The sequence below is a fragment of the Leucopleurus acutus genome (assembly GCF_964270905.1).
Source record: "Leucopleurus acutus genome assembly, chromosome: 3".
Lineage (NCBI taxonomy): Eukaryota > Metazoa > Chordata > Mammalia > Artiodactyla > Delphinidae > Leucopleurus > Leucopleurus acutus.
In genome coordinates this window covers 134049553-134121641 of record NC_139145.1, presented here as the reverse complement: position 1 = coordinate 134121641, position 72089 = coordinate 134049553, and the positions used below count along the sequence as shown (strand labels likewise).

The 72089-nt window shown below is 40.2% G+C and overlaps 3 protein-coding genes across 4 annotated transcripts in view; all 3 read left to right on the top strand.

Annotated features, from left to right (window-relative positions):
* GZMK (granzyme K) overlaps positions 1 to 1896 on the top strand; it is a gene marked incomplete at its 5' end in the record, with an annotated part of 8428 nt that extends 6532 nt beyond the window's left edge. Inside the window, 2 exons of the mRNA XM_082836346.1 lie at positions 1 to 80; positions 1501 to 1896. The exon at positions 1 to 80 is cut by the window's left edge and continues 190 nt beyond it. Of these exons, the coding sequence (XP_082692472.1) occupies positions 1 to 80; positions 1501 to 1662 (242 nt within the window). The 3' untranslated portion in view covers positions 1663 to 1896. The remainder of the gene's footprint in view (positions 81 to 1500) is intronic.
* Positions 1897 to 42958: 41062 nt separating this feature from the next.
* On the top strand, positions 42959 to 52226 carry LOC309959627 (granzyme A; the record flags this gene model as incomplete). Its single annotated transcript, XM_082835974.1, has 5 exons — positions 42959 to 43019; positions 44744 to 44891; positions 46861 to 47002; positions 50711 to 50983; positions 52074 to 52226. 5 exons carry the CDS (start codon positions 42959 to 42961, stop codon positions 52224 to 52226), a joined length of 777 nt encoding a protein of 258 aa, XP_082692100.1.
* A 10307-nt stretch (positions 52227 to 62533) lies between these two features.
* On the top strand, positions 62534 to 69684 carry LOC309959418 (granzyme A-like; the record flags this gene model as incomplete). 2 transcript variants are annotated; one of them, XM_082835671.1, is made up of 5 exons in its annotated part: positions 62534 to 62603; positions 65186 to 65324; positions 66748 to 66883; positions 67135 to 67404; positions 69523 to 69684. In XM_082835671.1, the coding sequence occupies 5 exons, from the start codon at positions 62534 to 62536 to the stop codon at positions 69682 to 69684; spliced, it is 777 nt and encodes a 258-aa protein (XP_082691797.1). The 2 variants fall into 2 exon arrangements, with proteins under 2 accessions (XP_082691797.1, XP_082691796.1); XM_082835670.1 differs by having other exon boundaries at positions 66742 to 66883.
* Between the last annotated feature and the right edge of the window lie 2405 nt (positions 69685 to 72089).

Genomic DNA, 72089 nt, shown 5'->3' with positions numbered 1-72089 from the left:
GTTATTACAACCACAACCCTATTATAACTAAAAACATGGTATGTGCAGGAGATGCCAGAGGCCAGAAGGATTCCTGCCAGGTAAGAACCCCTTACTCAAACAGGCATTTCAGGCTGCTGAGCTACAGTCAGGCCCCACCTGCACACCCGCACCGAGGAGGAGAGGCGTGGAGAACATCGCATCACAACTCCAAAAAGGTGCCCTCCGATCCTGCACAGTGTTCTCTTTGCTTTCTCATCTACCAATGCAAATGAGTCATAAGTACTTGCACAACACATAGTAAGCACTCATTAAGTGTTTGTTAATCAGGATAGTTAACTATATCTGATAACTTTTACTGAGGGGTATTACCGCCCTTAGAAAGCCTACCAACTCTGAGGTCAGTAGTGGTGATTAGAAGATAACTTCTCAACCCCCCACCATCACCACCTTTAAACTAATAGGTCTTCTAAAACTCAAATGCAAAAAGCTCAAATGTATATTATGTGTTTCTTAAATAATGTTGACTAACTGCTAACTGACTAAAAGGAATAAGAGTCATGCTTTTCAAAATCTTCTGTTTCCTGAGGTAGTAAAAAAAAAAAATAGGTGATCATGTTTACAGGTGATGAAGGCTACCTAGCACAGATGGATTACTAATTTTTTAAAAAATACAATATAATATTCACATTATACTATATTAAGCATTATCAAGGGGAGGGTATGATGATGACAAAGATCATGTGTAACTGTGGTGCCCCAAGATCATCAACCCCCTCAGCCTCTATTTTCACAGCCAACCAAGCACAAAGTACTGCAGTTTTTGATGTGATTGGCAGCAGAGGCAAAGACTGCTCTTTAGATTTGAAAGCTAGCTCCTTATCTGAAAGGCCAGGCTTCCCCCTCTATCACCTTGTCACTTTCCTTGACAGCATTTTTGTTTATTGTTTTGTTGTCAGAGTGAGTCCTCAAGAATCAGTTCATTGAGCAAGTATTTACTAAGTGTTGGATATGTGCAGAGCCCCACATGCAATCATATGATGATAGAAAAAAATAATAGAGAAGATAGAGTACCTGCCACCAAGACATTTACTTTAATACATTGCTCTTTTCTACCAGTCTCAATAGCAACTTGATTTCAAATTCATGAGCACCAAAATGGAATTCATAATTTTGAAAATTTCTTTTATTTCCGTGGATTATTTCAAACTTTATGCCTACCCATTTCTTCGTGAATGAAGTTCAGCAGTCACTGATTACCAAAGGATGTAAATATACATAGTCTTAGACAGAGACAGGGACATGGACAAAGAGAGGCAGACAGACAAATGGACAGAACCATGGTCCTGGATGGAGACAGAGACACAGAGAATCTATACTGTGTCAGGGGCTGTATCAGGCACTCTGCAGGACACAAAGAAACCAAGGACCCAGATAATAATCCTTTGAGTAACTAACAGCTGATGGTTGAAAAAGTTCAACAGCTACTTACCAAGTATCTTCCCGTTTTCTTCTTTCCAGGGTGACTCAGGGGGCCCCTTGATCTGCAAAGGTGCCTTCCATGCCCTAGTCTCTGGAGGTCGTAAATGTGGTGATGCCAAGAAACCTGGAATCTACATCCTATTAACCTGGAAATACCAGGCTTGGATCAAAAGCATCTTGGCCCCATCTCATGCAAACTAAGACGACACATGATTTTCTTAGCTCTACCAGTTTTTTGTTTTCGTTTTCATAATATGTTCCACAGGCCAATTTATCTTCAGAGGTAGTTGAATGTAGCTAAAGTGGAGCATAGTTAGCGTCCACTCCTGACCCATTACGACTGATTTTGTTAAGGAATCAAGTTCTTTTTCACATGTACCACTGATGTATTTCTACTCTGCTGATCTTATTCTGAATAAAATTTCGAAGACTATCTGCTTGTCTTGTATGGAAATAAGATACAGGGAATGATATATCCCCCCACTCCACACACTCTCCCCCAAAAGGGTAAAAAGGTGATTAAACAAGACAGTAATGGCATCACCTTTAACCAGGTTTATGTTGTGATTTCTGCTGGATCACCCTAAGCTGTATTTTTAAAATAAGAAACACTAAATTCAAGCACCCTAACTCAAGTTAAGAAAAAATCATTAAAAAAAAGAAAAGAAAAAATCATCAAGGTTTATACAAATATTTAGATAGCACTTATTATTTTTTATGTCACATTTTGTTCCAAACAGGATTTAAAGCAAAATACAAAAATACCTGCAATAAAACAAAACATGAAATTAAAAACAATTTTTCCTCAAACAATTAATAAAAATACAATGTGATCCAGCAATTTCACTTCTGGATATTTGTCTGAAGAAAATGAAAACACTAACTCAAAAAGACATATGCACCCCCATGTTCATGCAGAACTATTTACAATAGCCAAGATATGGAAAACAACTTAAGTGTCTATTGATGAATGATGAATAAAGAAACTGGTGTATACACACACACACACACACACACACACACACACACACACAGGAATATTATTCAACCATAAGAAAGAATGAAATCTTGCCATTTGCAAAAAACATAGATGGACCTCAAGGGCATTATGCTAAGTGAAATAAGTCAGACAGAGAAAGACAAATACCAAATGACCTCTCTTATATGTGGAGTCTTTAAGAAAAAAGAAAAAACTCTTAGATACAGAGAACAGATTAGATTGGTGGTTTCCAGAGGTGGGGGATAAGGAGTAAGAAAAATGGGTAAAGAGGGTCAAATGGTAAATAAATGAATAAATACATTTAATTAATTACAATAAATAATAATTTGGTGAAGAAATTGAGGCAAGGAGGAAATGAGAGTAAGAGAGATTAGATGAAGATAGGAATGCTGTTAACACCCAAAGTGCCATAATTTTCTCCCTACACTTTTTTTTTTTTTTTTGCGGTACGCGGGCCTCTCACTGTTGTGGCCTCTCCCGTTGCAGAGCACAGGCTTCAGACACGCAGGCTCAGCGGCCATGGCTCATGGGCCTAGCCGCTCCATGGCATGTGGGATCTTCCCGGACCGGGGCACGAACCCGTGTCCCCTGCATCGGCAGGCGGACTCTCAACCACTGCGCCACCAGGGAAGCCCTCTCCCTACACTTTTGCTAGAAGGAGCCATATTTGGCTCTGTGTTTCATATGAGTCAATGCAAAAAGATCAACAGAATCAGTTACATGAATTACAGTATCCAGGAAATAAAAATAAACTATTTTCCCAGAAGTAGGGCCACTGGTGCTAGAACTAAAACTAAACAGAACTTTCTTCTGTGATCCTCTTAAGAAGGACACTGTGCCATGGTTCCTATGTCCCTACCAAAGGTATCAGGATCACCTGAGAAGACTGTTTGGAATATAGATTGTTCTGAGTCCTTGCCTAGAAATTCAGATTGAATAGACTTGAGGTGGGCCTGGAAACCTGCATTGTTTAAAAGCAATACAGTTGATTCTGATAAATGCTCAAATCCAAAAGCCACTGATAATGAACATCCTTAATAACATATTACAAAAAAGAACAGTAAGTTCTTGGCATTGTTTTTTATAAATCCTTCAATGTGAACTGACAACAGAAGACCAAAGTGCAATTCAGTAGGGGCACTTTAGGGTCTCAGCTGTCCTTGACTGTGGTGGTCCAGTGATTAGATTGGTAACTCTTTCTAATTTGAGTGGGTGGTGGTGGAGGACAGGAGCATCATTTCAGGCTTCTCCTTCAATGGTCAGAAACCAAAAGGTTCATCTCAGCCTTTATATTTAATTTGGGTTTCAGGAGAAAAATACCACTTATTTCCAAGTACCACCATTGAGTTTTGTTACATTCATATAGAAAAGGATTCTTTTATGTTTGTTTGTTGTCATGGCTTTTAGAAACCATTAACCAGCACTATTCTACTATGAATACTTAGCCAAATGGAAGCACTGCATTAAAAAACAACCTAATTAAAAGTATAGAACTGCTTTGAGAATAAAGTAATAAAAAATTTCTAAATATTCCATTTTGTGTCATTTTGATTCATTAAAAATATACTGATTATGACCGAGAAATCCAAGACTATACTTCATAAGAAAAAAAGGGGTGGAGGAATTGTAGAAACTCTGGACTCACCATTAAAAAAATAATTATCTCATCTAAATTTCAAATCCATGGAACATATTGTTGCAAGTCTCTTTAATGTAACAAAAGGACTGTTGAGATTTCTTCGGATTGCAGTTGGTGAGTATCCTGAAAATTTGTCACTAAAACCTGAGAGCTGTGTTTTGATTTTAGGCTCCATGCTGTTCACATCCAATAGTCCAACCAGATCAGATTGCCAAAGAGGAAGCTTCTGTCAACAGCTATGGAAGGTCTGGTGACTCTGAAACTGGAAGATAAACAATTTATTTTGAAAAGCAGCTGATGATGGAGGCTGCAATTGAACAGTATCCCTGATCCTTTCAGGGAAGTACTATTTTATTAAACATACCAAAATCTTTCCAAAATAGCCTAAAATAATATAGCATTTTAGTTTGGGGAGTTCTGTCTTTGAGAGCTTATTTGATTCCATCTGTGGCCTCAAAGACAAGTTGAGAGTCAAAAATGAGGCAAATAAACAGACTTTAAAACTGCTCCTATACTTCAATTTAAATTTTTTTTAATTAAAAGAAAATTTTTTTAACTGCTCCAAGGTTTTAGGGGAACTGTTGTCATTCTGAATTATCTCACCTCCTCCCTTCTTCATGACTGTAGACAGAGCATATTTTCCTTCCTCACAGACACAGAAAAAGGCTTCATGTTTCACGTCCATCCAGTTTTAATAAAAAGTGACAGCACTGAAAACAGTTAGGTCCAAATATAATGCCTGAAACAGATCAATATTAATTCAGGTGAGCAACTAAACCAGCCTAGAACTAGGTAGCAGAGTTAGTCTCTCTCATAGTTTTTACACAAAATAAATCCCAGCTCACCCTGAAATGATTAGAACTACAGTGCTTCAGAGCTTGATTGTTTCAGAAAGTATCTCACTAAAGAACTGCTCTCAATCAATCAGGGCCCCTCTTCCTCTTTGACTAAGCTCTCAGTTTGGGAAAGGACACACACGTGATGAGGGAGAAAACAGACTGTCCAAGCACAATGTACTCAGATCTCTCAAAAAGCTTACACTTCCACAAGATTACTGAGACACCACAAGATTACTGAGACACACATGAAAGCTGCCCATACGTTGTCTTAAGAGTTCTTTGAGTACCAAGTCATGCTGGCTGAACAGTTGGGTTCCTCGAGTCTTGGATGATTCAACCCTGGTTTCGGGCTTTCACACAGACTTCCTGTTTACAAATGTTAACTTCTTCAGTCTTTTTGCTAAGTCATATCAGTCAACTCCAGACTTACAAACCGTCCTCATCACCTTTCATCCTCTACCATGAAAGGGTCATGTTCATTTTGTGGTTTTAACCATAAATGTCTATATAACAGCTTATTAGAGGCAGCCTATGGGGCTTATACTGAGGCATCTCCTGAGAACTTAGAAGTAAGTAGAATTAAACTGCCCTCTGAGAGTTAAAATGTAAACTCCATACATATTGGGGTAGAGACAGTGAAGTTCCCAAGCTTACAAGATAGGCTGTAATCTGCTTGAAAGTTAACAACTCTCAAGAGTGTTCCAGTCAGAAGGGGAGGAGGACATCCGTGGATACAGGGAAGAGGAGACAACACAGGCAGAGGTCTAACAAGAGCTGACGGGGAAAGAGGGGAAGTGAGCCCTTCAACCTGCCTTCTGATCCCACAGCAAGCCCATCCTGCCTTTAACCTGATTCCCTTAGACATTCAGAGGAGTTATCTGGTCTTTTTCTAATTCCACGCTCACCAAGCAATCCTCAGTGAGCATTTTGCTCCCCCTGACAGTTACTTCTCATTGCAAAATAATAAACGTTTTGCTTCTCTGCATCTATGATTTTTTTTCTTTACCTTTAAGTTGGGATAACTTGAATTTCTCTTTAAGACTCAAATCTACTCTAGTGTGCTAAAAAAAAATCAAGTTTCAATCTCTACAGTAATGAAGGTCAACTCTGAACCTTGATAAATTCAGCAACATGATGAATTTTAACTACCGCATGAGACTTTTAAACAGATCAACAACCTACCTTTCTCCTAAAGAGTACTCTGCCATCCCTGCTCTGGTCACGGGCATAAAATGTGCTCATATCTGGAGTATTTATACATGCATATCCCCATTGGTACTCTGATCATCCAGTAACTCCAAGAAGTTTTATGGGTTTTTTAGCTGTGTTTTATCTGTTTCCTTCATAGCAGGGCCTCCTGGTTTGCTACTCAACAGCCATCTCTGTCTTCCCTGCTAACAAAACTCACATTTTATTTGGAGTCACAAATGTACACAGCTAAAAGATGGTCTTTTCCAGCCTCTCTCACTGCTAGTAATGGTCAAGGAGATGTAAGTGAAAATCATTGGCTGGGAGCTTCCAAGAAGTTCCTTTATTTTTTTTTATTTAAATTTTTTAAAATTGAAGTATAGTTGATTTACAATTTGTGTTAGTTTCAGGTGTACAGCAAAGTGATTGAGCTATACATACATACGTGCATGCGCTCACACACACACACATATATATAGATTTTTTTTCCAGATTCTTTTCCATTATAGGTTATTACAAGACACTGAATATAGTTCCCTGTGCTATACAGTAGGTCCTTGTTATCTATTTTATATATCGCAGTGTGTATCTGTTAATCCCAAACTACTAATTTATCCCTCCCTCCCTTTCCCCTTTGATTACCATAAGTTTATTTTCTGTGTCTGTGAGTTTATTTCTGGTTTGTAAAAAAGTTCATTTGTATCATTTTTTTAGATTCCAAATATAAGTGATATCATATGATATTTGTCTTTCTCTGTCTGACTTACTTCACTTAATACGATCATCTTTAGATCCATCCATGTTGCTGCAAATGGCATTGTTTCATTCTTTTTTATGGCTGAGTAATATTCCATTGTATATATATATACCAGATCTTCTTTATCCATTGGACATTTAGGTTGCTTCCATGTCTTGGCTATTGTAAATAGTGCTGCTATGAACATTGGGGTGCCTGTATCTTTTCAAATTAGAGTTTTTGTCTCTTCTGGATATATGCCCAGGAGTAGAATTGCTCAATCATATGCTAAGTCTAGTTTTTTGAGGAACCTCCATACTGTTCTTCATAGTGGCTGCACCAATTTACAATCCCACCAATAGTGTAGGGGGGTTCTTTTTTCTCCACACCCTCTCTAACATTTATTAACTGTAAACATTTTAATGATGGCCATTCTGGCTTGTGTGAGGTAATATCTCATTGTGGTTTTGATTTGCATTTCTCTAATAATTATTGATTAGGAGCATCATGTGCCTGTTGGCCATGTTTATGTCTTCTTTGGAGAAAGGTCTGTTTAGGTCTCCTGCCCATTTTTTTATTGGTTTGGGGTTTTTTTGATATTAAGCTGTATGTTTATTTTGGAAATTAATCCCTTGTCAATAGCATTGTTTGCATATATTTTCTCCCATTCTGTAGATTGTCATTTCATTTTGTTTATGATTTCCTTTGCTGTGCAGAAGCTTTTCCATCCAAAACCCACGGGACACCACAAAAGCAGTTCTAAGTGGGAAGTTTATAGTGATAGAAGCTTACTTCAGGAAGCAAGAAAAATCTCAAATAAACAACCCAACCTTACACCTAAAGCAGCTAGAGAAAGAACAAACAAAACCCAAAGTTAGTAGAAGGATAGAAATCATGAAGATCAGAGCAGAAATAAATGAAATAGAGACTAAAAAAAAATACAAAAGATCAATGAAACTAAAACCTGGTTCTTAGAAAAGATAAACAAAATTGATAAACTTTTAGCCAGGAAGTTCCTTTAAAGAGAGCTGATTCAGCAGGAAGGAGTGCCCTTTTCCCCTTCTTCCTTCCTACTGTCTGGATTGTAGATGTGATGGCTAGAACTCCAGCAAAAATGCTGGAACCATGTGGCAAACTTGAATAGAAGCCAAGTGTTAGTGACAATGAAGCAGAGGGGAATCTCTATACTAATCCTGTACTCTTACCTGAGAACTTCTTTTATATGAAAGAAAACAAACATTTATATGTTTAATCCATTATTATTTGGAACTTTCTGTTATATACAACCCTGCCCAATCCTAATAGATAAAATCAGAAATCTAAAATTTCTATCCCTCATATATGCCCCAAACAATGGCAAGCATATGTCTTTATGCCCTTATGCCCAGATCCTCCAAAATCCAAAATGGTTTTAGCTTTCTACCAGGCCCTATTTAAATAAGAATTGATTCAGAAAAGTAACCTTTAAATGTTATAATCAATAAATCACTTCCTTCTCATTGTTTCATCCTGTGGCTTAACGTGGAGAAAATGCCCTCACTTAACTTGAAAAGATATTTTTATCTTAACCACATACTGCTGCATGGCAAACATTCTTGTTCCGATTATAAAAATAATACATGGTACTCAGTAGCCTGTAACACTATTTTCTCCTTTTGTGTATATTTTGTAAGTGGATCTTGTAGAACTGTTTTTTGTAAAGCTCCATGAAAATAATGTTCTCTGGCACTTGAGGTTATTATTTGTTTTATTATTTCACAATCATTTGAAATAATATAGCAGCTTTTCCATCCAAACTACAAAAGCAATTCCATTGGAAGAACGTTGGATATAGTAATACCCTGAATATTAGCAATGTTGTAGAAAACCAAAGCAGACCCACATGTGGTCAGACCAGCCAACAGTGCAAAGAGTGACCACATTAACAACCAATCCAGATAGACTTCTGAGTCCTCACTATTGAGCATCCAGAGAGATTCCCTCATTCATTCATTCATTCATTCATATAACAAACACTTATCAAGCACCTCTATTTACTGAGCTGGTCCCTGGAAATACCAAGAAGAAAAGACATTTCCTGCCCTATAGGAACCCATGGACTAGCGAGCAAATATGAACATGTAAATACACAAATATATTATGCTCCAAAAATTATTATAAAGGTGACATGCATAGAATAGTCATAATGGAGACAGGTACAAAACAACTATAAGACAAAAGTTGTTCTAATGGAAACAGGAACATGGGAACAGAAAGCTAAGTCAAGTGCGGGTCATTCAGAATCCTTGCAGAACAATTTGTTCTAACACTCTTGTCCTGTACAGATGAGGCCTGATTCACTAGTAGTTTGTCAACAATTTCCCAAGGTAGGTCACCAGATCTGTACTACCCACCTCCGACCAGATAAAAAGAACAAACGTTACAGGAATTTCTGTAGTAAAATCATGTCAATGAAAATAAAGGTGAACTCATTTGCTCTTTTTGAGAACTCAGCTCTCTCAGGACCTAACCTAATCGTAGAGACATCTAAGACTAAGCAGTGTGAGCCGATACATCTCTGGAAGAAACGTTCCATTTCAGCAAGAGATGATTCAGCTTGCCCTGTCAGTCAGGAATGATTATTTATCTGCCCTTTTAGAAGCTTTCATGACCAGGGAACAGAAGAAAAATTTGTGAACCCCAACTTGACATGGAAATTCTAGGATAGAACCATCACAAACTTCAGCCTTGCCTGCAACCTCTGTTCTCTTAATCATTAAAAAAAAACCAACAAACAAACAAAAACAAACAAAAACCAACTCAACAAAACAACATTAAAACAGAAGTGGGCTAATATATTGATTTCCATGGACCACTGCCTTGCTTTGCCAAGCAAGGGACTGGTATACCTCATAGTGTGATCTAACCACATTAACCTGCACAGAATACAGGTCTGGGTTTGTTGAACTCAGTTGTATTTAGACGAGATCTCCATTCTCTTTCCAAGTGTTCTTACCTTTACATCTGTGTAGTTGAAAGTATTATACCTCAAATTAACTGTCTGACTCTTAATTAAGAAAAGCATATTTCACAAATTATTTTAGATAGGAACAGTATAATCACAGAAATCTTATTAGAATTTAAGCTGTAGAATTCACTATACCACTAGCTCCATAAGAGCTGGGACCCAGATCTGTTTTGATCACCACTGTATAGCCAGAACTTACCATAGGATCTGGCATGTGGTGGTTGCTTAATAAAAAGTTGTAAATAGAGGGATGAGTGGGTGGATGAATGGATGGATAAATGGAAGAATTTGTTATATTGATGGATGATTGATTGAAAAAATGAATGATGAATTAATAAATCTCTACTTCCGGAACCATTTAAGAATATAATTATCATATGCTTGAAGTCATTTTAAAAAATTTTTTATAAAGGCAAGGGGTAAAATGGTACTGGGAGTAAAGTAGGTGACTTAGAAAGTTCCATGATTATTTGATAATTCTTGGAGCACTATGGTAAAAAAAATACTATATAAACATTGAATATTATTATTAATTTGAAATTTCACTGAGCTATTCTTTATATAAGACTTGGTAAGCACTGTCCTTACTTTGTAAGAAGGGAAAATAGGTTATAAAAATAATTAGTATTCCTGGCCTGAAAGAGATTACTTTCAAAGTTACTTGTTTTGGCCTTGTCATCATTGTCTAAATACCACTTAGCTTTTAGCAATATTGAACTTTAAGTGGTAAATTATTTCATTAATTTTCATAAGATGCATGTTCTCTTCAGTTCATCATATACTTAAAGGATTTAGAAATGTTAGTATTTTCCAATTCTGTATAAAACTGTACTTTCAAAGGAGCCTGATGAACTTGATGTAATCATTATAGTACCATCTGGGTCAGTAAGTCTGAGAATGGATACAACCTGCAAATCTTATTGATGGTGGTATTGATGCAAGAGAGGTCAGATAACTTGCCTCCAGCCCAAACCTGAATAACCTGATTTCATTTAGGAATTGGTTGTCAAAGAAGGTTGAAGTCCTGAGCTCTACAGAGAAGTGGTTTTTTGACATTTTTCCCCTTCCCAAGTGTCATTCTATGTGGCTCACTTATATCAGGAGGGTTCTGTGATACTATTAATTCTGAATACCTATTCCTTACTTACCCCAGGGAGATTGCCATAGAAATATTAGTAGGTACATCAGAAAAATAGCCCCTAAATTTGGGGGTAAGAATTGCAGTTGGAGATGTGGGGAATAGAGAGAGGCAGAAAGAACAAGAGGCATGGGGGAACCCAACCAAATACTTGAAGTCTGTTATCTTGGTTTGGGCTTCCGCCAAAGCAGATCCTGCAATATAGATTTCAATGTGAGATATTGTGGTTTATAAGAAATATATATTTGGTCACTCAGATGACCAAGATATATTTCTCATATATGTTTGGTCTTTGTCCATGGTTCCTGGCTCACAGCTCCCCAAAGCCTTGGAATTTCCTGAGTGATAAGAGCAATGGGAGCATCCCTTTTTTTATAATATTTGGTTTCCTGTCTTCAGTTCCTGAAATTGCTTCAGAGCCATAAAGCTGAAATGGGTGTCTTGTTACTCATAACAAACCCCTTTCCACCACAACTGAGTTTATGTTAATGAGATGACTTTTGGAAAGTACCAAAGGTTTGGGGTCTGGTTGCCAGGGGATCCAACCATTAATAGAGGGTTGGAACTTTCAGTTCTTCTCCCTGATTTCTGGGGAGGGGAGAGGGGCTAGAAATTGAATCAATCACCAATGGCCAATGATTTAATCAATCATGCCTATGTAATGAAGCCTCCATAAAAACCTAAAAGGAGGTGGTTCAGAGATCTTCCAGGTTGGTGAACCAGAGCCCTTCCATATGCCAGCATTCCAGGCCCAAACTCTATGGGGACAGAAGCTTCTTTGTGCAGGACCTCGCCCTATGTATCTCTTCATCTGACTGTTGATTCGTATCCTTTAATATCCTTTGTAATGAATCCATAATTTAGTGAGTAAAAGGGTTTCCTGAGTTCTATGAGCCGCTCCCACAAATTAATTAAGGGAGTCATGGGAAACTCTGATTTATAGCCAGTAGGTCAAAAACACAGGTAACAACCTAGACTTTCAATTGGCATCTGAAGTGGGAGCAGTCTTACGGGACTGAGCCCTTAACCTGTGGAACCTGATGCTATCTCTGATAGGTAGATACTATCAGAATTGAGTTAAATTGTAGCATACCCCAGCTGGTACCAAAGCATTGCTTGGTGGTATGGGGAGACCTCCACATACACACATTGAAACTGATACCAGAATTTTAGTGTGCAGGTAGCCTAGTTATGAGGCACACCGAGAAACCAATAGGAGAGCAGAGGAGTAAGAAGGGAGAGAATGAAAAACCAGTAAAGGGTACTTTTCATGCTTGTTACCACTATGGGCAATGGAACTCAATCCTATGGGGAAACTGGGAGACAGTATAGAACACACCTCAGAGTTATTCCACCTAAGGGGATAGGAAGCTGGGATATTAGCCACCAACTCCCCCACCATCATTGATAGAGAGTCACTCCAGGGTCATTAATATTCCTGCACTTTCAGCTTGCCCTGCTCATGGGCTGAATGTACTCCCACAGCTAGAAAATAAAGCACCCTGAGACAGAGTTCAAGGTTTCTGAGCAAGCAGCCTTCAGTGTACAGAGGTGAAAGCTAGGGGGATATGGGCGCCAACAGTGTCTGCTATAACTTCTTTGGAAGTACTCATCAGACCCCCTCAATACTGTTCTTGACTGTGCTTCCTACCATAAAGGCTTGGCTAACTGACTAGCTCTCTCAGATGATGAGTGAATTGATGATGAAGTGTTAATGAGTTATGTGATTACACTTACTACTTCTAGATAACAATTGATTGTAACATAGTCTTTAACTTCATTCACCAGGGCTGAGACTTTCAGGCACTTTATCAGCTCTAGATTGAAGGAGACTTTTAATATCCTAACAAGTAGTTTCAGCAAGCAGGCCCTATTTGAAATTACCAAGATACCTAATGATCTCCTATGTAGGTCCTTCTGGTTATGCCCAATGACTGCTACTTGCATTCAGTCTTAGGTCATGGCCAACACTGACTGAACGGCCCCAGGCCTTGGTCTAAGAGTTTTACTTGTACTGACTCATTAAGTTTTCACAATGACACCATGATGTTGCTATAATTATCCTCATTTTATAGATTCGATACAGAGATTGATAACTTGTATAAGGTCACACAGCTAGAAACCTGTAGAGCATGGATTCAGTCTCAGATTATCTGACTCCAGAGCCCACTTGTCCTATAAACTCCTTCCTTGGGATCTGGCAAGTACAAACTCATGCTCTAATATGCAGCTTCCTTCACTACCAAGTATGAGTCACAACTCCCCGTAAGGAGTTTCCTTCAGCCAATTATGCTAACTATTTTATTTTATTTTTTTTAACATCTTTATTGGAGTATAATTGCTTTACAATGTTGTGTTAGTTTCTGCTGTATAACAAAGTGAATCAGCTGTATGTATACATATATCCCCATATCCCCTCCCTCTTGCATCTCCCTCCCATCCTCCCTACCCTACTCCTCTAGGTGGTCACAAAGCACCGAGCTGATCTCCCTGCGATGCATATTCTAACTATTTTAAAGTCACACACTCCCCTCCCCACCAACACACACTTTACTAGCCCCTTTCCCCTTGTACTGGAAGAACAGAAAATTCCACATTGCAATAGAATGTTGCTCCAGAGAATTAGTGTATCAATTATAGGGAGTTCAGACTAAGACCAAAGAAACAAATCAAGGTCCTACCCACTCCAGATGCAGTGTGGAGGAAAGGGCACTGAACTCTGGAAATTGGCAAAATATGGGCTCTGATCCCAACTCCTCCGTGAGCTCTGCAACCTTGACCAAGTCACTTCATGTCTCTGGGCTTTCATTTTTTCATTTGCCACAAATGATTTGGACTAGAAAAGCTATAAGTTTCTAATAGCCCCCAAAACCCATGACCCTAGATTCAAAAATGTTTCTCAATTACTATGCTACATGGGGGCAATATTTTATGTTCTTCATTATTGAGCAATTGCCACAGTCCTGCTGTTCGACTTCCCTCCTTTTCAGTTGCCACATCATTTCCAAGCCACAGCCACAGATGGCTGGTGGGTATCAGTATCAGAGACCAAGTGGAAGAAGCAGAACCCTCAAGAGCAAGTCAGCAACCATACAAGGCTCCTTACTCCAGTCTCAGTTTCACAGGTTTGGCAGCCCCCAATTTTTCTTACATTAGGGGAGCACACAGAAAAAGTATCTACACAAAGTCATTTTTGTTTTTATAATAATATTTGTTGGTATCTGAGGAAACGGGAACCAGATGACAGACCCTAAAGATGGTCAAACCAAGCCTAAATGAACTTAGAAAGTAAACCTTATGTTAAGTAGGTTGTCATTTTTTGTTATTAACCTTCTATTATGAAAACTTCCAAACATATGCAAAAGTAGAGAGAATGCTATAATGAGTCCCTGTGAACCCACCACCCAGCTTCAACAATTTTTAATTCATGGCTAATCTTATTTCACGTCCATCCTATTCAGTCTCCCCAACTCCGGAATATTTTGAAGCAAATCCGCATCTATATCATGTCACCTATAAATATTTCAATATGTATCTCTAAAAGACATGGTCTCTTTTTAAAAGGGTAACTATTATTGTGGTTTTTAAAACTTTTAATTAGAATATTTTAAAATTTAACATTAATTCATTAATATCAAACAATGTCCAGTCAATGTTCAAGTTTCACCAATTGTCTAGTTTTTTAAACAAGTAACTTATTCAAGTCAGTATCCAAATAGGGTCCATATATTGAAATTGATTAATATGTCTCTTCAGTCTCTTTAAATATATAGTTTTCCTGCCATCACTTTTTTTCCATTGTAATTTATTTGTTGAAGAAACTGGGCCATTTTTCCAATACAGTTTCCCAGAGTGTTTTTTGATTATTGCATTTCCATAGTGTCATTTAACATGTTCCTCTCTCCATTCTATTTTCTATGAACTGGTAGTAAGATCTAGAGGCTTGATCAGATTAAGGTTCAGTTTCTATTTCTATTAGGAACACAAAATACCTGTCTGTCTTTCTTGTTGTAATGTTAGCAGTTATTGATCATTGCCTATATCCATTCATTCACTAGAGTGTTCCTGGCTAGTGGATCAGTCATCATTTCTAGGCCTTTTAGGTGGACACAGACAGGAAAGGAATTTGTTTGTTTGTTTGTTTTAAGAAAACACATAACCAGTTCACACTAATACTAACTACTTGAACTCAGGTCCACAGGGTATGTACTTAATCTCATTCTTGCATTCATAGCTCCTTTTTCTCCCAGCTCTCAATGATAAAAAACACACACATTTGCTCTTTCACAAAATACACACATAAGGACAACATCAACAATATCACCAAAAATATTGTTACTAAAAACATTTTAAGGGTTTTTTGGTTTTGTTTTGGAGAGGTGTGTTTATTTTGCAAGGCTTTTTTTCCTTTAGGGTATATCTCACTAAGAATTTACTGACAAAATCCTGTATTATACAGACACTTAGAAGAGTTTTTATTTGTGTGGTTATGCAACCAACTTGACACACAGGTTTATTTGTTTCTTAATGCTTTCAATTTTTAGAAATTAGTTTTTTAATTGAACTTTGTTTTCAATTATGTGAAACATTTATGTGGTTTCAAAGTCAAGTCTACAAAACAAGAAATATTCAGAGAAGTATAGCTTTGATCAGAGTCCTATTCCTTTCCTTTCTAATAAGTAACTACGTTCTTATTAAAACTTCTATTTTTATATGATAGCATACTTTACATGCTTCACTCCCTTTGCTTTTTTTTTTTTTTTTTTTTTTTGCGGTACGCGGGCCTCTCACTGTTGTGGCCTCTCCCGTTGTGGAGCCCAGGCTCCGGACGCGCAGGCTCAGCGGCCATGGCTCACGGGCCCAGCCACTCCGCGGCATGTGGGATCTTCCCGGACCGGGGCACGAACCCGTGTCGCCTGCATCGGCAGGCGGACTGTCAACCACTGCGCCACCAGGGAAGCCCACTCCTTTTGCTTTTAAGTTAACACTGTATTCTAAAGATTACACCATAGAGTTATACAGAAATATTTCTCACTTCTTTTACAGCTACATGGTACACCATTGTATAGATATACCAATAATTTATTCAACCAGTCATCTACTGATGGACCTTCGGATTATTTCTAATCTTTTTCAATTCCAAATAATGCTGCAATAAATAGGATGTCTCTCTTTACTGTTTTTTTTATTTTTTTCTTGTAAGATTCACACGTAGAGAGTTGAGGGAGAAATTCTCCTTGCCTCTATTCTCAACCCTCTGTATCTTCCTTATCTTTGTGTCCCTAAGGCCTGGTACAGAGTCTGACACATAATAGATGCTCAATGAATGTTTGCTGAGTAAAAAGCACAATCATTCATGTGTAAAATCTACAAATATACCAGTTAATTTCATGAATAAAAGTTGGGAAATGTTGGTGAGGCAAGCACTAATCCTATAGGTTAGTGAATATTTTACATACTCAAAGACTCTTTATCTTAAAGTACTGTGAATTTAAAAACATCTCCTAGCTACTTCATTATGAGGATGTATTTTTTAAAAGATACTCTCAGTGAATCATAGAACCTTGGGTTTACCTTCTGGGCCAATTTTTGAATTGGCCCAAACTCAATTTTTGACCAAGAGGTTGGAGGTGTTGGTAACCAGTGTGGAAGAGAAGAGTCCGGCTCCTAGGTAGTTGTACATGTATACAGCAGGCACCACCAAAAGGTTAATGATGATGTGGTTCTCTCATTATACTGTTACTATTTAATAGCTCTTTAATTATTTTATCATGCTATAATTCATTTGTTTCTGTGAAGTCTGTGTTCCCTGCTAGAATGTAAGTTCTTGGTTGGCAGAGATCATATCTATGTCTGCCTTGCTCTGAATTTTATCCTCAGTGCCGCACACTGACCCTGACGCGTGGTAGGTTTTCAGTCAACATTTGCTGAATAAGTAAATGAATCCAGGGTTTTAACAGGAAATACCTCTGTTCGGTGCAAACCAAAAAGTTCCTGGGTAGCAAACCTGATTTTAACCTTCATCTTTAGCTGTCTTCCTCTGACACTGCTCCAATGAGAAGAGAGAAGATGCCACCTCATTCCTGGCACATGGAGGAGGAAGTCCAGGTTTCCCACTTAGCCTTCACTGATCCCTGAGCAAGGGAGCTCTTCATTACTGTTGGGCAGAGGGGGCAGTTCTGGCTTCCCACTAGGCCTCCACTGACATGTGTCTGACTGGGAGGGTTAGGAGTACATCATTAGTGCCCCCCCACATGCCCTCTACTGATACCACGTGGGCACAGGCGACTCATTACCTCTCAGTGGGAACGAAGTGTTAGCTCCCTACTCAGCCTTCTCTGTCGTCACCCCCCACCCTGCAGTGGGGGGACTTGAGAAAACTTATTACAAACCAGATTCCCACCTGGTTTCTGCTGGCATGGCAGGGGCCCCAGAGGTTTTTTTGTGGAGGTTGGCTGGAGTAGAGTAGTTATTGTCTAAAAGTTTTCTGTCTTTCTAGGCTGCTCCTTTCCTGGCTGTCTGACTAGAGAGAGCAGGCTTTTACTGGGGCTTTCTTGGTATTGGTATTTCCAGGTTGCCAGCTTCCTCAGCTATAAGTCTGGGGTATGAAAGGCAGAAAGCAAACCTGAAGAACTCACCCCTGAGTTCTTTGGATCCCCAGGTCCTAACCAGTCTGCCTTCTTTTCTCCAACTTTCAGACTCTTTTTATGCTTATTTTTTATATAATATCCAAGAAGGAATAGGATAAAGTAGATACTGTGTCTTCCCAGAAGTGCACTTTTTTATTCCCTCTTTTTTAACACTGATGTGTTAGGCAGTGTTTTATCACTGTGACATTGTACGTATTCTCATCCATTTATTTGTTAATTCAGTGAGAATTTATTGAGCTCTTACCACACGTTCAACACTGAATCAATCCCTGAAGTTACAAGGATGAACAAGATCTCACTTTCACAGTCCAATAGAGGAGACAAAACAAAGTAACGCAGACTATAATAGGGATCTGTACAAAGTGCTATAGGAGACCCAGGAGAAAGCAATTCATTGGAATGGGGTGCAGGTGAGGGTGGAGTAGATTTAGGGAAGGCTCCACAGAAGAAGCTGTTGGACTAGATTAAAGAATGAGTAGGAACTTTCAAGATGGATAAGAGGGAAAAGTCATTACAGGCAAAATAAATGGCATGAACAAAGGCACAGAGGCATGAAAGTGAAGGGAGCAGCAATTAGCTCCATGTGGGAGGAGCATGGGATAGGAGGAAAAGGTGGTAAGAGTGGAAAATAGGTGTGAGGCAGATCATAGATCATGTCACAAAAGGCCAGAGTCACAGTTTTTCTCAAGCAAAACTTATGCAGGCTGCACTACATGGATGGCAAAACACACTTCCCCTTCAGATGCGGCAGAACTGAGTCTCCTCCCATACTTGCTTGTTATGAATTACTCTCTTTATCCAGCCAAAACACGTTTCCATCAACAGTTTGTCAATTCCAGGTTCCCCAGGCATTGCCACAATCATATCCCAAAGAGAGAGGACTGCTGTGTGTCTTTCAACCAATTAGTGGTCCATTAGTGTCTGCCAGCAAGTTGAAGCCTCAGAAACAATTTCCCATGAAGTTTATTTATGTCGCTGCTGCCCTAAAAACAAAAGATCAAGAAAGTAAGAAAATAAGGATATTAAGGCTGGAAGGAAGACCTTAAATGAAGGCTCCAAACTTAATTTTATTCCTAGTGGGAGGCCCACATATAAAGGAAGTGGGCCTGAAACTGATGGGCTTTGGCTGTAACAGCATGTTCATCTGACAAGCTACAGAAGCAGCAGCTGTAATCAAGGGGGAGGATATGGCCCTCTGACAACAATCAACATTGCTGTTGGGTCCTCTCCTGGACTGGCTGTTCCCTACTGTGGTCTGTTTCATGACACTTTGACCTTAAGGCAGGACCACAAACTTCACTCCTATTAGATCAAGTTTACTGTCCATGCTTTGAGGGGGAAAAACAAAAACAAAACAGAACAGAATTTACAAAAAGTTTTCCCACAGCTTTAAGCTCAACTTCTAACTTATGACAATAGATATATAATATATGTAGTTGAGTGTCCAAGCTCATAATTTAGAAGACTCAAGATAAGGAAAATATATTGTATTTATCCATATTTTTGCTTGCTATGTTCTTTCTTCCATCTTGATGTTCCAAGATTCCTTCTTTCATCATTTCCTTTCTCTTGAGAGGACTTCCTCTAGACATTCTTTTAGAGTGGATCAACAGAGAACAAACTCTTAGTTTTTCTTCATCTGAAAATGTCTTGATTTCTTCTTCATTCATGAAAGATATTTTCACTGGATATAGGATTCTGGGTTGACAATTTTTCTTTTTTTCAGCGTTTGAAAAATGTTGTGTGACCTCCATGGTTTCTGATGAGAAATCATCTGTCATTTGAACTGTTTTTTCCCCTAAAGGTAAGGTGTCAGTTCTCTCTCACTGTTTTCAAGATTTTTGCTTTGTCTGTAGTTTTAGAAGTTTGACTATGATGTATCTTGGTGTGGACTTCTTTGGATTTATCCTGGTTAGGATTTACTCGGCTTTAGATTCATGTCTTTTGGCAAATTTGGGAAACATTCAAGCCATTATTTCTTTGAGTACTTTTTCAGGCCCACTTTCTCCTTTCTCCAGAACTCCTATGACATGAATGTTAGATCTTTCATTATGGTTCCACAGGTTCTTCAGGCTCTGTTCTTTTTTTTTTTTTTCCAGGGAATTTTCTCTCTACTGTTCATATTGGGCAATTTCTATTGTTCCATATTTTAGTTCACTAATTCTTCCTCTGTCTCAGACGTGGGGAGGGGTACACTAGCCCCTTCTCCAGGGCATCAGGCTGGGGTCTAAGTGGAGACCAAGGCAGAAGATCCTGGGCCTGTGGGTCCCAAGGGAAGCCACACCCAGTAGCTAGTTGATAATCACTCTTCATGTTATAATTCCTTTTTCTTACCCTTGAGTCATCAATAATATCTTTTAAAAGATACAGCCTGGCCAAGCAGTTCTATGAGGAATTAAGGGAAAGGATATGTTTACTTGTGGCCCAGAGAAATAAAAGGGCAGCAATAGGAGAAGCTGGGGAGGGGCATCCAGAACTACAGCCACAGTGGCTAGAGGCTTAGCAAAGAGGCAGTTTTCCCCCAGGTGACTGCAAAGACACAGATGTAGTGGGACCTGATGAGGTGACACCTGCCAGCCAATCCCCCAGAACCTTGAAAAGAAGTGGAGGTCCTGCTTTCACCAAGTGGGAACATTCACCCAGTAGCAGATTTAATATAATCTCCTTTATATACTCAAACAAGTGAGACCGAAGAGTTATTTGGTCCGCACCCATTGTATAGTTGAGTAAACTTAGACTTAGGGGTGATGACAGCAATAACAGCCAATAGTAATAGCCAGTAAATAACAGAGCTGGCATTTGCACCATGTTGGACTGACCTCAAAATCTATACTATGTTTACTAAAGGGGAAGGGGAGGATTCTGAAAAAATGTGTGGAGGACTAGGCAGATTTAGTCAGACACCATGAATAGTATGAGAGGAAACTTTAGAAACTGAACACTCCAATGGTGCTACCTGTTAAGAAGCCTGCAAGTGGAGACCCAGAGAACTGGGAAGAGGCAGAAGTATCTTTTGCCAGGGAGTGACTGGCCAAGTGACCAAGACAGAGCTAAGTCATGTGATCACTAAACATGGGCAGTCACACATGTTGCTTCAAAAATGATGATAGTTCATTACACAGCATCCACTGAATGCACTCAAAGTTCACAATTCTAGAGGAAAAACTGAGAAAGTAAAAAGCACAGTGTCCAGCAAGATTGCTGCTTGGCAAGTGAACCCACAAGAGTTTTGATGGCCACGTCTCTCAGCCTAACCTAAAACTGGCCATGGGCCACATCTTCAATGTAGAGAGAAAAGTTCTTTGAGTCAGTCAGTGCCAGTTACACTGTGCCAGCATCCCGGATATACCACTTCCTGTGTGTCTCAGTGTGCTGGTCTGCCTGCAGAGGAGGAAAGAGACCCTACCAAATGCTGGGGTGATGCCTCAGTCTTTGTGATGACCCCCAGGTCTCACTGAAAGTGTGATGTAAGTACAATGCCCTTGAAAGCACTGAGTCAGTGGTGTACTGGTAAATGGTTAGCAACAGGATGGCCCTTAAGGGGAAAAGCCCTAATTTATAGTGTTTGCCAATTTCTGTGGTATAAATAATCCACCATAGCTGATTTCAAACAACCAATGTGACATCACTGAACATGGAGTTGGGAAGAGATGCACAGTAGTCCATCCTTATATAGCACAGATATGACTGAAATAGAATATCTCAAAAGCACAGATATTAATAGAACACTGTAAAATGATTAAGTGATAAGTTTAGAGTATTATCTTTATTTTATATAATTTATTTAATTGCAAGTTTATCTAATTTAATTTTTAATATTGCCTGTGTTTAACAACTGGCTTGTAACTTTCCTGAAAATTTAACAATTGGCTCTTGTGAGCTGGTATAAGCCAGAACCAGTATCCTTTTGAGCCAGTGTTTTCTTTTATGGACAAATATTGACTGAAAGGTGAAATTGTAAAAGGATGGGCATTTTACAAAGAGATAAAATATCCAAGGAGGTAAGGTATTTGTTTTTGTTTTTGTTTTTTACTTATGCTATGTCAGAATAGGTTTGTTATATCGTTTTACTTAATGCTTTGTCAGATTGTTATTTCTCTCCTCTACTGAGCCCTCTATGGAATATATCAAAGACCTAACCCAGTCTTCCATATGCTTCCATTATAATAAAATATAATAGGCGCCACCTTTACAGTTTTATCTGTATCTCAAAGGCAACATGAATGGGGGACAGGAGATGCATGGGGGAAGACGGTAGTTAAAGAAGATAAACTGGTGGTTTAACACCACTTCACTGCCAACAAACTCTATATTAAATTTAATGCTGCTCCCAAGATCACAGAGGCAGACGGACACATGTAGAAACCAGCAGGATGTGCTGGAGCAATTAAAGATCAAAGATATGGATAATCCCTGCCCTTGAGGATTTTTGTTCAGGGATGTGTCCCCAGTGTCCAACACAGTACCAAGCAGATACACAATGGTATCTGGTGCTCACTCACTGGCCGTTGGTTCTCTCATCCTTCAGAAGCAAGCTCAGTGCTCCAATGCAGAGAGGCCTATCTAAAGAAGGAATTGCCGAGCAATATGAACATAGCCTATGGGAATTCAGTGCCTTGCTGCATTGTCCAGAGTTCTAAGGAAGGGCTTCTTAGGAATATTTATATTGCTGGAAGAGTTACAGGAGTTTATAAATTGTAGACCTCACCTCCAATCCTCCATCAATTATTAAGGAAAATCAATTTACTACCACCTGTTTTGTAACAACCAAATACCACACTAAGGTCAGTTTCTCCTTAAATTGTTAATGGCCTCACTTATGATGGGTTCAGCTTCTCTGAGAAAATCTTCAGATTGGTTTGTAGGATTCTTGGCCACCAACTAAATCTAACCTTCATCTGGCCCCAAAGCTTTAGGGGAAATTGTATTTCTCATCAGAAGTTACCTCCTCAGAGTCTGCCTTTTTCCCCTGAACAGGATGCCCTTCCTTGAGCTCCTGGCTATAAATTTCATCTGAAATAAAAAAATTTTAGTGAGTCTGTGGTGAAACAGTTAGACTGCCAGTAGCACTCAAAAAATTAAAAACAACTCCTTGACCACATACTTTTCATGTTCCACATAAATCCTCACTTAAGACATACAGAGTATGCAACTTATGGCAAATCATGTTCTCACTTAACTAGAAGTAATTTGCCCAAGAATCTTTAAATCATCTTCCTTCTTGACACTCATGAAAGTAATATTTGGAAATAGGGAATTCAAAGAATGGCCGATCAAACAAAATGTTAAATATTTCCCATTAGACTTGATGGGGTGAAATTTCACAAATGAGACTCTCAGCACAAAAAGAAAAGGCAATAAATATTTCTCTACATATGTAAAGCAAGGAAAATAGAACTTCAAGTTCCACTCACCTTTTAAGATTAAGCATAGCTGGAAACAATAATATACCCAGGAACAAACATGAAGCCATCTTTCCAAGGTAGGACATTGGAGGAATCTGAACCATTAAAGATAACCTAAGACATCTGTGAAAGACACAGGTTGTATTCTAAGAATAGAGACAAGACATTTTCAAATGTTGTATATAGCAGGATGATCAAAACCTTGAAATGTTCAAGGAAATTTTTTTATTACATATGTAAGTAACTTCACAAGGAAAACACACATAGAATACGTCCACCAAAAAAAACCCCTGTTTATATAAATGTATAACCAGTTCTGAAGGTTATTTTCACACAAGCATAATTTTAATCTAGTTATAGTCTTTTCATGTATCACTATTTTATAAACTGTTTATCATGTAACAACAAAGTCCACCTGGTCATCCATCATTGTAATGACTGTCGTAGGCTGGGTTCCTCCAGAAGCAGACGCTGAGAGAGATGTGAATGCAAATAGCTTCTTTAGGAGGTGATTCCAAGAAGCACTCAGAAAACCAAAGAAGTGAGACAGGGAAGAATGCCAATGAGCAGGCTATCACTGTGGGCAACCAGGGCTCAATACGCACTGGGGACCTTTGGAAGACAGTGTGGAACAAGCCTCAGAGTTAGCCCAACCAAGGAGGGAAGCAGTTGGGATATTTCTACACCAACCGCCATCAGTCATGGGTTGAGAACAGTTTCCAGGGGGTGTTAATTCCCCAACACCTCCAGGCTGCCCTGTTCATAGGCTGAGAGGGCGCCAACAGCTAGCGAAACCTCACAGGCAAAGATCTGTAGATGCCTGTGGTTGGAGGTTTTTGGTTAGAGAACATGAATAGGAAGTCCTGCAGGGCCCAAGAGCATCAGACACAGTAACTATGTGATATCTCATCACATTTCTATGGCATTGTTTTTCTATTTGCTTTGAGAAATACAAATTTAATTGTCCAAGTTTCAGAAGGAAGTCAGTCAGTGTAACATCCATGTGAAACTTAGAATAGGTACCTGGTGAAAGAGATGCATTAAATTGTTTTGTAATCAATGCTGTGGAAAGCTAAGTAAATTATTATTATTCAAAAGGCATTCATTCACTTCACCTCCATTATGGTAGCTAACATAAAAAAACAGAAAATAGCAAGTGTTGATAAGGATATGAAGAAATTGGGACACTTGTGCATTGCTGGTGGGAATGCAAAATGCAGTTGCTATGGAAAACAGTATAGCAGTTCCTCAAAAAATTAAAAATAGAATTATCCATATGATCCAGCAATTCCACTTCTGGGTATATACCCAAAATAATTGAAAGCAGGGACTCAAACAGATATTTATACACCCATGTTCACAACAGCCCAAGTGTCCATCAATGGATGAATAGGGAAACAAAATGTGGTATATACATATAAAGGAATATTATCCAGCCTTATAAAGGAAGGAAATTCTGACACAAGCTACAACATGGATAAACCTTGAAAACATTATGTGAAGTGAAATAAGCGAGTCACAAAAGAATAAATTCTGTCTGGTTCAACTTATATGGGGTACCTAGAGTAGTCACATTCATAGAGGCAGAAAGTAGACCAGTGGTTTCCAGAGACCGGGGGAGGGAGGAATGGGGAGTTACTATTTAATGGGCACAGTGTTTCAGTCTGGGAAGATGGAGAAAGTTCTGAAGATGGATGTTACTGAAGGTTGCAGAACAATGTGAACATACTTAATACCACTGAACTGAACACTTAAAAATGGTTATAATGGTAAATGTTATTTTATGTATATTTTACCACAATTATTTTAAATCCTGCAAAATTTTTTAATTTTTTTAAAATAAAAAAGTGAACTACTATTCTATGCAGCAATATGGATGAATTTTTCAAAGATGTTCATTAATTTTCTCAACATCTTCCAAGCTGTATATACTTAGTTTCTGGAAATTAACATCTAGAGCCTGTGAAAATATTTTAGCAAAAGCCACTCCAGGGCCCTCTGATGTTCTTCCCATCCTTTCTCTAAATGTGTACACACCAAAGGTCTTCCTCATGCCAGAATAAAGGCAGTGCTAGATCCAAAAAATGGAATGCTTTCACTTCAGCTCTTTCTCCAAGATACAGTTCACTTACAGTTGTGTGTTTCTAGGGTTTGTGCAAAGGAGCCAACTCATGAAACCAGGAGCTTTCAATACTCAGGAAGAGTTGGCAGCAGGGAACTACCAGCGGTGTCTGTGTGGAGACCTGATTTGCCCGTCCCCTTTAGAATGGTTGTCAGAATCTGCTTAGGAAGCCGTCAAGGAAGGCAGTTTTCAAGTTAGTCTTTTGGCAGGCTTCTCTCCTCGGCAGGATCCTAAAGACTCCAGGATGGAGGTAGCTTTTGTCCCTAACTCCTTTCTCTTTAGCACTAATGGAGGCAAGATTTGGGCCTGGTACTGTCTTCCATATGATAGTGTGTTCTTAAAGGTGTAGGTGGTGGATGAGACAAAAGCCTTCAAATCGCTTTAAGTAACCTCATGCTCCCACCAAACTGAATTGCTTGCTGTGCCCCAAACACTTTCCCACATCCCTGCGTGTGTGCACGAGCCTCCCTTCAGAGGAAAGAGACATTTCTGCCCTCTCTCCCCAACCTCTGTACATCCAAATCCAATCCTCTCCTCCACAATCCCTTGCCCAATGGCTAATTAGAGGTAATTTCTTCCTCTTCCAGAATTCCATAATGCTTTAGCAGTTCTCAGGTTTTTGCATTTGGCATTTTCTACCTTGTATTTTAGATATTGATATTTCTATCTTATCTCCGTTACTAGACTCTAACTTGCTTTAAGACAAGGTCTCTATCTGATTTACCTTAGTACCCATTCCACACAGAACATTAGGTCAGCATGTTTCCCATAATAGAAAGTCAGTAAATATCTCACAAATGAATGAGTAAACCAATGAATGAATGCAAGCATGAAATCCTACAAGAAAAGCCCAACAAGTCTGGGAAAAGCTGTGCCACTAACCACTTCTTTCTCAAATGCCCATGTTTCTGGCCGTGCCTTGCCCCTCCACACCTCTGCAAGAAATACAGGCTATAATGGGAAGACATGTCATCATCTTCAAACCTCTGTCTCTACCCCCTTGAGCCTCTGAAGCACAAGACAAGCAATAATTCCCATGGCCCTCTCTGCACACCCCCATCCCCATGCCTTACAGTCACTTCAAATCTGAGAGCCCAGATTCCTCCAGTTAAGGAGCCTGAGTATAGACCACAATTTTCCAGCTCTTCCCTGGAGCCCTATAGTTCCAAGAAGGTGAAGGGGCCACGAGGAGGAGACTGGGACGGCAAGGCCTTGGGAGCCACACACATACACATATACTCACATTGTGCTTCAGCAAGAGCAGCTCTGGTTTTCATCTATTGTATATTGTAGTTTTCCACAGAAGATTTCATGGAGAATAGAAGCTTCCCTGCTAAAAAATAAGATATCTGAAAAACACTGGTGTAGCCCATGTACTGGGACTATGATCTCTAGGAGGGCAAGAGGTCAGAATTGTACCGTTCATTACCCCCCATACCTGGCACAGTGCCATAAAATTAAGTAGGAAGCACCTTGGTGGCACCAGGTGAGAAGTGCCAATAACCCAAGTCCTGGTCCCAGCTCTAGTAGGAACCAGTTGGGTGAGCCCCTTCTCTGAGCTTCAGTTTCCTCATTTTCAAAACAAGGGGAGGGCACAAAGAGAGGACACTCAAACTTACAGCAAAGGCACAGGATATGCAGGACACTAAGTAACAGAGACTGCAGGATCCCCGACATATCCCAAAGAAATCTCAACCTTGGCTTTAAGGGCTGAGGCCTGAGTCGCTGCAGTGCCTCACTCACTGGCAGCCCGGCGATGCTGGCTCCTAGTTAAAAGGGCTGATGCCATGGGGCCAAGTGGCCCCATTTATGCACAAGTGCGGGCTCCAGCTCGACAGCATGACTCCAAAGTGCCAAGCGCAGGCACGGCAGCAGCTCGAGGCTGCACGTTAGAAAATATATATATATTTTTTTATATTAAGACATTGAGCTGTACTTTGAAGTGTTTGACAAAAGAATTTACCTGTACTTTTATATACATCTATTTTTATTTCATTATTAAAATTTTCAACTGTTTTAGCCAGCTTAGGCTAAGTCATGCTGCAGCAACAAATGATCTCAAACCTTTTTGATGACACAATAAAAGTTTATTTCTTGTTCAAAAACAAAACAAAACAAAAACCAAGGGATTTGTCCAGAAGATTCTAGAACACCACTGTCCAACAGAACTTTCTAAGAGGATGGAATGTTCTATATCTGTGTTACCCAATATGGTAACCACCAACTATATGTGAATAGTGAACATCTAAAATGTGGCTACTGAGACCAAGAAACTGGATTTTAAATTTTAATCAATTTAATTTAAATTTAAACAGCTATATGTGGTAATGGCTGCCATATTGGACAGCACAGCTCTAGAACATGATCTCCAAGAACTCTTTCAGCTCTGACATTCTAGAACTCTCTAAATAACCCTGCCACCACCTCACTACTCCCATCACCAGGCATTGTGATTACAAATCCCTCCCACTAACAAACACACACACACACACACACACACACACACACACACACACACACATGAACACACACACACACACGAACACACACACACACGAACACACACACACACACACACACAACATTGGATTCAAAGGACTAAAGTTAGCTGTCTTCCTCAAAATGAACAGTAGGTGTCTCCCTTACCCTGAAACATCCACTGCTGCAATTACCTCAGAAGCTTCGTTGATTAAAGCAGCCGTAATATGCAGGGATCTTAGATGGGCAAACTACCCAGAGCACCATAAGACAGAGGGAGAAAGGAAAACCAGATTGGAGGGACTCCATGATTCTTCTCCAACCGTGTGTCTGACAGGGTTTTGGTGCTCCAGCCAGGTGTCAGGCCTGAGTCTCTGAAGGGGAAGAGCCGAGTTCAGGACATTGGACCACCAGAGACCTCCTGACCCCACGTAATATCAATCAGCAAGAGTTCTCCCAGAGATCTCCATTTCAACGCTAAGACCCAGCTCCACACAACGACCAGCAAGCTCCAGTCCTGGACACCCCATGCCAAACAACTATCAAGACAGGAACACAACCCCACCCATTAGCAGAGAGGCTGCCTGAAATCATAATAAGTTCACAGACACCCCAGAACACACCACCAGACACAGTCCTGCCCACCAGAAAGACAAGATCCAGCCTCATCCACCAGGACACAGGCACCAGTCCCCTCCACCAGGAAGCCGACACAACCCACTGAACCAACCTTACCCACTGGGGGCGGACACCAAAAACAATGGGTAGCTGCAGGTTCGTAGCCTGGGGGCTGCAGGCTTTGAACCTGCAGGCTGTGAAAAGGAAACCCCAAACACAGTAAGTTAAGCATAATTAGAAGACAGAGAAATACGCAGCAGATGAGGGAGCAAGGTAAAAACCCACCAGACCAAAAAATGAAGAGGAAATAGGCAGTCTGCCTGAAAAAGAATTCAGAGGAATGATAGTAAAGATGATCCAAAATCTTGGAAACAGGATGGAGAAAATACAAGAAACGTTTAACAAGGACCTAGAAGAACTAAAATGCAAACAAACAATGATGAACAACACAATAAATGAAATTTAAAATTCTCTAGAAGGAATCAATAGCAGAATAACTTAGGCAGAAGAACAGATAAGTGACCTGGAAGATAAAATAGTGGAAATAACTACCGCACAGCAGAATAAAGAAAAAAGAATGAAAAGAATTGAGAACAGTCTCAGAGACCTCTGGGACAACATTAAATGCACCAACATTCGAATTTTAGGGGTCCCAGAAGAAGAAGAGAAAAAGAAAGGGGCTGAGAAAATATTTGAAGAGATTATAGTTGAAAACTTCCCTAATATGGAAAAGGAAATAGTCAATCAAGTCCAGGAAGTGCAGAGAGTCCCATACAGAATAAATCCAAGGAGAAACACGCCAAGACACATATTAATCAAACTATCAAAAATTAAATACAAAGAAAAAAAGCAGCAAGGAAAAGCAACAAATAACATACAATGGAATCCCCATAAGGTTAACAGCTGATCTTTCAGCAGAAACTCTGCTAGCCAGAAGGGAGTGGCAGGACGTATTTAAAGTGATGAAAGGGAGAAACCTACAAACAACATTACTCTACCCAGCAAGGATCTCATTCAGATATGACAGAGAAATTAAAACTTTTACAGACAAGCAAAAGCTAAGAGAATTCAGCACCACCAAACCAGCTCGACAACAAATGCTAAAGGAACTTCTCTAGGCAGGAAACAAAAGAGAAGGAAAAGACCTACAATAATAAACCCAAAACAATTAAGAAAATGGTAATAGGAACATTCATATCGATAATTACCTTAAATGTAAATGGATTAAATGCTCCAACCAAAAGACATAGACTGGCTGAATGCATACAAAAACAAGACCCGTATATATGCTGTCTACAAGAGACCCACTTCAGACCTAGGGACACATACAGACTGAAAGTGAGGGGACAGAAGAAGATATTCCATGCAAATGGAAATCAAAAGAAAGCTGGGGTAGCAATTCTCACATCAGACAAAATAGACTTTAAGATAAAGACTATTACAAGAGACAAAGAAGGATACTACATAATGATCAAGGGATCAATCCAAGAAGAAGATATAACAATTATAAATATTTATGCACCCAACATAGGAGCACCACAATACATAAGGCAAATGCTAACAGCCATAAAAGGGGAAATCGAGAGTAACACAATCATAGGAGGGGACTTTAACACGCCACTTTCACCAATAGACAGATCATCCAAAATGAAAATAAATAAGGAAACACAAGCTTTAAATGATACATTAAACAAGATGGACTTAATTGATATTTATAGGACATTCCATCCAAAATCAACAGAATACACTTTGTTCTGAAGTGCTCATGGAACATTCTCCAGGATAGATCATATCCTGGGTCACAAATCAAGCCTTGATAAATTTAAGAAAATTGAAATTGTATCAAGTATCTTTTCTGACCATAACACTATAAGACTAGACATCAATTACAGGAAAAAAATCTGTAAAAAATACAAACATATGGAGGCTAAGCAATACACTACTAAATAACCAAGAGATCACTGAAGAAATCATAGAGGAAATCAAAAAATACCAAGAAACAAATGACAATAAAAACACAATGAACCGAAACCTATGGGATGCAGCACAAGCAGTTCTAAGAGGGAAGCTTATAGCAACACAATCCTACCTCAAGAAACAAGAAAAATCTCAAATAAACAACCTAACGTTGCACCTAAAGCAATTAAAGAAAGAAGAACAAAAATACCCCAAAGTTAGCAGAAGGAAAGGAATCATGAAGATCAGATCAGAAATAAATTAAAAAGAAATAAAGGAAACAATAGCAAAGATCAATAAAATAGAAGCTTGTGCTTTGAGAAGATAAACAAAACTGATAAACCATTAGCCAGACTCATCAAGAATAAAAAGGAGAAAACTCAAATCAACAGAATTAGAAATGAAAAAGGAGAAGTAACAACTGACACTGCAGAAATACAAAAGATCATGAGAGATTACTACAAGCAACTCTATGTAAAATGGACAGTAAAATGGACAACCTGGAAGAAATGGACAAATTCTTAGAATACACAACCTTCCGAGACTGAATCAGGAAGAAATACAAAATATGAACAGACCAATCACAAACATTGAAATTGAAACTGTGATTTAAAATCTTCCAACAAACAAAAACCCAGCACCAGATGGCTTCACAGGCGAATTCTAGCAAACATTTAGAGAAGAGATAACACCTATCCTTCTCAAAGTCTTCCAAAATATAGCAGAGGGAGGAACACTCCCAAAGTCATTCTACGAGGCCACCATCACCCTGATACCAAAACTAGACAAAGACGTCACAAAAAGATAAAACTACAGACCAATAGCACTGATGAACATAGATGCAAAAATCCTCAACAAAACACTAGCAAACAGAATCCAGCAGCACATTAAAAGGATCATACACCATGATCAAGTGGGGTTTATCCCAGGAATTTGAGGATTCTTCAATATATACAAGTCAATCAATGTGATACATCATATTAACAAATTGAAGGATAAAAACCATATGATAATCTCAATAGAGGTAGAGAAAGCTTTTGACAAAATTCAACATCCATTTATGATAAAAACTCTCCAGAAAGTAGGCATAGAGGGAACTTACCTCAACATAATAAAGGCCAAATATGACAAACCCATAGCCAACATCATTCTCAATGGTGAAAAACTGAAACCATTTCCACTAAGATCAGGAACAAGACAAGGTTGCCCACTCTCACTACTATTATTCAACATTATTTTGGAAGTTTAAGCCACAGCAATCAAAGACAAAAAAGAAATAAAAGGAATACATATTGGAAAAGAAGAAGTAAAACTGTCACGGTTTGCAGATGACATGATACTATACATTAAAAATCCTATAGATGTCACCAGAAAACTGCTAGAGTTAATCAATGAATTTGGTACAGTAGCAGGATACAAAATTAATGCACAGAAATCTCTGGAATTCCTATACACTAATGATGAAATATCTGAAAGAGAAATTAAGGAAACACTCCCATTTACCATTGCAACAAAAAGAATAAAATACCTAGGAATAAACCTACCTAAGGAGACAAAAGACCTGTATGCAGAAAACTATAAGACACTGATGAAAGAAATTAAAGATGATACAAACAGATAAGAGATATACCATGTTCTTGTATTGGAAGAATCAACATTGTGAAAATGACTCTACTACCCAAAGCAATCTACAGATTCAATGCAATCCCTATAAAACTACCAATGGCATTTTTCACAGAACTAGAACAGAAAATTTCACAATTTGTATGGAAACACAAAAGACCCCAAAAAGCCAAAGCAATCTTGAGAAAGAAAACGGAGCTGGAGGAATCAGACTCCCTGACTTCAGACTATACTACAAAACTACAGTAACCAAGACAGTAAGGTACTGGCACAAAAACAGAAATATAGATCAAAGGAACAGGATAGAAAGCCCAGAGATAAACCCACACACATATGGTCACCTTATCTTTGATAAAGGAGGCAAGAATATACAATGAAGAAAAGACAACCTGTTTGATAAGTGGTGCTGGGAAAACTGGACAGCTACATGTGAAAGAATGAAATTAGAACACTCCCTAACACCATACACAGAAACAAACTCAAAGTGGATTAAAGACCTAAATGTAAGGTCAGACACTATAAAACTCTTAGAGGAAAACATAGGCAGAACACTCTATGACATAAATCACAGCAATATCGTTTTTGACCCGTCTCCTAAAGAAATTGAAATAAAAACAAAAATAAATAAATGGGACCTAATGAAACTTAAAAGTTTTTGCATAGCTAATGAAACCATAAACAAGACGAAAAGACAACCCTCAGAATGGGAGAAAATATTTGCAAATGAAGCAACTGACAAAGAATTAACATCCAAAATTTACAAGCAGCTCATGCAGCTCAATATCAAAAAAAACAAACAACCCAATCCAAAAATGGGCAGAAGACCTAAATAGACATTTCTCCATAGATGATATACAGATTGCCAACAAACACATGAAAGGATGCTCAACATCACTAATCATTAGAGAAATGCAAATCAAAACTACAACGAGGTATCACCTCACACCAGGCAGAATGGCCATCATCAAAAAATCTACAAACAATAAATGCTGGAGAGGGTGTGGAGAAAGGGAACCCTCTTGCACTGTTGGTGGGAATGTAAATTGATACAGCCACTATGGAGAACAGTATGGAGGTTCCTTAAAAAACTAAAAAAAGAACTACCATATGACCCAGCAATCCCACTACTGGGCATATACCCTGAGAAAACCATAATTCAAAAAGAGTCATGTACCACAATGTTCATTGCAGCTCTATTTACAATAGCCAGGAAATGGAAGCAACCTAAGTGTCCATCAACAGATGAATGGATAAAGAAGATGTGGCACATATATACAATGGAATATTACTCAGTCATAAAAAGAAATGAAATTGAGTTATTTGTAGTGACGTGGATGGACCTAGAGTCTGTCATGCAGAGTGAAGTAAGTCAGAAAGAGAAAACAAATACCGTATGCTAACACATATATATGGAATCTAAAAAAAAAAAAAAGAAAAAATGGTTCTGAAGAACCTAGGGGCAGGACAGGAATAAAGACACAGACATAGAGAATGGACTTGAGGACATGGGAAGTGGGAAGTGTAAGCTGAGACAAAGTGAGAGAGTGGCATGGACATATATACACTACCAAATGTAAAATAGATAGCTAGTGGGAAGCAGCTGCATAGCACAGGGAGATCAGCTCAGTGATTTCTGACTACCTAGAGGGGTGGGATAGGGAGGGTGGGAGGGAGACGTAAGAGGCAGGGGATATGGAGATATATGTATATGTATAGCTGATTAACTTTGTTATACAGCAGCAACTAACACAACAATGTAAAGCAATTATCCTGCAATAAATATGTTAAAAAATAAATAAATAAAACAGCTGTTGTCCTCCCCAGTGTGTTGTCACTCAGCTATAACTAGGCCCAGGAATCAAGTCGCTCTATGGAAACTCTCCTATATGCCAAACTGTTGGGGAGTTACCCCAAGAAGCAGAAAGTCAGGCTACTCGCAGGCCCCCGGGCAGTTGGTCAGCCATTCACCACCAGAGGTTCTCCCTACTCCCCTGAGCCCCAAGGTCCCCTCCACACTTCCTCATAGATTCCCACACTTTGTGGAAAATGGTGACAAAGAAATTGTAGCTTGGTATGTATTTGTCCAAGATGACATTCTGCAAACAAATTTTTGCAAGTCATTCACCTAGTCTCTGAGGCAGTGCCAGGACTTCATGTCTAACTATCCTCCCACGAAAGAGACAGAAATTGTAGTTGCCAAGTAAATAAATGGATTAGAGTGGGGGCAATCCACAGGGCGCTGAGAGAGTCAGGGCAAAGATCCAGATTCTCTGCAGCTTCCCACCCTTGGTAAACCCAGGCTGACTTGGGTTGACCAGCTCCCTCATTTTAAGGAGCTAGTTTCAGACATCACTGTTACACAGACATTGCTACTACACAGTGATTAACGGAATGGGCTCTGGAGACAGCCTGGATTTGCATTCTAGGTGCACAGTCGGTGAGCTGTGTTACTTAGCCTCCCTACTCATCAGTTTCCCCATGTATAAAGTGGATAGTTGACAAAACTGCAAGAGATAATCACAGTGGCTGTCTTCTACTTGTATGTTAGTTATTATTAAAGAAGATTAGTTCTTTCTTGTAGCTCGGCTATATGATAACTGCTGCTCCATCTTACTCTTTAAAAATGTTGCCACCAAACTAGAGATGAAGCTGGCCTTCCTTCTGGGGAGAGCGCCTGGCCTGAAGAGAGTCTGTGACTAAATCCTTCAGGAGTCACTGCAAAGTCTGGGGTGGATCTGCAGAGCCTGGAGCCTCTCCTTCCACCCATGTTCCTCGTACGGTTTGAGAAGAGTGGAAGACTGGGGGAGTCACCTTGCTCCAGGTCAGCTGGACAAGTCCTGCGAGTACATAGGCAGGAAATTTAGCTCGTACCTGAGTGGTCTTCTGGAGGACACAGGCTAGCAAAGGGGCCAAAAGTCCCTCTCATTTGGAGGTTTCAAAAACAGTAAGATCCTTTACAGAAGGGATATAGATGGAAAAAAGGCACAGTATCAGGAACACAACCTTAGATGGGCAAGTGTCTTATCAAGTCTATGATCCAACGACTCACCAAACTTTAAGGGCATTGGTCAGTTTTTGGGTCAGGCAGTACTGGGCTCAAATTCTGATTTATCAGCTATTAGTGGTGCAACTTTGGTCAAGTTATTTACCCACCTGAACTTCAGTTTCCTCATCTGTAGATTAAGAATAAACAATTCCTCTTTCACAACAACAACAAATGGTGCCACTCTGGAGATATTCCTATTTAACATCTTAGTAAAACTACCTATTTCATTATTTTCTCAGCTTAGTTGAAATTCTTCATTTCAACTAAACACATCCTAATGAAGCCTTTGTTTTGATAATTGGTCAGCTTACAGCACACACATACATATACACACACTTTCACTCCACACCATCCCCCTACACCTCACCCCACATCCCACTGCCCCAGGGCACCCTGGGACCCCCATCCCATCCCTTTCCAGATGTCAATTAAGAAGATAAAGAGATCTCATTCTCCATTTACCCTCAAACACCTTCTTGAGAGATAATTTAATCTGATCTAATAAAGTGGCCTGGTGGACAAAGCAAAAACAATAACTCAAATTACTTAGTGCCCACAGGAGCGCCCCAATAACTAGCTCTATTCTCCTCCAAAATCAATGTGGTTTTCATCCTCTGAACATTTACTCTAGTAGGATGGGGTGTGTCTAACTCAAACAGCTAGGGAGCTACCACTCCCTGCCCAACAGCTGTGCTTTCAAGTTATGGTTCAGTTTCTGGCCACATAACTGTGTCTATATTGCTCTCTATGAAGCTATAAAAGGTCAAATATATTATACATCTCTTCAAATTCACCCAGACCAAAAATAAAAGATCAGTTATCTCACAGATTATCAATAAAAAACTCAAAAAATCCAAATAAAAACAGAATAAACATTTAAAATACACTAAAAAGGAGTTTAAAGTTTTTTTACATTATAACTCATAATTAGCCAAATTCTTCTGGACTGTTGATACGGGATATTTGGTAAACTGGCCAAGTTCAACAATACCTCTCGCTATGAATGGCAAGAATATACTAAAAGGTCACTCTTCTTCTGTCAAATAATACAGAAAGCACAGGAAAGCCAACAAGGACTTTATTTTGTAATGTCCAAAAGTATAAAGAATAATATATATGAATCCCTATATATCTATCACCCAGCTCCCATCACCAGTTAATTATCAAATTTTGCCAATTCAAAGACTTTTGAAAGGAAGATTTTTTTTTTAAAGGATTAGATTTTTTTTTTTTTTTTTTTTTTTTTTTTGGCTATGCAACTTCATTGCTGCACTCGGGTTTTCTCTAGTTGCGGTGAGCAGAGCCTACTCTTCATTGCGGTGCACGGGCATCTCACTGCAGTGGCTTCTCTTGTTGTAGAGCACGTCTCTAGGCACGCTGGCTCCAGTAGTTGTGGCTCACTGGCTCTAGAGCTCAGGCTCAGTAGTTGTGGTGCACGGGTTTAGTTGCTCCGCGGCAGGTGGGATCTTCCCGGACCAGGGCTCGAACCCAGGTCCCCTGCATTGGCAGGCAGATTCTTAATGAAAGGTAGATTTATACTATCATCTAAAGTATGTGTTTTCACAAAAAATAAAACAGGCACCTGGTTGTTTTGAGTGAGAGGAAAGACTGGATTAAATTTCGGAGAAACAAGAGGAAGGCGCTACCTATGCTCTGGCCGAGAGTAAACTGCAGAAGTGTGTTGCCTTGAACTAAAGTCCTTGGTCTCTAGGTGCTGAGAGAGGCTGGGGAGGAGGGATTATAAAGTTCTAACCCCCTATGTTCCTGGGAAACAAGTCTCAGGCAGCTACAGCCCAGTCAGTCTCTGACTCACTGGCAGCAGACTTTCTTCCTTCTGACTCCATCCATTCCCCACCCCAGTCACAATAAAGAAGAAATCAGCCTTGCTTGCCCTCGGGGCTGCAGCTGGCCAGGAATGTGAACTGCAGGTGATTCCAGGTTAGTCCAGGAGGTGAACCAACATTGCTGAGTGCCGTCTATGTGCCAGGTAACACTTTACCCCAGCACTTCTCCACGCTGACTACTGCTTTATAATCACCTGGGAAACTTTGGGAGAAATGCCTGGGATCACCCCAGACTAAGTATCTCAGAGCGAGAACCATTACTTTACAGCAGTCCTTTCAACAGCCCAATAAGCTAGGTACCATTGTGCTCAGAAAGGATGTGGATGTTAAATGACAGGGCCAGGGTTTAGAGGCAGGGCTCTCTCATTTCCAAAATCCTGCTCTTCTCACTGACCACAGCACCGGACATTAGTATTTCTAAGTCTCTATTTAGGCCATAAGATCCATTCAGACAGTAACTCCCAGATCTAGCTCATGGTAGGTACTTTATACGTATCTTAAATTGAATGAATAAGTGAATGGATATTTCAGGGTTAAGTGGGTCCACATAGTCCAGATCAGTGAAACAAAGAATCAGATTGCAAATGTAGGCTCAGACTAACAAAGAAAAGTGCAAAGACTTTCATGCCTTCACCAGGGTTAAGTCTTATCCTATTAATTACCTCTTCAAGTATTTCTTCTGCCGCCTTGCCTCTCTTCTTATTTGGATTCCAATTACATGACTGTTAGTTTGATATGGTCCCACAGGTCTTGCATGGCCTGCTCTGGGTTAATTTGTTTCTTTTTTTCATTTTTCTCTTTGTGCTTCAGTTTAGACAATTTTGATTGACTTATCTTTAAGTTCCCTATTTTCTCAGCTGAGTAAAGTCTCCCAATGAGCCCATCAAAGTGATTAGTCTTTCATCATATTTTTCATTTCCATCATTTCTATTTGGTCCCTTCTTAGTTTCCATCTCTCTGCTGATAGCCTTCCTATGGTCATACAGTTGCCCATCTTTTCCACTAGAGACTTTAACATAATAGTTATAATTATTTCAGCTCTCTTTCTGATAACTCTAACCTCCAAGTCATATCTGAGTCTGATTCTGTTGATTGCTTTGTCTCTTGACTGTGTGCTGTTTTCTTTGCTTCTTTGTGGGTCTCATAATTTGCAGTGTTTACTAACACTGAGGTCAACAGTTTCATGTCTGGATATGTGAATAACTCGTCTTTTTCTAGGCCTCTACTGTGAGGAATTGAGTCAGTCTAGTGAGGAGTTGATCTGGGTTTGCATTTATTGTTGCTACAGGTACCCTCAGGACACCTCAGGCTAGAAATGCCTCTGGCGTTACCTCATACTTCTGGCTGGGTTTCGGTTTCCAGAGAGCATTTCTCAATGTTCTGTTCCACTTCAGCCTTAGGCTTTGCCTATGTCCCTAAACCTCAAAGATATTGTCTCCCCTCATTTTTGCCTCCACCTAGTAGTAGACTATTGTTATTTGTTACTCAGTTCTTGCTATCCTTGGAGTGGGAAGTGGGGAGACATTTTCTGTTGTCCATATTCAGGCCCAGTCCTAGGCAGGCATTGTGTGCCTTAGTCTCTGGTGTGGGACCATCTCAGTGATCCTATCTCTGCCCTAGTGGCAGAGGCTCTTTTCCTGCCTCTCCCTCAGAAACAGAGGGTTGGTTTTTTCTCTTCCCTTCTTCTAGCTACAATGTGTCTTCACCTCGACCCTGAGGGTGAGAGTATTTGCTGCCCTTTCCTCAGAAACTTAGGGCTTTTGCTCTGTGAAGAAGGTAGGGGTAAAGCATCCTGGCAGAGCTTTGTGCCCTGCCTGCAGAGGTGGCTGCTCTTGTCCCCTGCACCAAAGGGGAGGCTCATTCCAGTCACTGCCTTGCCCCCAGCTTTCTCCTGGTGAGGTCCATGGAGAAAAGCCTGCCAGCTAGTGTCAATTCTCCTTATGTCTGTAGCTCCCAGGGGTGCTATATTTTTATGCTAAGCCACACTCAGCCCTTAGGGATTCATTTTAAAACTTACCTGAACTCTTCTGATCAGCTTCTATGATGTCCAGCACCTCTTCCGATCATGCCTTTCTCCAGGTAAGCAGGTCCTCCCTGGAGGTACTGTCTTCCCTTAGATTTCAGCCTACTTGTTTGACCTGCAGCCTCAAGTCTGAGAAGTTAAAGAAAAATTATGATTTTGTAGATTATCCAGATTTTTCTTTGTTATAAATGTGGAATTAGCACTCTTTCCAACTTTCTACATCCTAAACAGAAACCAGAAGTCTGCAGCTAGAGTGCTGCAAGGATCAACTACTTGTATACTGAAAGTCCCAAGAATTAAGACATAAGTAGGAGTAGAGAAAGTAACAGGAAGCTAGGATCTAAAGTTGTCAAATAAAGGGATTCCTCAAAAAGCTTAACATAGATTATCATATGACCGAGCAGTTCTACTCCTAGGTATATAACAAAAAAGCAGGGATTCAAACAGATATTTTTACACCAATGTTCATTGCAGCATTATGCACAATAGCCAAAAGATGGAGACAACCCAAAAGTCAATCAGCCAATGAATGGATAAACAAAATGTGGCATATAAGTACAATGAAATATTTTTCAGCCATAGCAAGGAATGAAATTCTGATGCTTGCTACAACTGAAATAACCTTGAAGACATTATGCTAATTGAAATAACACAAGCAAAAGGAGAAATATTATAAGACTTCACTTACATGAAGTATTGAGAATAGGCAATTTCATAGAGACAGAGGGTAGATTGGAAGCTGCTGGAGGCTGGAAGGAAAGGGAGATGGGGAGTTATTGCTTAATGATTACAAAGTTTCTGTTTAAGATGGCTAAAAAGTTTTGAAAATAGACAGTGGTAATAGGTGCACAACATTGTGAATATAATTAATGCCACTGAATTGTATATTTTAAATGGTTAAATGGCAAATTTTATGATATATATATAAAACCACAATTTTAAGAATTAATAGCTACATATCAAGAACCATTGAATTGTACATTTTAAATGGATGAATTGCATGATATATAAATTATATCTCAATAAAGTGGTTTAAAAAAAATGAAACGAAGGGGACTGTCCCAGTGGTCGCAGCAGATGCAGCAACAGTGAGGTGGTGAGTGATCTAGTGGGGTGACATGAGATGCAAAGCTGGGGGTTGTGGAATGGGGGAGGAAAATAGTCTGTCGCTTCATTACCTAGAAAACTCACCACATAGAAACCTCTGACCCTAGACCACATCTAAATGACCGAACTATAACCAGAAAGATTTGGTGGGAACCTCATAAAGGTCTCTTCTCACTCTAAGAGTTCACTCAAAGCTCACTCTAAGTCCAAAGCTCAGAAAATCAAAAAAGTTACAATTACCACTTTGCCACCTGCCCTACTTCAGGGAAATCCCGTTCCCACACGTGTCCTTCTTCACCGGAAGGCAGGGGACAGGGCTACCCAGATTCCACATCACAGGGTAGTAGAAGCAAAAAAGCCCACTGCCCCTCCACTCTCACCACTTACCACCATCAATGGAGTCCCCAGTGTTTCAGTTCAGTGAGTCATTCAACTCCAAATCCTACTTTGTGGGTCTAATTTACAAGGTCACTCCCAACTCCTAGTGCCACTCCCAACTGTCAGCGTGAGCTCCCGGAGGGGAGAAGTTATGTTCTACCACTGTCTTAGAGATCAAAATACTTGAGAAGGGGGTAGCAGGTGGTGTGAAGGGAGAAAAGAGGAGTGTTGAGGAGAAGCACAATACAAAGTTGCATGGCTGAACAGGAAACCTCTTGGCATCAGGCACAACTTATTGCTCAGACTATCTTCCAAGAACTCTAAGAATTAGTGCTTCAAAGAATAGCTTATTTATCAACTAGATTCCATCTCCTACTAATCAATAGATTTCCCTAAAAAGCTTGAATTCCCCTACATTTCTGCATCATACCCTAGATCTCAGCAGCAGCAGTGGAGTCCAGTGGTGGAGGCAAAAGCTGTATCATGCAGGCATGAGGCAAGGTGCTGTCAGGTGGTGCCCAATATGGTACAAGGCCATGCAGAATTGGTCTCCACAGAGTAGGTGGAGAAGAACAAGTGGCCAAGGTCCATGGATTTTTTAAAATATTTATTTATTTATCTATTTATTTGGCTGCACCAGGTCTTAGTTGTGTCACGCAGGATCTTCAGTTGCGGCATGAAGGATCTTTAGTTGCAGCATGCATGAGGGATCTAGTTCCCTGACCAGGGATCAAACCTGGGCCCCCTGCATTGGGAGCATGGAGTCTTAGCCACTGGACCACCAGGGAAGTCCCAAGGTCCATGGATTCCATGAGGCAAAGGGGATCTGTGGTGACACACAAGAGGTGTCTGATACAGCAACATTTTTGTGATCACTTTCCATGCTATTTAGTGGTTGCACAGAATGGTTGTACTAATGAATTATAATTTACTTACTATGATATGCAGAATAATGTTCCCACCCACCCAAAGCCCACATCTTAATCTCTAGAGTCTATGAATCTTAGTTTACTTGGCAAAGAGGAAATGAGGTTGTAGATGAAACTAAGGTTGCTAATCAGCTCACATTAAAATAGGGAGATTATCAGAGTGAGCCCAGTGCAATCACAGGAGTCCTTAAATGTGGAAGTAGCAGGCAGAAGGAAAGTCAGTGTCAGAATGAGAAAGACTCCACCAGCCATTGATGCCTTTGAAGCTGGAAGGGGGCCAAAAGCCAAGGAATGCTGGCAGCCTTTAGAAGCTGGAAAAGGCAAGGAAATGGATTTTCCCTTAGAACCTGCAGAAATGAATGCAGCCCTGCTAATACCTTGGTTTTAGCCCGGGGAGACCCACATCAGACTTCTGACCTACAGAACTGTAAAATAATAAATTTGTGTTGTTCTAAGCCACTAAGTTTGCAGTAATTTGTTACAGCAGCAATGGGAAACTAATAGGCTTACCTAATTCCTTACTTGGGGGCATTTAGATTATTTTCAACTTTTTCTCATTAGGAACAATAATGCAATGGAACTCCTTATTGCTAAATTTCACAATTTTTTAAATTATGAATCATAAACATGACTTGTTGAGTCAAAGATCATGCAAAATTTAACAACCCTTTCATATGTATTGCCTTCCAAAAAGATAGCAGCAGTTTGAAATACCATCAACACATGAGAATTTCCAACAACAGAGAGTATTTTTTGTGTGTTTTTTGATTTTTAGTAATTTGACAGGCAAAAATAGTACCTAAATGTTTTAAATTGCATTTTTATTACAGATAACTTGTGCTATGTGATTATGCATTCCTCCATAGGTTAGGAAGATAGGAGCCATTTTTATTTCTTCTTTTGTAAATTACTTGTTCAAATTCTCTGACCATTTTTCTTTTCAGGTGTTCATATTTTCTTATTGCTTTATAAAAATATCCATTTGTGTCACATAGATTGAAAATGTTTGCAATTTGGCTTTGTGTTTGCTGTGTTAAGGTACAGAAACTTCAATTTTACATCATTGAATCTATCAATCTCTTACAAATTCTGCCTTTGATGTCATATCTCAAAGTCCCTTTCTCATCTCTACATGTGTGTGAATATCTGTATCTTCAGTTAGTGCTTTTATAGTTGAATGGTGTGCTTTAAGAATCTAACTTCAGTTTTCCCTTGATGATTACCCAGCAATCTCAACAATGAATGCATCAAATATCTGTCCTTTCCGCCACTAGAATAGGTTTAAAGATGCTATTTCAAGATAATTTCTTATACAGACTTGAATTCTCAGATTTTTAAAATAAACTCACATTTGAAAGTGAAAAAGTTGCCAAAGAAGAGCAATTTTCTATTTAATGTTCTTAATTTAAAATAGTCCCCATGGCTGATTGGCTTCGTTGTGCAACAGAAACTAACACATTATTGTGAGGCAATTATGCTCCAATAAAGATGTATTAAAAATAATAATAATAAATAAAAATGAAACAGTCCCCATGGCTTCACATTTACCCTTTAAGGTAGGAAAGGTCTAACCCTGAAGGAAATGTTAAACAAATAAGTAACCACACCATCTCTAAAATAAAGCTATGTTTTCCAGTAATAAAATACCAAACTCTTTAGCCACATAGCAGAGAAAGATAAAAAGAAAGAACCCACATCCTTTGTGTTTCATTATATATGACTAAGTCAGTACCTGAAACTAAATAGTCTCCATATGTGAGTAACAGAAGCCATGAAAATTCCTTTCTTTTTCTCTTTTCCCACTGGCATGTGTCTCCTTCTAATTCCTGGAGGTAAGACATATTTCCATATGCTTTTTAGTTTTGCTTATAAGAAAATAGAATTTTATATTGCTTTAATTTTTGTTTAATATTGTGTAAAAGGGAAAAAGAAATCACAACTTAATTTCCAATAATTTTTCATGTTACCTTTTTTCTTTGCTATCTAAATGGTATATTGGCTTTTTAAGATGAAAACATACTCTATTGTGTCTACAGAAAAATATGAAAGCATTAACTATATCTGGAGGTTATCATAAATTCAGGCCAGATCTACAGAGCTCAACCTTCAAGTGAAAAACCAACAAAGCCATTAAATTGGGGATGGATAGATTACTTATTAACTGGAGGGCTCAGTCATACAGATACAACTGAGTAGTCATAGCTCTCAGATAAATCTTAAAACTTTGGTTTTCAGAAGGTATTTGTGAGTGCCTATTTCCAGCAGTGGTGGTGGTGAAGAAAGCAATAACATCAATGTAAAATACTCTAATGAAGTGTGTGTGTGTGTGCACGCGCGCGCGCGCCAACACTGCATAAAACTTACAATGAAGTATAGCAGTATTCTATGTGGTTTACTTATACTCTTCTTAAGTACCATTGTTATCAGCCCATTTCATATATGAGGAAACCAAGGCACAGAGAGGTTAAGTCCATTTACTAAAGTCATCAACTAGTAAGTAGTAGGGCTGGGATTTGAACCCAGAGTTCAGGTTCTTAACCACACACTATGATATCTTATAGCTCAATGATACCTTCAGAGCTGGGATTCTTAATGTGGGATCCATGAGCTCCTTCAAGGCCATGGATGGGCATCAAGAAGTCTGTGACTCTCCCAAAACTGTATGCAAATATTTACATGCATCTGTGTGTCTGTACTATATCAGATTCTCAAATGGCTCTATATTTCAAAACTAACAAAGGTACAGAGCCACTACTTTAGGCAAACAGTACATCACAATGGAAAGGATATGATTTTTCATGATGCGGAACTATATTAGAAGACTGCTTTGCTATTTATTAGTTGTGCAAACTTGGGCGAGGTAATTGCCCTGTCTAAACTTCATGTTCCTTATCTCTACATGGGAATAATAACACCCACCTTTCATTGTAGCAAACATCAGAACCAGTGTCTGAAACTAACCGGTGCCTGGTAAATCATAGATGCTTTCATTATTATTGCTACTATAGTTGTTGATTTTTTTCTTTGAATTTAATATAACTTACCAAACCATCATTCCAAATAATAATCTCACCATGGAACACTGTGAGATTTTTAAGGTCAATAACACAGTGTCCCACCCAAGACTGAGAAAATGCAGCCTGTAATAGGAAGTGAACAGACTAGTAAAGGCAGAAACAGGAGAATGGGGTTTCTCCCCAATCTGCTTTTACTGTGTGATGTTAAGTCTTTAATCTTTTTGCTTTTTGAGCTTTAAGAAAAGAGACTCTATTGCCTGACATTTTCTACCTCCTAGGGATAGGAAGGAGACAGACATTATGTTAAAGGTGTTTTGCATTCTTGAGGAAGAGAAGATTGTTTAAGTTCAAGATGCTATTATACAGAGCTGTCATGGAAAATTTTAAAAACTCTGTGCCACCTGGACTGCTTTGATCTTCTCTCCCTGACGCAGAGTGCACATCTATGTACTCGATCTCGATCTATTCATTATATCAGAACTTTTCAGAGGGAAGCATGACTTGGTAAGATAGGATTTCACTCTGGATCACTCTTTTAGTTTTTCCAGTATCCTGTGAGGGAATTATAAGAGGAAAAGAAGTACCACCTCACACAAGACGCTACATGGCTCTAATCAAAGGGCTGAAAGTCTGTGCAGGGGCTTTGATCAAAGAAAACTGGGTGTTAACGGCTGCTCACTGTGACCTGTAAGTAATTCTGAGCTCCTCTCATTCTCAGGCAGTTTGCGGGGTGGGGTGGGGGGGACAGGGGCTGTGAAAATGAAGTCCAAAACCAAAATTAGGTAGGGATGGAGAAGAAAGTACACAAGCACATTCACTGATATGTACTATTATTAAGTTTATCTCTATAAGCAAAGGCCAGATCCTATAGAATAAAATTGAAATACATGACCATTTTCTCATATTATTTAAAAATATTTTTCGATATAAATACCAATATTATCAACATTTTGAAAAAAAAATGGTGAGAAATAGCACTCATAATCTTATCAACTTCACACAATCACTGTTAATATTTTGCTATATTTTGTTGCAGGCTTTTTCCAAAAGTATATTTTACACAGTTGAGCAAGTTAAGTGTTCTCTATGATTACAAGCGATTTACTTACTGTTATATAATTAGTTTTGTCCCATGTTGCTACATATTAGATTGAACCATAAGAAATTACTGATATTTAACTGTTTGACTTTACAAAATAGCCATTTCCTATGGTTCAAACTAATGTTTTTCCTAATTGTGATTTGAAAGTCAAAATAACGTTTATCACAAGGATATGCTGCTGTTTTCTTTAACAGTACCTGTTGTTGGTACCTACTATTTCCCTGCTCACTTTTGCATAAATTGCATGAATAAAAGAAGAGACTTAAAAACTAGCTTCCCACAAAGAAGATCAAAAGAGATCTGCATTACGTGGTTGTATCAAATGAGAATTTATCAAGTAGGAAATTCAGCACAATGTACACTGTGAAGATCACCACTGGCACTTTTGATTAACAGACCCACTTGGTGCAAAGTCTGTCCGGCAAATCAAGAAATGCTTGCACCCACCTCTCCCAGATTAGCTATCATTAGGTTCACAAACTAGACTTGGCGGCTAGCAGTTTATTTGCTCCTGTGTGTGTGTGTGTTTAGATTCAGCTTTAAAATTTCACTATAAAGTTGATTCATTTCTTCAGTCTTACCTATTAAAAGCCTGACTCTTTTCCATCTTTGTCATCTTTTTTTTATTTTTCTGGTACGCGGGCCTCTCACTGTTGTGACCTCTCCCGTTGCGGAGCACAGGGTCCGGACGCGCAGGCTCAGCGGCCATGGCTCACGGGCCCAGCCGCTCCGCGGCATGGGGCACGAGCCGGTGCCCCCTGCATCAGCAGGTGGACTCTCAACCACTGCGCCACCAGGGAAGCCCCATCTTTGTCATCTTTGAAGACTTAAGCAAGGTACACGGTCTCCCTGAAACACAGAAAAGCAAACCCACTACCTCTGCTCTCACTCTTAGGTTTAGTCTCTAGGTCTTGGGTTGAGTCTCTTCCATTAGGTGTTGATTCCACAAATCCAAGGCAGATGGAGACACTGGCAGCTCCTCTTCCTGCAGCAGTCCTCTTTGGTCAGCACCCAAGCATACCTCTCCAGGCCTTGCCAACCAACGCTCTTGCCTCTGCCAGAAGTCCTGGGATTTCTCTCCTGTTGCTTCATCCTTGAAAAGATGTGAAGCTGAAGCACCTAAGATAACACGTCTTGGGAGTTTTAGGTAAAAATAACTAAAACAGGGCTTCCCTGGTGGCGCAGTGGTTGAGAGTCCGCCTGCCGATGCAGGGGACACGGGTTCGTGCCTCCGTCCAGGAAGATCCCACATGCCGTGGAGCGGCTGGGCCCGTGAGCCATGGCCGCTGAGCCCGCGCGTCCGGAGCTTGTGCTCCGCAACGGGAGAGGCCACAACAGTGAGAGGCCCGCGTACCGCAAAATAAATAAATAAACAAATAAAAAGTAACTAAAACACCAAAAGAAAAAAACCTCATAAATTCCCCCCTGCCTTGCTGTGCTTGTTTATAAATAGGAAACCATCTGAAATAACTGGTCAGATTTAATAAATTAAGTTCATGCTTAATTTCATCTATTCTCTCACATAAATGATACATCATCCTTGTTTTTTTCCAGGAAAGGCAATCCTCGAGTTATTCTTGGGGCCCACTCTACCTCCCATAAAGAGAAATATGACCAAGTATTTTCCATTAAAAAGGCAATTCCCCATCCATGCTTCAATCCACAGACATTTGAAGGGGATCTTCAACTCCTTCAGGTAAATATGGCGTTTTTTTTCAATAACTATTTTGAAATTGCAGAATTTTGAAATTTGATCAGTTTAACTTGAAACTAGTTTTTACACACTGGCCTCATCATAGCCAGTGGTTGGCTAATGCCAGGAGGTAAGGGTAAGAAGTGCAGCTGGGACCCAGCGCAATTGTACAGATGTTCACCCTCTTGGAATTCAGTTCAATTTAACAGCTATTGACAGAAGTCCTACTGTGGTGAGACCTGTCAATCCAAAGTGGTAATGCCACCAGCAACTCAACTGCAGACAAACCACATTGCATTTATTGATTTTTGCTCAGCAAGGGAGACTGTACTCCATGAGGAACCGTAGGGTGGCTCAGGAAGAGAGTGTTAGATGGCGCTTATCCTAGGATTTGTCAGATGAGGGGGAGGGTTCTAGGAAGTAGGAGTTTGCTCTGAACTGACTGTTGTCAGGAAGTGGGGTAATTCTATGACTATCTCAGTGAATCTTACTTATCTAGGAGGCTAAATCTGTGACTGATAAGAAGCAGCAATCACTCATTTTAGCCAATAGGGGGCGCTTGGTCATTTTTGTGGTGGGCACAATGACCTTGCTTTTGCCTGTACTCAAACGTGACTGCAGAGCGGCCTGGGTTTGGCTCCCTTCTTGAGGCTCACCCTGTCTGATATTGGTGCTCTATGACAAGTGTTCATGATCAACAGGAAAAATCGTGGCCCAGCTATGAGTGCCAGTAAGCTTTTCTCTTCCTCATAAGATAAATAGATTCTGTTCTCAAAGTGTTCACAGTCTAGTGGGAGAGACAGACAAATATATCAACAGCTCTGATCTGGTGGTATGTGACTCATCGGTGATGGAGATGACTAAGACGGGGACTCTACGGGAGCACGTGCTGTGTCCAGGCGGTCAGGGAAGCTTTCTTAGAGAAGGTGCAGGGGTTAGTAGGAAAGAAGGAGGAAAGGGCCTTTCAGGCAGGAAGAGCAGTGTGTATAAGAGGAGTCTTTCTGGAAAATGCATTTGGAAGAAGGGAAGAAAGGGAAGTTATCATGAGATTTGAGAAAGCGGGGACCCACATATTGTGAACCATGGGAAGAAGTTTGAACTTTATGGGGAAGGAAATGGGAAAGTGTTTTAAGCTGGGCAGTGACATGATCAGACTTGGTTTTAGAAGGATTATCTGGCTGCTGTGCAGAAAGTATAACAGAAAAGGCAGAACTGGAAAGCAGAGTGTGAGCTGAGGTTCACGCTTGTCCAAAGGGGCTTGATGAGGAGCTTCCCTAGCAGGAGTCAAGAGGATGCTCAGGGGATCCACACACCCTCATCAGTAGGAGTAAAGACAGGGTCCTAGAGTGCCATGTGTTTCTGGCAAACTCCCCACATTCCCTGCTCCCCAGTACTTATCAGTGACCCCCATACTATCTGCCTTGAGACTCTCAGGCTGGGCCTCTCTCTCGGGTCAATCCTCCTCACCCATACTCTAATTCCCTCCAGTCCCGCTCCCTGGGCAGGGAAAGGCAATTCCCTCCCCTGTCCAGTAGAGGGCACTCCTTGGCCTACTTCCCTCCTGCGGTGTTTCTCCACAGCACGCGCTTCCTTTTTTTTTTTTTTTAACATCTTTATTGGAGTATAATTGCTTTACAATGGTGTGTTCGTTTCTGCTTTATAACAAAGTGAATCAGTTATACATATACATATGTTCCCACATCTCTTCCCTCCTGCATCTCCCTCCCACCCTCCCTATCCCACCCCTCCAGGCCGTCACAAAGCACAAAGCACAAAGCTGATCTCCCTGTGCTATGCGGCTGCTTCCCACTAGCTATCTACCTTACGTTTGGCAGTGTATATATGTCCATGCCTCTCTCTCACTTTGTCACAGCTTACACTTCCCCTCCCCATATTCTCAAGTCCATTCTCTAGTAGGTCTGTGTCTTTATTCCCGTCTTACCCCTATGTTCTTCATGACTTTTTTTTTCTTAAATTCCATATATATGTGTTAGCATACGGTATTTGTCTTTCTCTTTCTGACTTACTTCACTCTATGACAGACTCTAGGTCCATCCACCTCACTACAAATAACTCAATTTCATTTCTTTTTATGGCTGAGTAATATTCCATTGTATATATGTGCCACATCTTCTTTATCCATGCATCCGATGATGGACAGCACGCACTTCTGATGTACCTTAGTTTGTTTGTCTGTCCCCCTCGCTGGAATGTAAGCTTCAAAGAACAGATATTTTTGTCTTTTTATTTGTATGCCCTGTACCAGGTAGTATAGTTCCTAGTACATAGTATGCCCTCCATAAATATTTCCTGAATAATTTTGGATAAGGGATGGAATTAAGCCAGACAGTGGCAAAGGTCATCAAGAGAAGAGATTCTGCGCTCAGGTTTCAAGAAAGTGGTAGCAGTTGTCAAGTCTCCTTCAGGAACTAAAAATCTTACCTTTACAATAGTGTGGGGTGAGTAGGGGGTGCGAGGGGTTCTTGGTCTTGAAGTAAAGTCAGGAAACTCCCTCTCACCTCTGACACTGTGGCCAGTGGGGTGATGTTGCTAGAGAACTCATGAAGAGGGCATCAGGACCTCCCTGCAGTCAACCTTCCACGGTTAAAACCTACCGATGTGCTCATCACTGCTGTGTGTGCCTGACCCCAGGAGAGCTACTTACAAACATATGCATCCCGAATCCAATTCTGATCCATTCATTCAGACCTGAAGTCCTTTCTGGGAGTTCTCCTGTCTCCTTGTCCATCCAACCAGATAACAAGCATGAAGGCTGTGAGAAACCATGAGTAGGAGAGAAGGAGAGACGTTGCATGTAGGCATTTGAAGTCATGTTCTATGTAGAGATTTTAGACTATGGCCATCTCACTTTCTAAATGCTAGCAGGGTAAGGGTTGGGCACACCAGCAACTCAGAGTGGGCACTGAGGAAGTGGGGACTGTCTAATGTCAGGAAGTGGAGCCTGAAAGCAATGCAATGATAGGAATGTGACAGTGGCCTTTGCTGCTGTGCTTTTATGTTTTTAGAAGGTCTGTAACACCAGGACTCCCTACAGCTTGAGGCAAGAAGAAAAGAAAGAAGTAGAATTATCTTCCTCTACCCTCTACTCAACCTTGATCACACTCCCTGCTCTCCTTGCCTTGACTTTTCAGAAAGAGAGAAAGCAAGGTGGTGAGCCAAGAGGAGAGCTTTAGTGAATCAAAGAAAAGGGCAGAGCGTGGGTGAGCCCCCAAAGGCAGTTAGGCTGGTTAGCACCTGCTCAGAAGCAGGGAAGCCACATTTCCACATGGAAAATGAGGACACTGGCCCCTTTCCCACCCCGCCCCACTGCACCTGGAGCCCTGGCTTCCTTCCATTGGTCTCAGTACCAGTCAGTTCACAAACCTAAGACCACCTGAATAAAATAATGATGGCACTCTCCAATACAGCTTTTCAACCACAGCTGTCAGCCACCACCAACATAATTTCATCACTGACAGGTCAACTGGACTGAAGTTTATCTAGACTAGCCTAGCAAAACATGCATGAAAAGGTGTGCCGTGACTTTTAAAAAATCAGTAACTGATGGTCAATTAGGTTGGAACAGGACTTCGGCCACGTCCTTCGTAAGAACATGCTAAATAAGCAAGATATCTATTTCAGTCAGAGCTGTTTTCTGGGTTTGGTTACTGTTGTCCTTCCCTAAAACTGCATCTCCTGTCTCTTTTCTAGCTGGATGGTAAAGCAACTATGACCAAAGCTGTAGGAATACTTCGGCTACCGAAAACAGGAGACGATGTCAAACCCCACACCAAGTGTCACGTGGCAGGATGGGGAAGCACCAGAAAAGACACGTGCAAAATTTCAAGTGCCTTGAGAGAAGCCAACATTACTGTGATAGATAGGAAAATATGCAATGATGCCCAGCACTATAATTTTAATCCAGTTATTGATCTCAGTATGATCTGTGCTGGTGGTAGAAGAGGTGAAGATGATTCATGTGAAGTAAGTAAATTAAAAATTTTAACCGTTTGGGGGCTATAGGAAATCAGGTTAAATAGAGTGCCTAGGAACAAGACAGCAGACTGTCATTATTACTTTTTATGTGTGAGGCCTGCAAGAACGTCAACTTGACCCTGGGCTGGTGTGTGCTCCTTTGTCTCAAGTGAAACATTCTGCCCAGGGAAACTTCTCTCGTTCCTAATAATCAGGATCCCATTTAACCACCGCTTATCGATGCTTTTCAGCCCTCTCAGAACTGATCACATCAGCGGGCATTTATCAGATGGCAGGAACTATATCAAGTCCTATACTCTATGCCACTTGATCCTCAAATAGCCCCATGGGATAGACACTATTATTACCAACTCTATTTTACAGATAGGGAAATTAAGGCTTAGAAAGTTACTTCCCCAAGTTAGATAACTCGACTGTCAGTGGAGAGGACCTGGACTTAGACTGGGGCCATCTGATTCCCAACTCCTGCGTTGTTCTGCCTCTCCATGTGCTTGACTACGGTTTGGCCCTATTTGGAACTCATGATCCAGAAGTGGTTTGCAAGGTCAGAGAGAATATGAAATGAGGGCTGATGAAAACTGGAAAAGATCCCTAAAAATTGTTTGAACTATCACAAGTACTTCTTGGTCTGAGACAGCTTAACCCATGTCCTCCTTCAGAGCAGGGAGTAGCTCAGATCCCATCTCATGCCTTCAGGCAGCGCCTACATTCAGTTTTTTCCCCTAACATCTACTGACCAAGAAAAGGGGATACAGGTCAACTGAAGGAGACAATTATTTTCACAATTATTTTAAAGGCTTCCTTTGTTATTCTTTCTTTGTTTTACTGATGAAAATGAGTTTGTACATCTTCTCCAGAATTGCCTTTTGCAAAATGAAAATGATCGGAAAATATAAACAAATCTGTGTTAATTGATGCTGAGGGCAGACAATTAATAAAAAGAGATATAAAATTAGCCTTTAAAAAGGAAAGAGAGAACCAATGTGTGAGCGAATGAGTGAATAAATGAATGACTAAAAAGGTAAGTAAATATCTTTGGAAAGCACTCTTGTTTAAAACATATGACTTTCTTTTCCAGGGGGATTCTGGAAGTCCTCTAATATGTGATAACGTTTTCAGAGGTGTCACTTCCTTTGGGAAGTGTGGTAACCCCCAGAAACCTGGCATCTACATTCTCCTTACCAAAAAATACCTCAACTGGATAAAGAAAACCATTGCAGGAGCAATGTAACATTTCTTCTTCAAAGTAGAAAATTGAGGTAACCAAGTAAAGGGGGTTTTAACTTGACCTATCTGAAGAAACACCTCACAACCCTCTTAACCTCGTGTACAAATGACAGTCTGTCTGAAATAAAATTAGCAATGAAAGAAATAACCTCCTGCCTTCACTCTTCCACGACTAGTGAAGACTGATTCATCACATGTTCTCTATCCATGGCAAGAGATGTCCCTTGAGAAAAAGTTCCCCAGTTCAGTGATTCTCTGTTTTATTCAGAATTTGAGGATTGTCACTTTTGTGTTCATCCGTAAAAGGAAGTCAGTCTCAGGGAAATTTAGAATATTCTTCTTTCTTCCAAATGAAACTACAAAATATTTGTGGCCTTAGGAATTTACAGCCTGATATTCTATTCCATGTTGGAATAAGGACAGAGATAAAGAGGGATTTTTCACTTCCTACTCTATGCTTCTGTATAGCTTAACTTTTTACAAAAATTCTAATTATAAATACAGCGGGAAAGATGCAATGTGTGTTTTAGATAGTTGGAAAATTTGGAATTTGAGGTTAGAGATAGTTCAGGACAATTGCATCATTTATTAATTATAAGTAGACTAAAATTTCATAGACCAATAGGCCACAGTCCAGCCAGTATCTTGATATGTATTTTGCCTTAGCTAATCAATTTATTCATGCAAGCACTAAGCTTCATTCTATGTTATTCTTTTTTGGGGGGAGTATAATTGCTTTACAATGTTGTGTTAGTTTCTGCTGTACAACAAAGTGAATCAGCTGTATGTATACATATATCCCCTCCTTCTTGAGCCTCCCTCCCACCCACAGCATCCCACCCCTCTCGGTCATCACGGAGCGCCAAGCTGAGCTCCCTGTGCTATGAGGCTGCTTCCCACTAGCTATCTATTTACACATGGCAGGGTATATATGTCCATGTCACTCTCTCACTTTGTCCCAGCTTACCCTTCCCCACTATGTCCACATGTCCGTTCTCTACGTCTGCGTCTAGTTCTATGTTATTCTTAATAGATTGTGATATGTAATAAAGGAAAGTGGCTTTTTTATCACCTACCATTTGTATCTCATCTTTTTGTTGTGTTTTTCTCCAAAGAGTTGATTTATAATAAACTCATTCTCTAATAATCCTGGGTGATTTATCCAATTTAATTCCTGAAACATTTCCTGAGGGCCCACCATGTACCAGGCATTACGTCCAGATTTATAAATACTGAGACATGACCACTGCCCTCAAAATATTTGAAGTCTAGTAGAAAACTAGGAGAAATCCATAAATAAGAGGACATCTGCTTCAGGTTCTGAAGAACACATAACAGAGTAAGGCTGTCTACTGTGTTGGGAAGGTGATGGGGGAAAAGATAAATAATATTTCACACTCCCAGCAGATCTCACAATTAGCCCTCAGAGCCTTCCTGCTGAGATCTTCCCTGTATTTAGACAGACCAATAAAAATTTCAGATTCCTGACTAGAATGCCACAGACATCACAACAGCCTGGTGGAAAGAATCACTGGTCCACAAGTCAGACACCAATTCCATCACTGGACAGTATAAGACCTTGAGCAGGGAATTAGTCTGTGCCTCCATTTTCACATCTGTAAACAGTAACATAAAAGGGTCTAATGGGAGGTGCCCCAAAAATCTGAAGTTGAGTGGTCCCGTCCTCCTAGCTCACACCTCCTAGGATGGCTGTCATCAAAAAACAGACAATAACAAGTGTTGGTGAGGATGTAGAGAAACCCTCGTACAACACTGATGGGAATGTGAAATGGCACAGACACTGTGGAAAAGTTTGGCTGTTCCTCAAAAGGTTGGACATTGTGTTAACATATGACACAGCAATCCCACTCCTGGGCACATGCAAAAATCCGTGTCCTCACAAAAGCTTGTATATGAATGTTTATAGCAACATCGTTCATAATAACCAAAAAGTAGAAACAACCCAAAGTCTACAACTAATGAACAGATAAACAAAATGTAGTATGTCTATACAATGGAATATTATTCAGCCATAAAAGGAAATGAAGTACTGATACATGGTATCATGTATGAACATGGCTGAACACAGCTAAAGCTTGAAAACACTATTCTAAGTGAAAGAAGCCAGATAGAAAAGGCCACATGTATGATTCCATTTAAAGGAAACGTCCAGAGTAAGCAAATTTATTGACAGAAAGTAAATGGGTATTTGCCAAGGGGTAGAAGGAAGTGGGGGCTGGGGAGTGGCTGCTAATGGTTATGGGGTTTCCTTTTTTGGAGCGATGAAAATCTTTGGGAATTAGATTGTGGTTATAGGTGCACCACCCTGTGCCTATACGAAAAACCATTGAATTGTACACTTTAAAATGGTCAGGTTTATGCTATGTGAATTATATCTCAATTTAAAAAAAAAAAGAGCTGTCTGTCTTCTAAGAATGAAACTAGAAGCAGCAACTTTCAACGGGGGGTGCACAGGGGTTACCCAAGCATCCCACCCAAAGGGAGGGAGTTGTCAAGAGCCCGCTAAATAGACTTGAGAAGAACAAATCATACAGTATCTCCAAAGGGCATCCTAGAGATTGAGAAATAGCTGAAGAAAGCTATTCTGTAATCTAATCCTCTCTGTTATCACCAGTATGTCTGAGGAAAAGAGACAGGAGAGACAGACCACTTTCTGAAAAAGGAGAGATAACGAAGAATCATTTGTCAGTGCTTATTGTTGCAGAATTACGGTATGCTGATTCTGGAGGCCTGATGTCAGCTCCTTTGAGAGAGACAGCACTAGATCAGCAAGGCGAAAGTCTTACTGGAAGGAAATGTGATTTCAGATTTGGGGTAGGAGTTAGGGGAGTTATAAAATCCTATCTAACCAAGCAATCTTCTGCCTTCAAGCTGATGTGCCTTGCGAGGAGAGAAGATGTGCCCAGAGCAAGTGAAAAATGCCATTCTTCTGTCACACGATGGTGTGCTAAATCTGCTCTCCATTTTAAACGTTACTCTCCTCCAAGTTTGGGTACAAGGGTTAGGCCTCCAGAGCTTCAGCAAAGAGCAAACTGCAACATGGATTTTAAGGAGTGCCTCTTACCAACTCAAAGACATCAGCTCCAGCAACTCTGCATCCCTCCCCAGCCCGCCACCTCATCCCCAATTTTTTCCATTCCCATAAGCATATAAGCATGCTTCTACCTTCCCCAGCTTAAAAAAAGAAAACAAGACTCCTTCTCCAGGCATTTCCCCCATTTCTCTGTTTTGCTCTATGTCAAAACTCCTCAAATGAGATGTCTATACTCCAATTTCTCTCCTTCCATTCTCTCTGAAACTGCAATATGGCTTTTGCCCCACACTCTACAGAAATGGCTCGTCGAGGGCTTCATTTTGTTAAACCCAATGGTCAGTTTTCAGTCCCCTTTCACTTGCCTTCCCAGCAGTATTTGACACAGTGGAGCTCTTCCTCCTCTTTTTTTCGGTACGCGGGCCTCTCACTGCTGCGGCCTCTCCCGTTGCGGAGCACAGGCTCTGGACGCGCAGGCTCAGCGGCCACGGCTCATGGGCCCAGCCGCTCCGCGGCATGTGAGATCCTCCCGGACCGGGGCACAAACCCGTGTCCCCTGCATCGGCAGGCGGACTCTCAACCACTGCGCCACCAGGGAAACCCTCTTCCTCCTCTTTGAAGCGCTGTCTTCACTTGGTTTCCAGCACGCCGCCTTCTCCTGGCCCTCCTCCTACTTCACAGGTCCCTCCTCCTCAGGCCCCGTTGCTGGACCTCCTCTTCTCTTCTACCTCTTCATGCTGGGGTGACCCGCAGCTAAATCCCGGGACTTTTCTGCTCCGTCCTCACTCCCTCTCCCACGGCAATTAGGTTCTATGACTCTGGAGATGGTGCGCCATTTACACGCTGATAATTCCTAATCTGTCTTTAGCGCAGACATCTCCCTAGCTTCAGGCTGCTAGAGCCAGCTGTCTTACTCTAAAGCTCCACTTGGGTGTCTAGCAGACATCTGAAACACAACCTGTCTGGAGCAGACCTCCTATCTTCCCTTCCAAACCTGCGTCAACTCTAGACTTCCCCATTATTTCATGGCAGCTCCATCCTCCAACCTCCCCGTTGCTCAGACCAAAACTTCTGGAGTCTTTTGGACTCTTCTCTTTTTCTTTCACTGCACATCCATTCTGCAAGGGAATATTACCTGCCCTACCTTCAAAATATATCCAGAATCAGACTATATCTTATGACCTCTGCTGCTACCTGCTGGGTCCAGCCCACCATCCTCTCCGTCCTAAATCACTGCAATCACCTCCTAACCTCCCCGCTTCCTCCCTTGCCCGCATTCAGTCTGCTCCCTGAACGGCAGCCAAAGTGATCCTGTTCAGACACTTCAGCTCATGTCTGTCCCCTGCTCAAAGCCCAGCAATGGCTCCTGTTTCTGTTGGGGTCAAGGTCCCATGAGGCCCTCACAGTTTTGTCTGCAGCATTCCCCTGACTTCATTTCCTTCTGTGCTCACCTCAATCTCCTCTCTCGAGCCATGCTGGCCCTCCTGCCCTTCCTCATACTCACCAGGAACCCACTTAGGGCTTTTCCCCTGTTCCTGGAAAGTTCCCCCCAATATCTTCATGACTAGCACCCTACCATCCTCCAAATCTTTGCTAAAGTGTCACCTTCTCAACACACCTTCCTAAATTTCCCTGCTTAAAATCGCATTGCACACACATCCAATTCATGCTCCCTCCCCCTCCCCCGACCTTTATTTATATAGTTGACCCTTGAACAACAGCAGGGGTTAGGGGCACTGACCCTCTGGACAGCCGAAAAATCCATGTATAACTTTATAGTTGGCCCTCCATATCCATGGTTCCGAATCTGCGGATTGAACCAACCTAGGATCAAGTAGCACTGTAGTGCTTATTTAGTGGGAAAAAAATCTATGGATAAGTGGACGCTCGAAATTTAAACCCATGTTGTTCAAAGTACAGTGCCTGGAAGGCACACCCAGCAACCTCCACTCACTGAAACCCGGCGTGCATAAAGCCCATGCTGAAAGAACCCCAAGTGATCAAAACAGTGGTTGCAGAAACCCACACCCTGGCCTTGTATATTCACTGACTGTTAAGCCTAGAAGGGCTCCAAAGAGCACTTAGTCCAACTCTCTCCCTCACTATGTAGAGAAGGATGCTGAAGCCTGGAGCAGTTCAGAAGCCTGACTTACAAGAAAATACTTTCTGAAATGTCAGTTTTCCTGCTCCTTCCCTCTCCAAGTCTAAATTATCTCTTCTTTAAAATATGTAGAAATAGACATTTCTGTGTATCCAATGAGACAATTCCAAATATTGAATGCTTGTTACCTACAAGGCACTCAGCCCTGAGCAATCTCCCCCACTGAGAACACTGAGACAACTTGTACAGAAAGAACTGTACCTTCTCTAAGCAGAAACCCAGCTACAGAAGCGATTCGTCTGCAGCCCTGACTGGCAGAGTAAGAGGAGCAGTGAACCTGGGACAGAGCTCCTGATCTCACTCTGCCTCTGACACACCCCAGGACTCTGAAGAAACCATTCAAGCTCTCTGGGCCTTGATTTCCTCAATCTGTCATGAGCGGGGAGGACAAGAACATCACCCTGTTCCAAAAGTGTGTTAATAGAATGTCCTCTAACAGAGGCCTTTTCACAGACATTGAGAACAGATCTGAACTTCCCATGGTGTACAAGGCCCTGCTCGAGCTGGAGTCTCTGCCTCACTCACTCCACTCTGGCTGTGCCAATATTCTTCTCTCAGTTCCACACATACACACACACACACACACATGCACTTTGTGAGCACCCACCTGCCCTCACACATACACTCTCACATACGCCCCCATCCCCACAGGCACTCACATTCACACCTGCACACACACTCACTCCCCATAAACTAGGTTTTCTCAGGTTGGCGCCCTTTCCTCCGGCAGTTCTGGGCTTTAACGCCAGCTGCTCATCTTCTCTGAGAGAGACCGTCCTTTAGTATTCTCCATTTCGGCACCCAATTTTTTTCCTTTATGTTACTTACAACAATTTAAAATCATTTCACATGTCTTCCTTAGTAGACTCTATGCTCCATAATGGCAAAGATTAAATGTGTTTTATTCACCTTTGCTTCTTATCCCCAGCATTTACACTGTGTCTGGCACCTGAGAGGCATTCAATAAATATTTATGTAATGTATCAATCAGTATGATTCCAGGCCTTTTCCCCAATAGCTGATTCACTCCTCTATGACCATGGAAAGAGGACAGCAAATTCAAATACAAGTGCATGTAACAGCATGCATTGCTTTCTTGAAAAATATCAATTCATTGGGTTATGTAGATTTTCCAACTGTTGACACATTCATTGCACAGTATGTTTTAAAATACATTTGTTAATGTCACTACCATCTCATTGGGAAAGTCCTTAAGTGTTTGGAAGATGTCAAGCTCGTGATAGCAGACACAAGTGTTCCCAAAATTCTAATTTTCACTTGAAAGCTCTAATTTTATCATGCAACACATTGTCAGTTGTTTTCTCTAAAGCAACAGGCTCACTTCATTCATGTTTGAGAAAATGTCTGTCAAATACCCAAGTCTGAATAATCATATTTTGTCTGTTAGCATTCTTTCAAATAAAAATAGTATTCCATGAAAGAGATAGGTAAGTTCACAACTCAACCAATTGCACCAGTGCCTTTCCCCAAAGCAACCATTGTACTTTCATGTGTAACCAACGTGTTTCGTGCATATTTTGCACAGTTCCCACATCACAGAGAATATTAAAGAGACATTTACTACAGGGTAAAGATATGTTACATTTTTTTTTAATTTTCCTGTTTCTACTGTCTCATCAAAGACATTCTTTTTTTTTTAAATTTTTATTGCAGTATGGTTGCTTTACAATGTTGTGTTAGCCTCCACTGCACAACAAAATGAATCAGCCATACACATGCAGATATCCCTTCCCTTTTGGAGTTCCCTCCCATTTAGGTTACCACAGTGCATTAGGTAGCCTTCCCGAAGCTATACAGTATGTTCCCATTAGCTGTCAAAGACATTCTTAGTTGAAACTGGTTTTCTCTTCTGAGAGTGTCTGACAATGAAGAATACAGTGACTACTAGTACTGTTTGGTGCTACTGCACTGACTTGTGCTAAGGCACCAGCAGTTTTATCTGTCCTTCCCTTTGTGACATCAGTGAAAATGTCAACACAGATGAAAAACCAACACCTTAGTATTATTATGAAAATAATTTTAATCTTGCAGACCCCTGAAAAGGTTTCAGGAACCCCTAGGGGTTCACCAACCACACTTTGAGAACTACTGGCTTACAATAGTGCAATGGCTCACTCACAGCTGGAATAAATTAAAATTTTTCCCAAGAACGTAACTAAACAGCCTTAATACACAATTTTTAGAATTTATACTTTACAGTCAAAACATCTTGAAAAAGATTGTTAGAATGAACAAAGTTAGTGGGAAAGTTAGTGGACACACACCTTTCAATTTCAAAACTTTCTACAAAGCCTCAGTAATTAAGATAGTATGGCACTGGCATAAGGACATACGCCAATACGGTACTGACATAAAGACAGATAATGTTATAAACTGAGAGTCCAGAAATAAACTCTAACGTTTATGGCAAACTGATTTTTGACAAAGGGATCAAGACAATTCCTTGGGAAAGAATAGTCTTTTTAAGAAATAATTCTGGAACAAATGAATATCCACATGCAAGAGAATGAAGTTGGACCCCTACCTCGAACCACACACAAAAATTAACTTGAACCAGACAAAATTTTAATTAAAAAGGAGACCTAAATGTAAGTACTAAAACTGTAACACTCTTAGAAGAAAATCTAAGAGTAAATCTCTGTGATCTTGGATTAGTCAGTGATTTTTCAGATGTGAAACTAAAGGCAACAAGTGATAAAAGAGATGGATAAGTTGGACTTCATCAAAATTTAAAACTTTTGTGCTTCCAAAAGACACCATCAAGAGAACTAAAATACAACCCACAGACTGGGAGAAAATATGTGGAAATCATTTACTTTATAAGGGGCTCATATCCAGAACATATAAAGAACACTTACAACTCAATAATAAAAAGACAAATAAGTCAGTCAAAAAACAAGCAACATTTTTGAATAGCCATTTCTCCAAATAAGATATACAAATAGCTAGGAAGCCCATAAAAAGAAACTCAACATTAGTCATTAGTCATTACAGAAGTGCAAATCAAAACCACAATAAGAAACTGCTCCACACCCACTAGAATAGCAATTATAAAAAATAATACTAATAGCAAGCACTGGCAATAATTTAGAAACCTGGAACCTTCATTGTTGATGGGAATGTAAAATGATGCAGCCACTTTGGAAAATAGTTTAGAAGTTCCTCAAGATGTTAAACGTAGCTACAATATGACCCAGTAATCCTGCTCCTAGGTTTATGCCCACATCCCAAATGAAAACGTATGTCCACCCAAAAATTCGTACATAAATGTTCATAGCAGCATTATTCATAATAGGTAAAAAGTAGAAACAACCCAAGTGTATATCACCTGCTGAAATGGTAAATAAAATGTGATATTTCCATATGATGGAATATTATTTGGCAATAAAAAGGAATAAAACACTCATACATGCTATAATATGGATGAACCTCAAAAGCATTATGCTAAGTGAAAGAAATCAGTCACAAAAGACCACATATTCTACGATTCCATTTATATGAAATGTCCAAAATAGGCAAGTCTAAGGAGACAGAAAGTGGATTAGAGGTTGTCTAGGGCAGGGGAGTGGGGGAAGGAGGGTAATGCTGAGTGACTGCTAATGACTATGAGGCTTCTTCGGGGAATGATAAAAATGTACTAGAATCAGATTATGGTGATGGTTACACAACTCTAGAAATACACTAAAAGCCATTGAATTATACACTTCAAACGAGTGAACTTGATGGTATGTAAATTATATCTCGGAAAGCTGTTAAAAGTCAACATGAGTCTAGGAAAGGTAACCATAGTCACATAAAAAGAAACAGAATTATCAATGTTTCCTTTAGGAAATTTTCAGTAGCTGTAGTCAATTAAAATTTGATTTTTTTTTAAAGTCTGCACTAAAATTATTCACCAAAAACAGAAGCAGGGTATCCCACTGCTTTACTGAAAATGATTCATCTTTGATACCCTAGTAATATCTGGGAAAAGGAAACACAGGTATCTCAGTAGGGCTTCCTTCCAAGGTCATGTGATTTCTGAAAAAGCAACTTCTGAGTCTGAAGTCATTAGGGTGTTAATTCTGGGGATGGCTGGTTAACACCAAACACCCTGATCAAACCTATGACCATATACATGTCATATAATAAAGACCACATCCTCAGCTCAGAAAAAGAGCTAAAGACATTTCTAATAGAAAGCACACTGAATACTGTTTGTTCAGGGACTGAGGATGATCCTTCTTAGAGTGAGATATTTTCCTTACTGAAACAAAGTAGCCATGTCTGACACCCATTTTCCTTTCTTAGCTAAATCCAGAAAGAAGGAAGGAAGGAAGAAAGGAAGGATAGGAGGGAGAGACAGGAAGGGAGGAAGGAAGGAGCAACTCAGAGATACTTCCATATGTCTAAAGCTGTAACATCAAATGATCAGGGGAAGCCCAATCAGGGGACTGGAGAGAGCTAACCCTCCCTACTGCACCAGCCTCTGTCCCCACCTGCCAAACTCCAGACAGGGACACAATAAGTTACCCTCCACAAAGTGGGGAAGGAAAATCCAAGCAGGAGCTTATGAATAAATAAGCCTCCATCCTATATTTCCACGTGCCCTTAGCTGATTAATCCTTACAAAATCCAAGGAGATGACTAGAAAGACACTTGGTTGGTGACCAACTTTTAGGTTACCAATTTTAAATCTCTGATTTAAGTCTTTAAAGAGCTTTCATTTGTGGATAGAAAAGATAATGTTGCTGCTGATGAAAACCAGAATCCACGAAATCTCAGCTGAAACATTTGGAGTCTCTTCTTGTATACTATGTTCTGATGGCAACGAGGGCCCGTTGTCCCCACCCACTCTGTAGAATTACAACCCTCTCCCCTCGGCAATCCTAGCCAAGGAAAGCATGCCCGCAGATGAGTGATTACTCACTGTTCTCACTTGTGGCTTGTTTTTTCTTTTTCCTGATACTCAACTTTGAAATTGGAAAGAAAGAAAAGAAAGGAAACCACATCCTTTGTACTCTCGATATATAAATAAGAGCCAATCAAGAACTGAAAACAGATTTTCACATTGATTGACGTGGGGACACCAGCCACAATGAGGAACTCCTCTACCTTCCTGGCAGCCACTCTCTCAATGGTCATTTTCCTCCTTCTAATTCCTGAAGGTAAGACTGATTCTTGTCATTTCCATTATAGCAATTAAGCAAAATGGAGCAGACTCTTTGGCAGTATTAGCTAAGTGTACTAAGAGGAGATTTTTTTCTCGCAAGCCTTAACATTCTTTCTTGGATTCTACATATATCTTTATTTTAGAAAGAAAAACAACCTTCTTTCTTCTTTACAATTCCTTTACAAAAGATAATAGAACCACCAGTGCTGCCAACTTGGGGCTTGAAAACTGTCAAAAAGGACACTGTAAAAACAAGTAAACAAACAAACAAAAAGTTCTTAAGTTAGGAAAACAAATAGGACCTTTCAGGGAAGGAATAGTGATGCCTCAGCCTTTCTTGCTGCAGAAAATGCATAGATAGCTTTAATGACAAAACCGACTATACTTCAATAATAAATAAATAAATATATATTTTTTAAACCTGACCTAGACACACCCCAAGAATCAGGAATGATTCGAATATTTATCATTATTTCTCTAGGTTAGTGTGTCCTTGGGAATACATTAGGACATTGGGAGCATCCCCGCATTGACTCTTTGGAAGTGCTATAGTATTTTGTATTAAGCTTATTCTTTGATGTACTAAGTAGTAACCAACTTGCCTGGTTTTGTGTGAGTTGCACATGCATCAGTTTGAAATGCTGCAAAAGTCATGGGATTATCACTAGAAGGGTAATAGCCCTGGGGTAGCTCTAGATGTTCCTTAAAAACTTTCTAGGCAGTGAAAAGCACTCTGGGGCTAGGCTGAACTGTGCTGGACAAATGTGGAGCAGCCATGGGTTTTCCCCACATCGTGGCAGCTTTTGGAGATGGAAGTGGTGGGTAGATGCTGATGCAACAACCTATCTTACCAAAAATTCCCAAGGAAGTTCTCTAGTTTATCTTGTACCTAAAAGTTTTAGAAATAATAAGGTTACAGGGCATTAGAAACAAAAGGGTGGGCAGAGTACTATAAGTAGGGCATAGCACGACTATGTTCAGGCATGTCAAATCCTCCACAACAGTGAAAACAGAGCAGATTTTAAAAATCCAATCTTATCTTTTCTTCAAAGGAAACAACAAAAGCAACTTACTCTTTGTTTCCTGTGGGCAGAGAGAGCAATGTGGGTCCCTAAAAGGAACAGACACAGCAAAGCAAGACTTGATGCTCTGGATGGGAGGTCTCAATCCTTCTACACATTAGAATCCTCTGGAGGGTTTGAAACAATGCTGATATCCCAGTCCCAGTGATTTTAATTTATTGTGATTCTGGGTGGGAACCAAGAATTGCTAGTTTTAAAAACTTCTCACCTGCTTTAAATCCTATTCCCGAATCCTAGGTTGTGGGATATGGGGACTTTTTCTGAGGTGGTATTTGTGCTCACCAAACACAGGACTCTGCAAAATGAACTATTATACTGAGTTTATGATTTCTGCAGCCCAGACGGTCCAAAGATGCATCTTTGAAATCCATCTATTTGTGATACACCCCAGGAAAATTGAGATGTAGGTGAAGTCCTCTTGGTTTCTCTAAGTTCCTTACCTTTTTACTTCTAGAGTCTAGGATTTCTCCTTCCCAACTCCCTTCTGGAAACCCACTTCCCCTTCCCCCACTCTCATCATTTACCCCTCATTGTAAATCTGGCAATGAGTTAGCTTTAATAATGGAGTAACAGGCACTGTGCCCTATTGAAGCAAACCTGAGTCCCAGCCAATGGTCAGGAGAAACGTTTGGGGAGAACCCAAGAATGTCTGGTGTAGGAAGGTGATGCTGAGAGTATATCACACGGGCACAAGATCCTCTCAACCAACATGTATGGTTTGCCTCGTGCTTTGGTCTCACTGTTCGCTAATAGTGAATCTCTACTCTTGTTCTATCACCAAAGAAATTTTACTAAGGCAGAATTCTCTCCCTATAGCATCTTCTCTCCTCTCTTCATTGGAAAAGGGCTTAAATTAAACCATGTGGTTCAGTCTGGAGATTGAAGGGGAGCTTCAGTTGCAAAAGATATTATTCTCTCAATTTATGAATGAGAAGAGTGCAAATTTCAATAAGCAAAAGTCTCACAATGACCAAAGAACTCAAGGGTAGGGTCACAGCTAAAAGGTACTAATATCAGTTTGTAAGCTATGGGGTTTTGCAAGGGCTTGGGGCAAAAAGGGTGGTTTTCAAGCTTCTAAAAGCCACTCTGCTTCCCCAAATTAATACTTAGCCAGAAAGGGAGAGGTGTGGGAGAGCACTCAAGGTTGTCGTCATCACCAGCGGCTCCTTGTGTTACTGGTATAAACCCATGCACAGTTGTCTGCCTTTGCAAGCCCTGAGGCCTGAGGTCAGCGGTTGTGACAGATTTCCAGCCTGATAATCCCTGGAACGACCAAAGGCATGGTTTCTGTGGATGAAAGAGCAGGACCTTCTCAGAAAGTCCAACAGGAATGGGATTTACATTCAGATATCTGAAATCCACATGAAGATGGGGAGGATGCCCTCATCTCCCCTCCTCTCTAAGTGGGAAATGCATGTCTAGTCTTAGAAACATGGCTTTAGGTAGAACTCTTTGGAGGGGTCACTGATATGACTTGTCTTTTTCTTTTTAACAGATCTCTGTGTAAAAATTATTGGAGGAAATGAAGTGACTCCTCATTCAAGACCCTACATGGTGCTACTTCAAGACAAAAGTATCTGTGCCGGGGCTTTGATTGCAAGAGACTGGGTATTGACTGCAGCTCACTGTAACGTGTAAGTGCTTGGGTTTAAAAAACATTTGTGGAGATATTCTAACTTGGGGGAATATTAATGAAGACAGTAAATACCACTAAAGCCACAGGATCTTTACATCGCTTACATCTTTGACAAATTGCTTTACCCCAAAAGGGAGTTGAGCCCAGGCTCGGCCCCAAAGAATCCGACCAATGAGGAAGCAGCAACCAGAGCTCTTCCGGAAGATCTCCCCTAGAGCTTCCCTAGATGCTTCTGATCTTGACTTCATGATGGTGCGGAAGGGTGAAAATTTCAGTGTCCCCTCAGGGGCCTGAGCACCACTGTCAATCAGAGAAAGCTTCTTTTGAATGCCTTCCTGTTTTTCTTATGAACTTCTCACGCCATCTCTTAACCACCGTCAACCACTGCCTTCAAACCTCTTCCAGGGCTGGTCTTTTCTCCGCTCCCTAAATCAAGCTTCTAAACTTGGGCTGTCTATTATGATAGCCACTATCATGTTGGCTATGTAATTACCTATGGCTATATACATTTACATTAATTAAAGTTAAATCAAATTACAAATTTAGGTCCTCGGTCTCACTGGCCACATTTCGAGTCCTCAGTAGCCTACACGGGGCTCCGTATTGGACAGTGCAGATTTATAGAACATTTCATCATCAAAGTATAGTCTACTGAAAGCACTGTTCTAATGTCTTAAGTGAGACTAATATCAGCTGTGTAATGGAAAAACAGCGATGTGAATATATGGTTGGTGTAGTTTATACACTAAGATGTGAGTGATAATGGCCTTCATCATTAATGCATCAGAGAGGATCTTGATTTTATTAACCAAAATGAACCTTTAGCATGGAGTAATAAGAGGAAAGAATGCTGGGACCCTCCTGCAGACCACCATCCCCTCAAACACACACTCAATGCCATGCAAATAGGGTCTTCCACTAAGCGATCTATCTCTGAAAGTTTTCCCATTTAAGTCTGCTGTTCTCTTACAAAGATTTCTTCAGTGCATTAGTCTACAACTATCGAGTGTCTTTTGCTTTTGTCTCTAGACTACTGAGATCTCTGTTTTCCAGTCATCTGCAACCTGATTCTCTATGACAACTAAAGGAAGGTTGAGGGGATGGCAGTAAAACCCCAGCAAAGATCCCAAGACTTGGCTTAGCTGCCATGGAATTCTCTTATCATTTGTTTTTCAGTGAAACTAGTTTAGCTTGTTATAAATAAGCTGCAGGTGATCATGATGATAATGGTAATGATAAATTCATAAACAATTCACTTTTTATTCTTTAAAGTACACATTTTTTTCTGAGCCACAAACAAGTATTTTCACAGCAAGCGTATTTACAAATGGGACAATGAAACTGATCAGCACATAATATGCTCAGCTTCTGATTTAAAGAGTAAACCAAATTAACGGTGTTGTGTCTGTTTTCAGGAACAGAAGATCCCAGATCGTTCTTGGGGCTCACTCAATAACCAAGAAAGAGCCTGAAAAACAGATCATGTTTGTTAAGAAAGTGTTTCCCTATCCATGCTATGACCAGGACACGCATGAGGGTGATCTTAAACTTCTACAGGTACGAACCTTTGATTATACTTTTGATTGAAAGTATAGAAGCTCCTACAGTCTGGCCACCTACATGGAAACCTTTCTCAGTGCCCCGATAACTACAGACTGTAGCTGCGTAAGGGGGTGGGGGGTGGGGGTCCCTGAGGGTTCAGCTAGAATTTAAATAAAAATGTGCAATTTTTATTTTTTTAATTCATTTTTATTGGATGAAATTCTTAATTATCTCATTCTGTTAACTTTTTGCTTGTCTTCCAACAGCTGAACAAAAAAGCAACAATTAATAAAAACGTGGCTATCCTTACTCTCCCTAAATTGGGGGATGATGTGAAACCTGGAACTATGTGTCGAGTTGCAGGGTGGGGTAGGTTTCACAATAATTCACCTCGGTCTGATATTTTGAGAGAGGTCAATGTCACCGTCATAGACAGAAAAATCTGCAACGATCAAAGCCACTATAATTATAACCCTGTGATTGGACTGAATATGATTTGTGCCGGAAGCCTCAAAGGTGGAAGAGATTCCTGCAGTGTAAGTAAAATAAGATCCCAAACTCTAGCTGTTGGGTTAACTCATGCAGATGTAGAGAACGTGAAGTCACTCTTTGCCTTGTCATGACACTGGCTTCTACAGCGTCCTAGTGCTTTTAAAAAGAAGTTTGATAGGGCTTCCCTGGTGGCGCAGTGGTTGAGAGTCCGCCTGCCGATGCAGGGGACACGGGTTTGTGCCCCGGTCCAGGAAGATCCCATGTGCCGCGGAGCGGCTGGGCCCGTGAGCCATGGCCGCTGAGCCTGCGTGTCCGGAGCCTGTGCTCTGCAAGGGAGAGGCCTCTCACAACAGTGAGAGGCCCGCGTACCGCAAAAAAAAAGAAAAGAAAAGAAAAGAAAAAGAAAAAAAAAAAAAAAGAAGTTTGATAAAGCTCCAGTCAAATTAATTAATGTTCTCAGCTCAGGTGAGTTGTTCATCATAAACCACGCTAGTGCCTGGGTTGAACTACTACATCTTCTTGATTTTATATCGAAAACCACTAAGAAGCTATTTTTTCTCATTTTTCATATTAACATATATAGATCTAAACTGAAAAATATATAACACTGAGGAGAGCTGAAGTCAGGGTTCCTCTAGGGCCTTCAGTACGTTTTCCCCATCTGATCACCCCCCAAAAATTCCTCTGCCATTTAACCAGGTAAGTCTGAAATGCCTGCATTCCCAAGACAGACTCAAGATCTCCGGGGTAAACCCCATAGCTTCCTAGAGCTGAGCACAACCCCTGGAAACAACTTCCAAGCATGATCCATTCCAAAGTACACACAAGCCTGCCTACCATATGCCCTGAGAAGGGCTGGGACTGGGCTCCGCTTAAAGATAGGAGTAGAAGAACCCTTGACAAAGGTTTAAGCTCTGAGCACTGGTTTGTCACTTCTCACTTCACTCGGATGGAGCTGAGCCCTCAGAGCCTTGCATTTGCAGAACTCTGTGTACAAGCCTCAACAGCCCTTCATCTGGCACCACCCATCCTCCCTAAAGCCGGAAACAGCCAAGCTGGTCTCTAGACCTTAAATACATTTAAATATGCTGATTCTAAAGTTCCTTGAGAGAATACAAGGTCGCATATTGGGTGGCTCACGCACAAGAATAAAGCATGATTTACAGCTAACTGAAGCCTCCCTCCTAGTGGAACCAGGCAGTACCAAAGTGTTATCACTGACTTCCGGGAGCATCCATCTAGCATCAGATGCTCTACGGAGACTTGGGAGGAAAATCAAAGAGTAACGTAAATTCCACGAGAGCAGTACTTTTTGTCTACTTTTTTTTCTTTTTGTCTATTTTGTTCACTGATTTAGTCCTAGTGTCTAGAAGACTACATGGCACATGGTAGATGCTCCATAAGTATTGACTAAATGAACGATGTTTGCTAGAAAAGAATGGTGTTTGTGGGAGTTTGAAGGAATTGGCCTCCAAGGTCTAATTTTAATGTTCATTGATACTATGTAGGGTGATAGACTGGCAGATTAATAACGCAAGTTTTAAAATGTAATTTTCTCTTCAGTGATTACTGTATTGATGAGTTGAATTTTATTTTGAGTCTTTCACACTCAATACGCTCTTTAGAGATACTGTTGTATAACTTATTTCATTAAATGTTTCTTTCTCATTAAAAAAAAAAGGAGACTCGAGGTAGCAATTTCTGTCTATTTGAGAAGGGGAAGGAAAAGGTTGCTTCGGTTTTGTTCCTTTGGGAAGACAATTATCTGCTGGAGGAACTAGAAAACATGGCTTTTATTCTTTGCCTCAGTGGCCAATCTGCATTTGACTATTTTATCCCTTGAGCGATTATTAAACATTTTGAGAAAATGACAAACAGGAGAGTTTCTAAAGCAGAGAATTTGTCTCAATGTTAGTGGATTACACAAACAATAATACAAGTTTCATTTCAATTTTCACTGCTTCATAAACAAATCAAGAAAACCAATTTGAACATATTATTGAATATTCCCAAACATTTGGGTTTTTTAAGCACTAATTGTCAAGTAAGTCAGGGTTGGTCTTAACTTCACCTTAAAGGCTCCACATTAAATGGAATTTCTTCCATTCTGCTAGTGGTCATATTTGGTGCTGGTCTTCATCATTCCTCTTGTTTTCCCCCAGGGAGATTCTGGAAGCCCTTTGATATGTGAAGGCATTTTCAGAGGCATCACTGCCTTTGGCCTTCCAGGGAAATGTGGAGACCCTCGAGGACCTGGCGTCTATACTCTTCTCTCAAAGAAACACCTCAGCTGGATAGCTAAGACTATGAAACATGCAGTTTAGATAACCGTATTTCATTTCATTTGCTGTTACTTCTTTTTTTTTAATTTTTATTAGAGTATAGTTGATTTACAATGATGTATTAGTTTCCGGTATACAGCAAAGTGAATCAGTTATTCATATACATATATTCACTCCTTTTTTTTAGATTCTTTTCCCATATAGGCCATTACAGAGTATTGAGTAGAGTTCCCTGCACTATACAGCAGATTCTTATTAGTTATCTGTTTTATATATAGTAGTGTGTATACGTCAGTCCCAATCTCCCGATTTATCCCTCCTGCCCCTTATCCCCTGGTAACCATAAGTTTGTTTTCTTTATCCATGACTCTACTTCTGTTTTGTAAATAAGTTCATTTGTACTCTTTTTTTTTTTAAGATTCCACATATAAGCGATATCATATGATATTTGTCTTTCTGTGTCTGACTTACTTCACTCAGTACAACAATCTCTAGGTCCATCCATGTTGCTGCAAAGCATTATTTTGTTCCTTTTATGGCTGAGTAATATTCCACTGTATATGTGTACCACATCTTCTTTCTCCATTCCTCTGTTGATGGACATTTAGGTTGCTTCCATGTCTTGGCTATTGTAAGCAATGCTGCAATGAACATTGAGGTGCATGTATCTTTCTGAATTATGGTTTTCTCCAGGTATATGCCCACTGCTGTCATGTCTTAATTTTATCATAAATAAAATCAATTTGTATCACTGTATTTGTTGCTCTCCTATAACTTTAGCAGGCAGATCTCCACCAGCAAAGTGAACCAGAGTAATATAGAGACCTTGCGGATAATGCAAAGGAGAGATCAGGGACCAATGTCACCTGTGTCATCCATGTGACAAGTGACATGCAAACTTGGCTTGAAATATTCACTTCACTGATTCAGTGGGGCCCAGCAGGAGGGACACGAAGGTCAGTCTGTCTAGTAACAAGTACAGTGAAGGGCTCAGCAATTCTGCAAGAAACAGAGACAGCCAGTCTGGAACGTTTGGATTAAAAGGAAATGTTTGCCCTTCAAAGGCCATTGTTCCACATCAACACCTGCTATTCAGATTTATATGTAAGAACCGGAGTCGATGGGAGAAGTAGAAACAGAAAATGCCTTACAGTATTTTCCAAATGCAGGTGAGAAACAGAAATTAAAATTCTAGGGGATATTAATGAGGCACTTAGCTAGCCAAAAAAAGGATACAAGGAAAGTCAGCCTCCTTTCTCAGTAGTTTGAATAAGCCTTGGATTATCTAGGTGATTTCTTGGTTCCCCTTGTCATTGAGTCTGGGTAGGTCTAATCAACATGGTGGTTACAGTGACTGCCATCTCATACTAGGGAGTGAGTGTTGAATCGTGGCCTGAAATTTTCCTTTGGGAAAAAACTCAAGATACTTATTCAGCGTATTGAACTTAGTGGATAGTCATCAGCCCAGTAGCCACTTGAAGATGAGATTATGTGAACAGATTCCTCTGATTTCCATCAGTTCCCTTTGGAATATAAATCTTATATGTGTGTGCATGTATACATACATAAACATATACATACACACAGTATATCCAAACTAAGAACATACAGACAGCTTCTTAAAACAAATGAAGGAACATAGCTTAAAGACTGACCAGAATACTGGTCCTTTTGTTTTCAACCATGGCTGCCCATTAGACTTACCAGGCTCTTTAAAATGACCAATGCTCAGGTCTCACCCTTAGAAATTTTTATTTAACTTGATGAGAACCAAGACAAAGTATTCTTTTTATAAGCTCGCCAATGATTTTAATATGCAGCTGGGGATGAGAACCCCTATATTAGAAAGTGAAGTCTCATGCTGATATCTAAAAGAGATGCTCTAAGAGGATATTTTAGATGCCTGCTATAATCCCTAATTAGGATTTTAATAGCAATAAGAGGATGGATGGCGTATTCCCTACTGGCAACATTTATTACAGATTTTGAAGCCACTTAAAAAGAGTTGTATGAAACCCTTGTTCATTGCTGGTAGAAGTGTAAATTGGTAGAGCTTTTCTTAGGAAAAGTGGCAGTGTCTATTAAAACTGAATGAACACATATGCTATGACCTAACAATTCTACTCCTGGGTATATACCAAACAGAAATGAGGGCTTTTTTTCCACCAAATACGTGTTTGAGGATGTCCGTAGCAGCTCTATTCTTAAAAGTCAAAATTGAAAATAACTCAAATATCCATTCATAATAAAATGGATAAACAATTGTTGTATATACAATGGAATATTACACAGCAGTGAAAAAGACCAAACTACATGCCTGTGTCATGCATGAATGCAACAATATGAATTACTCTTACAAATCTAAGGTTGAGTAAAAGAAACCAGACCAAAAAAAAAAAAAAAAGAAAGAAAGAAAGAATATTTACGGTATGATTACATTTATCTGA